The 72,089-nt window shown below is 43.8% G+C and overlaps 2 protein-coding genes, 2 long non-coding RNA genes and 2 pseudogenes across 8 annotated transcripts; 5 read left to right on the top strand and 1 right to left on the bottom strand.

Annotated features, from left to right (window-relative positions):
- Positions 1–391, top strand: part of LOC110429522 — an 833-nt pseudogene extending 442 nt beyond the window's left edge.
- Positions 283–804, top strand: LOC8057548 (the record flags this gene model as incomplete). Its single annotated transcript, XM_021456129.1, has 1 exon — positions 283–804. A coding segment is annotated over one exon (522 nt), but the record flags the coding sequence as incomplete, so codon positions are not given.
- Positions 940–4,950, bottom strand: LOC110433978. Of its 5 annotated transcripts, none has more exons than XM_021457285.1 (8): positions 4,061–4,950; positions 3,677–3,954; positions 3,219–3,392; positions 2,846–2,938; positions 2,673–2,741; positions 2,204–2,410; positions 1,539–1,664; positions 940–1,416 (listed from the first exon to the last, which is right to left on the bottom strand). In XM_021457285.1, the coding sequence occupies exons 2-8, from the start codon at positions 3,929–3,931 to the stop codon at positions 1,264–1,266; spliced, it is 1,077 nt and encodes a 358-aa protein (XP_021312960.1). In that variant the 5' UTR covers positions 3,932–3,954; positions 4,061–4,950; the 3' UTR covers positions 940–1,263. The 5 variants fall into 5 exon arrangements, with proteins under 5 accessions (XP_021312960.1, XP_021312961.1, XP_021312962.1 ...); XM_021457286.1 differs by having other exon boundaries at positions 3,677–3,948; XM_021457287.1 differs by having other exon boundaries at positions 4,553–4,950.
- Positions 21,554–23,567, top strand: LOC8078141 (annotated as a pseudogene).
- On the top strand, positions 34,019–48,749 carry LOC110433510. The gene is made up of 3 exons (XR_002450960.1): positions 34,019–34,676; positions 47,184–47,413; positions 47,519–48,749. It is a non-coding gene; the product is annotated as an uncharacterized LOC110433510 (long non-coding RNA).
- Positions 55,400–55,794, top strand: LOC110433789. The gene is made up of 3 exons (XR_002451106.1): positions 55,400–55,463; positions 55,587–55,654; positions 55,737–55,794. It is a non-coding gene; the product is annotated as an uncharacterized LOC110433789 (long non-coding RNA).

Here is a 72,089-nt window from a genome sequence, read left to right as displayed (position 1 = left end):
GCGAGACAGCATCATCGACAGTCAACTCGGGCTCGCTGGCCGACCTCCCGAACCTCGCCAACGCCAGCCTTTATGGCTTCGAGGACTATCACGGCGTGGACATCGGCGTGGTGAAGGCGGTGCGCGTCTGGTACACGGCCGCTGCTGGAGAAATGACTGTGGAGATCATCCTCGAGCAGGGCGACGTCAGGCTCGGCTAGCTTCGCCATTAGCCGCACTGAAGAGGTACGTACGGCGAACACGTCCTCGCTGGAGTAGTGCATGTGTCTGGTGTGGTGAGTCAGAACTCATCAAGTCACTTTCACTTGTGTGACTCTGAGCAGGCCGGGTTTCATCTACGTCTCGTCCGTGGTGGAGAACGACGTCGAGCACCAGGCACCGTCGACGCGCTCGGGGCTCCGCGACCTCTATCGCGCGTCCAAGCTGCTGGTCATCTCGAGGGTGTCGGGCCAAAAGGTGCTGCCGTGGATGGTGTCCACTTCCGGCGCCATCCGGTGCTTCGACACCGTGTCCCTCAGCCAGAAACTGTCCCTGCACCGCCACGCTCTGCGCCCGATCCTTCTTCACGTGCTCATGTGGGACGGCGAGTCCGACCCGCCGACTCTGCCAGCGCGCGAGCCCGCCTGCCCGCTGCCGCTGCCGCTGCCTTTGCCGTCCCCGGAGTTGCCGCGGCACAACTCGTTTGCGTGCGTCGAACAGCGCATGCAGACGGAAGGGGACCCCGGGGTCATGCACGAGAGGGATACCGCTGGGGATGCATCCTTCAGGTTCCATAATTTCTCGCTGCCCAACAACTGGGTCTGATAAATAAATGCTACCACATGCTGTTGGATGTCCGAGTTGGTCGCTGTACATATGTAGATTTACATGAGTTGCTTTGTGCTGAGAAAGGGCAGCTTGTAGTGTAACTTCACTTGTCGTGTGAGAAGTACAGTATAATTTTGGTCGATGAAAATGTTCTCTGTTTTAGACATTACAGATAACTGAACTAGGTGAATAACAGTTTCAGGATTGCACTAGGAGAATAGCAGCTTTATGTGTAAGCTATACATTTTATTTTCACAAGTGATAATGTGGTACATAAAGAAGGGTATCCATTATCTTAACGAGAGCAATGAACAAACATATCTTCAGAACAACTTAACCACCCTCAGTACAACAGCACTTGGAAACGAAGACCCAATTGCCAGTTTGGGTAATTTAGTTTTGCATCCTGATATCTGTCAATTCATAAGATAACCAGATCCATCTGCTGCATAGAGTCTATACTCCATCCTTTCCTTTCAGGTTAATGACTGAAAGCTCCTGCTCGACATAATCCCCAGCGCATATAGGTGGATAGGAATGAGCATCAGGTGCTTCAGCAAAGTGGCCGAGCGGCTTAAGAATTGCATCCGAAGCAATGTGCGCGAACAACTGTTTAGAGAGAGAAAATGAGTTAGTAATCAAAACGTCAGACTATAGAATTTAACCGCTGCCGACTTTTAAACACTTGTCCAAACTATTGCTTACATAAATTGAGAATCCATAGTACTTACTGTTGATGAAACCCTCCACAAACTTCTATTTTGCTCTTTCGCTAGTGCTATGGCATCTAGCGTTCTCTTAGACACCACTACCTCATGCATTCCAGCCAAACAATCGCCACCAGTAAGCCATTCCAGCTGTTCAGAAAGGAACACATCTGATCAGTAAATAGTCGTACAGTAAGTAAATGGTCCTACAGTACAGTGTCATTTTTTTCTTTATTTTATAGCCACACCCAATATTCTTAGTACTTCTGTAGTTCTGTTGAAGTATTTGATACTCCAGAAAAGAACTCATATATTTAAACCAAAACTTTAAGAAGAGAGTCTTTCTAGGTTTGTCCATATTCTGATTTTTTTTTACCTTTGAATCTATAAAACAAAATTATCTTTATACCAAAAAAGTTAGTTATTATGAAATTATTTTTCATAATGAATATAGTAGTGTCATTTTTGTGTTGTGAATCATATAAAATATTAGATATTGATGGTCAAAGTTTTATAAGTTTGATATACCTGATGTTTTATGATTGAAGTACAAAAGTAGAGGTCAGTTTGATTTTTACAATCACATTGATTATAAAAGCAAGTATTCATAAAGACCAAACAAAACATAATATGATATCATCAAACTGAAAAAGTTTAGATTTATACATAAAAGTAGCAGCAAGGCAGACCTGTTTTCCAGACTGAATTAGAAGGCAACCAACAGGGACTTTCACTTCCATCTTTTTACCATTCCTTAACCAGATGTTTAGGCCTGGGAATCTACTCCGGCCATGTATTGTCAAAAAATTAAGATCGTAGTGGAATCCAGCAAAAACAGTGCCCTCAGAACCATGACGCTGCAAGTCACTTCCAGTTGGTGCTAGGAGATGTGGTCCCTAGTGTTCAAAGAGAAATTGAGCCATATCAACAAAATTATTATAGAAATTGAATATGAATACTATATAGATTGATCTCTAACTGCAACTACAGAACCAAAGAGCTCATGCCATACTTTAGAACCCACTAAGGAACCCAGTGATAGCTTTTGACACAGAAAAAGGAAGAATAAGATTTTATTTTTTTAAAAAAAATGAGTACTACAGAACAAGGGAGAGATTTTTCTTTTTTGAATGAGTAGAGCAGAGAACACAATATTACCTCCTTCATCAAAGAAGTAAATGCGTCCTTGGACAGGCCAAAGCCAATTGCAGCCATCTCAGCAACAACCTATGCAAACATAACCATACAGGTGTGGGCATAGGCACACAGCTATGTATAATACATAAAACACTGTGAATACTGTTCACAAAAAAGTACTAGCATGGATATACCTCAATTGCAGAAATCATTTTAGAACCCCAGGAATCCATCGTCTCTTTCCACTCAGGTAATCCCTCAGGGATAACAGGTTCTGAGTTTAGCTCCTAAACAAGGTTAGTTACTAGCTCAGTACAAAGCAACAAAACTAAACTAGGGGTGCAAATGAGTGATGATTAGGTGCACCTCTAAACCTCTTTAGTTCAAATATTTATACTACTTCTCCAAAACAATTAAGTAGTACAAATATTTGAACTAAAGAGGTTTGGAGGTGCACCTAAAGGTTACCCCTTTGCACCCCTAAACTAAACTACTGCCGTCAATACTTAACGCGTTTCATATTTTAAAATCCAAGATCATACAGAGACGTCACATGGAAATCACAACCTTAAAGCGAGTATTTGCAGGGCGAGGACCCACTCTCCACATGTACCGCCATTTCGGGTCCGGCCCTTTAGGCGTGGCTGGCTGAAACTCCTCTGGCATGCTCCTGATCTTCTCCTGCATGTTCTTGTCGACCAAACTGCGAGGAACCTCGACCCCTTCGGGTGTGACACCAACCTTACCAAGAACAAGCAAACTGGATCAGTAATTCAGCACAGTGGGGCAAGTTGAGTTTTTTTTTCTTTAACACGCATTAAGCAAGACCTGATCGTGCCTATTTTACAATGTGATCAATCACGGCAGTGATCCGGATCCAACCGAGGTGGTATTAATCCCAGCACCATGAATCCAGTGTTTAGCGCCATCCGGTTGACCATACCCACACCCGATCCATCAAACCCGATTGCCCAATTCGACAAAACAGACAGAGAAGAAAATGTACGGGGCGGGCAGCTGCCTACCTGGTAGTGGAGGTGGGGCCGTTCCTGGAGGCGCTTTGCGTCGGCGGATCGGGCGAAGTAGCTCTCGACGACGTCGAGGAAGCGGTCGTTGTCCGCCGCGGAGCAGCGCGGGTCCATCACCAGCAACGCCCCTGTATCCCGCAGGCTAGCGCTCACCGTGGCGCACAGCGTGCGCAGCTCCTCCTCACCCGCCGGGGCCGCGTCGCCGGCGGCGGCCCGAAGATACGGCGCGAGATCCACCACCGGAAGGTCCATGGGGGCTGGCGCTGGGGCTGGGGCTGCACGAGAGATGCGAGTTGAAATTAAAGGGGGATCGGGGGCAAAAGAAGACTGGAAGTGGAACGACAGAGTTGCAGATGGCGGTGGGATGATGCGTGAAGGTACCGAGAGGTAGAGTTGGGGCCGGAACAGCAAACCGTGTGCGCACGGAAACCTGTTTGGATAAAGATTCTCTCGTCCCAGCTGGGCTGCAGCGGCACTAAAGATGGCAACGGGGAATTCTCCATCGGAGGATGGCTCCCCATCCCCGTCCCCGTGGGGACAAATATTCCTCCATCCCCGTCCCCGTGACCACCGTCGGGGCTTGAGTTTCCCCCGTCCCCGTCCCCGAGCGGGGAATCCATCCCCGTGGAGATCCCCGTCCCCGTTCCAGTGACAGACATAGAAAATTACAATTTTTGGAGAGTGCAAGATCGAGAGAAATTGAACACCAGGAGATTCCAATAATTTTTTCCAAAACAAAAAGCACCATTGCACAAAATTGTAATACATTGAACATACATCGTTGCGCTCACAGAAGATCTAGTAGCACACAGATCTAGAGGGCAAAAGCAAGAGCAAGCTCCAATGTACAAGCACTGAAGCATGTTTACATACACGTTGCACTTGTAGATCGATCTAGTAGTACTCTGATGTAGACAGCAGGAGAACGCTGGAATCATCAGACAGCAGGAGCAAGCTCGAATAGATTTGAGCCGCACCTCCACAGATGAAATCCCGACCCTATTATTGGCTCCGTTGCTCAATCGTTTCTGGCCGGATTTGAGATGACAATGTTCTCTTCTCTCCTTGGAACGCAGCACGCTGTGCAGGCTCAGGCACTCCGCACTCACCGCATGACTGCGTGGACCATGCAGATGTAGGTGGGTGATGCGTGCAGGAAGTGGAAGGTGAAGGGGAGAGGGTGAGATGGAAGCCGTGAAGGCTGGCGGCGGCGGCGGCGCCTTGGTGGAGTGGCGTCTGGTGTGGGAGTCAAAGGTGAGATGAATAGAATTAGGGTTACTCAGGTATATATATTCAGCTGTCTGTACTTGGGCCTTTAGATGGGCCTTTCTCTGTTGGGTCGCGCCTACATCACAACTTTACGGGGCGGGGATACGGGGATCGGCTTCGGGGACATTGAACCATCCCGTCCCCACCAGCCCCGACGGGATCAGTTTTCCCCCATGGGAATCAAACTAGCATCGTCCCCGTCCCCTAATAAGGGAATTCTCCTCGGAAAATCGGAGATCGGAGCCCCGTTGCCATCTTTAAGCGGCACACCGACGCACCGCGCGTGCAATTGGAAACGCGTGTTCATATTCATTAGGGACGTGCAATTCAAAGGTCGTACCAGCTATTTTCTATAAACGTAAAACGTGTTGGTGCATTGCAACGAATCAATGAGCCTGTTTGTTATTATCTAGACAGGTATTATCAGGCAGGTTAGTTTAGTGTAGCTTTTTTCTTGGGTGGATTTATTTGTTTGGCTTGACTCAATACATATGTCGTTTGTTTAACCACGCTACGTTACAGGGTCCACAAGTCAGCGACCCCCACCAACCACCTACGCGAACCTTGGTTGCAGCCCCTTGTTTAGGCCTTGTTTAGTTCGTCCAAAACCAAAAACTTTTTAAGATTCTATCTTGCGGTAAATATATGGAGCATTAAATATTGATAAAAACAAAAACTAATTGCACAATTTGTCTGTAAATCACGAGACAAATCTTTTAAGCCTAGTTACTCTATGATTGGATAATGTTTGTCAAATAAAAATGAAAGTGTGTCAAAATTCAAAAACTTTTTGGATCTAAACAAGGTCTTAGTTGATCTAAAAACCAAAAAAAAATCAAGATTTCTCGTCACATCGAATCTTGCGGCACATGCATGGAGCATTAAATATATATATGAAAACAAAAATTAATTGCACAGTTTGCCTATAAAACACGAGACGAATCTTTTAAGCCTAGTTACTCTATGATTGAACAATGTTTATCAAATAAAAACGAAAATGTTACAGTGTCGAAATCCAAAAACTTTGTGGATCTAAACAAGGCCTCATTTCCTTGTGTTGTGGCTAGGCTCCACGGTGCTTTAAGCGTCGTGCGGCACAAGCTCTCGTGGAGTCTAGACAAATCGAACAAGCTTAATACATATAGTAAATAGGTTCAGTTGCACCACGTGTCTATCTGTAGCCACGGTCCAGACAATCGAACACGCTTAATATATATAGGAATAGGACTTCGTATAGCTGTTAGGTAGAAGTTGTTCTACCCGGTATGAATGCAGGCCACGAGTCAGTAGTGAGCATCCCAATACATGTTAGAATCGGACTCATATTCATCATCGCTAAATGCGAGTTGTCGTAACTCATATATGTATGGATCAAGAGTTCGGTTTATATAGAGAAAAATCTTCATTATTCGGGTAAGTGAGGGAGGAGATTTTGTCTTAATATTAAGTGTAGTAGATATAGATTTAATTTAGCTTATGAACGGTGAAATGCGAGCCATATGCATGCGTATGTGCTTTTTTGTGTGCTGTGTGCACATATGTGTAAGTTTATGAATGGTAAAATGCGAGGCATATGTATGCGTAAGCTATGACACAAATGGTTTGAGACGACTAGACCATGGTAGAAGTGGTGCAAAATCAATTAAAGCTTTGTGACTCCAAACTCAAAGAAAGACGGGTAATAGTGTAAGAGACAGAAGAGAAGTGAGAAGACGGATGATAGTGTAAGAGACGGAAGAGAAGTGAGATATGAACAGATGAGAGTGAAAAGCTAAAAGAAACAAACTTCTTGCATTCTTTGTTGAAGCGTTTAAAGTTTGATAAATATCCCATAAAAATATTAATATTAATGACACCAAACAGTATACGAGTAACAAACATGCATGTACGTTGTAACAAGATGTATAGCTTATTCTATGATAACCCAAACAACTTTTTGCTTGAATATTTATTGAACATTCGCTCTTATTTATCCTAGAGATCAACTCTGTAATATAGTTAGAAACACATTGTTCTAACTTGTATAATTGCATGTTGCTACACATGTTGCTCCAACTTATTCGCACATTTGAGAGAGTAAAAGAGCACAAAAGACACTTGGTATTAGGTATATACTATCACTTTTTAAAAAACTTCATGCTAGAGACGTATCCAAAACACATTCCTTGCATACTTGGAAGTAGAGATTAGACAAATAAAACTCAAATATGCCTCTATAATCCACGTCTCTTTCACACACATGGTTCCTCCACCTATTTTCATCTCAAAAAACATTGGACCTGATGTACCTGCAGATTTTCCCTGAGCAGACTCATGCTGCAGAGCTAAGGATGTTGATAGGGAAACATGAAGACTAGACAGGGATAGTAGCTCCCTCACACGTCGGAGATGTGACCTAATAGACCTCTCATCATATATTGCTGAAAGAACATTTACTTCAGCTCCACGAAATAAGCACCGACACAGGACATAGAGAAGAAACTAGAACATGTTACATACCAGCAACCATCTCTAGTGAACATCCACCAGAAGTTATATCTGCTATTTCAGATATTTCATTGTAGTCTTCTAACTGATGAGATGACCCATCTTCAGTATGCAATATCAAATCATAGCATGTATAGAAGCATGTTTCAGGAGCATCCAAGAGGAATTGCTTAACGTCAATAACAGAATCTAGCTGTAAATAACAGCATATCATGAAACAACAGAACTAGTTAAGTCAAATAGACAAAGAAAGAACTTTTTTTACAGTTAACTGCAGCTTGAGCTTTTCACCTGATTGTGTCCTGACAGGAACAGGGTAGAGATGAAGCTCTCCTGCTTGATAGTTAATTGTTAAAGCAGCAGTGCATTCACATGAATTTTCTCCATTTAAAAGCATGCAGGCAAGGTTTTTCGGGCAAAACAACAACAATACAACATGCTAAATTCCATAGATGAAAGTTCCAACAGTCTAACTGAAATTTGTAACATGATGTAGATGACTACTCTAACAGAGCTTGGCCAGAAATATTAGATCACTACAAAGCACTAGTATTTTCAATACATATATAAATAAGCACAGCCATACAAAACATCGAAGGAGCAAACTTGTCACTCGTTCAACATAGTGCCAAATCATATACTAGATCAAAAGTATTATTGTCCACCTGTACCCAGGTAAAACACAATGTCCCATCGTGTTCACTGTACTATTCAAGCAATACAATACAACTGCAGTATGTCAGTATCAGTGAATAATTAAAGAAGCCATAGCCTCACCTTCAGCTGGCTTTCTTGCAGGCTGCACAGCCTCTGGGGCATCCCCGTCTCGTTTCTCCACATCTGCCACACCATCCTCCGTGGCAGGGGTTTCGTGCACTTCCCCATTCTCTGGATTAACCACTTCGGCTCGTCAGTCGCCAGCACCTCTGGCTCAGCAGAGGCGGGCTGGCCCGCGCCCTGCGCCTTCCCTTTGTTCTTCCCACCCTTGGATTTCCCCGCCATATTCCTGCTCGGACCAGAAACCGACACCAACAAATCTAATTAGGCCAAACAAAAAAAAATACAAAATTCACAGGACAGCACACACCACGGCTATCTAAAGCCGCTGAGAAACATCACCCGTTCTACGAAACCACAACGGAACAAACTAGCAGCCGAGCGCACGATCTGCTGTGGGATCAAAACCCTAAACCCTCTCACCAATCGAGACCCCTCCACCTCAGCGGGACACCCGAGCGATATGGATTCGATCGAATTAGTATGTACAGAAAAGGGATTTGGTTGGGGAGTGAGAGTGACCTACCGCCGCCGCCGTCGGCGTGGAAGCTTCGGCTTCCGGAGGATGAGAGGCGGCGCGAGGACGAGGCACGGAGGGAATGATTGGGCGAGAGGGGCTGTTTTGGTAAAGCGGAGTAGGGAGGAGCGGCAGCCCTCGCCGGCCGCTCCTTTTATACGGATGGCAAACCCTCCTAATCTCTACTCTCGTGCGGTGCGGCCTCTGGGAGTCTGGGTGAGGCGCTCGCGTTGTTGATTTGGTTCTTTTTCCTCTTTTTCTTCGTCGCTGCGCACGCACGAAGGTGATATTTCTGCGTTTGGTGAGCTGGGTTCGTAGGGGCACTTTGGGTAGTCTCCGAGGGAGCTTGGGTTCGGCACGGGATTTGGTTTGCTAACCTGCTAGGGTTTTGAGAGGGGTTTAGGCGGCGTAAGACCCTGTCGGTTGCTAACTAAGATTTTCTAATTATTTTTATTGATTTACTTAGAGGTGTTTAGTTCTCCATAGAATTCAAAATACAAAATGTCAACTATTTTGAAGTGATGAAATACAAAATGCCAAAATTTTGAGGGTCATGTTTAGTTTCATCCAAAATGCAGAATTTATTGTCCTCATGAAGCCTCTTGAGGCTCATTTTGGGTTTTTTTGCCTCTTGAGGGCAAAATCCAAAATGAAGAATAACTATCTTTTTGCCAATTTTTTTGCAAGGTGTTTAGTTTCATTTTGCAAAATGATGGACCAAAACCCAAGTTTTTTTAGGAAAAGATGGGAACTAAACACCCCCTTACCATGTCCATATAAACTAATATACTTCTGATACAGTATCAGTGGTACATTTAGGCCCAGGACCATCGTTCTAGGTGTGGTTTAAAAACCTAATTAGGACTAGAACAGAGAAATGGAATACAATACGAAAGGAGGATTGAAAAACACATGAACAGACAAAGATATTTAGAACATAATAAAAAATTTAACATAATAAGAATTTTAAAACTAGAAATGATAAAGAAAATCTCCTTTGTGTTAGCTCATTTTCTCTCTTCATCATGTGTTTTTATGACAGACTTATACATAATAGAAAGAGAAACCATCAAACCAAAAAGATTGGAATGGATTTTCGACATTCTATAAACAAGAGCATCGCTTTAATATTCCAAAGGAAAGGAACCGTTGGTTCCTTCAATCCAAACGATGACCATAGTTTTCTTCCCTCGGTTTTACTAATTCTATAATTTTCTTTTCAATTTTTGTTCTCATCCAAGCGTATCCCTTTATAGTATATGTAGTTTTTGCGTGGCTCTAGGCGTTGGGTCAAATCTGTACACTCACAATCATCTCATTAGTCCAAAACAGAGAGAATAGAGCCAGTGCATACGTTGATATAAGATTCGTGAGTGTGGTGCTTTACTGGGTGACTCACTGTCTAGGCCTTGGAAATTATTCCTCGATCGAATCTAGGTTCTAATTTAATGTTAAACTCTTTCTGATCTAAAACTGCACATAGTGAATTGATTAATGTCAATTTTGTAGAGCTATGCACACTAAAATTCTATTTATACTAATCTCACACAAATTATACAATTAATATTATAGAACCAACCTTTTATATCTATACTAGAACAATAAGTAGTCAGAGATGAAAATAGGTGGAGGAACCATGTGTGTGAAAGAGACGCGGATTATAGAGGCATATTTGAGTTTTATTTGTCTAATCTCTACTTCCAAGTATGCAAGGAATGTGTTTTGGATACGTCTCTAGCATGAAGTTTTTTAAAAAGTGATAGTATATACCTAATACCAAGTGTCTTTTGTGCTCTTTTACTCTCTCAAATGTGCGAATAAGTTGGAGCAACATGTGTAGCAACATGCAATTATACAAGTTAGAACAATGTGTTTCTAACTATATTACAGAGTTGATCTCTAGGATAAATAAGAGCGAATGTTCAATAAATATTCAAGCTAAAAGTTGTTTGGGTTATCATAGAATAAGCTATACATCTTATTACAACGTACATGCATGTTTGTTACTCGTATACTGTTTGGTGTCATTAATATTTGTTGATATTTGGGAACGCAATAAGGAATTGATCTGCAAGCGCACGGATATCGGTGAGCACTTCACCCGGGAGGTTATCCAGAGTATCGTATTTATTTTTTTACCACTAGGAGAAATAGTGCATCTGACTAACCGGTCTATTACTACTAACCCTTTAGGCAACAAAGAATGTCTCTCGATGTGAGTGATAAATAGAGAAGACTGCAACTGTAGTCTCCTTCTAACCTTGGTAAGGATGATCTACTGTTCTATTAGGGAGGCTAACGGAATCTAGACACCACAAAGGATGTTCAACCCGCACCTATAAACCCTATCCTTCGTGCTAACGAGATATGGTCTGCAAATGTAACTCGGAATTGTCACGTTCCTCACTACTACCATGGTCCAGCTAGTCAGGGAATATCTATGAGTACCCCAGCCTAAACACCACGTTTACGCCAGCAATGATTACTCTAAACTCTACGCGAAGAGATTAAAGTAAACTCATAAACCAGAAGAACAATAAAACAAGAACTTACTAGAATTTAGAAGTCGAAATACTGAAGAATCCTAGGAGCAAGCTTCGGGTTAGGAGAACTTGATCCCGCAGGTACAAGCTTGGAGTAGACACCGACAGGCCGGGCTTCCTCCAATCTACACCTCCACTCTATCTCTCTCAATCTAGTAGAAACTAGAAGATATATTTCTACTTTACATTGGTTGCTAAGCCTAAAAAGAAATATTATTTAGAGAAGAGGTTTTCCTTCGAGGGCACCCCTTAATCTCTATGATAATTTCTTGTCTTCTCCAGGGGCCAGGGGGATCTCCTTATATAGTCCTCCTCCTCTATGCGTTTTTGGGTCGGTAGGCGAGGTGGTACTACGTTATCTTTGATCTATTAGGTCGGTGGAACATCATGTGCGAAGAGAGTCCTGAATGGAGTCCAGCAGGGGGCGGGCGCCCTAGGCCTGGCCTCTTTCGGCCTCTGCCTTCTTCCCGTGGCTTCTGGAGTCTTCTAGATGGTAGAAAATCGCGCGATGCGTTGATATCTCTATGTAATCCCGATATGTGGGCCTTTCTTCCTTATTTCCTGATAACCCCCTGCAGAAACAGATAAACAACAGAACTCGTGGAATTCTGTCAGATCAAACCCTAATTCTAGGTGTTGGTTGCATATTGGTCCTTTCCCTTGTTTATTTGATAATTAAAATTGATACTTAAGAACCGTCAACAAATACCCCCATACTTAGGCTTTTACTCGTCCTCGAGAAAAGGATGGTTAAGAACAATATTTGGGGTAAAACATTTTAAAACATTTCTCTTTATAACTGCAGGGTGTTAAATTTCCACTGTGTACTATAGTCAGGGAAGTATATGGTTAAGAGTAAAGATCCTTTCTTCTCAATCTTGTCACTTGGAGTTTTGTATATTTTTGAAAGAAAGTTAGCATACCTTTTTATCCTCATAGGTTCTCTCAGATCACTCATTATCTTTTATATATCTCACTGAGGCTGTTTTAATTTGCAAAAAATTCTCAAGCATACTTACTTTGCATTTATTGCCTGATCAAAATGGGATCCGAGGAGAGGAATGTCATACTCTTAGATCAAAGACTTTGGAAATTAAAATCTTGTCAACTCTTGCTGGCATATTGCTTATTAGAGGGACCATGGGCTATCATTTCTCTTTCTCTCTCTCTCTCTCTCTCTTTAAGTGGATACCGAGGTACCCCTAATTCTACTGTCGGACACTTGTCCATTTTTCTGCGAGGTTGTCGAGCACTTGCTCCTTTTTATTTCCTTGAAATATCTCTATTTTTGCATAGACCATGCCTCTAATGCAATAATACTTCAGAAGAGTGAATCTTTCTGAATAATGCCTTGATCTTAGGAGCATGATAAATCTCTCAACAAGGGTCTAACTCATTTTGAACAAACTCAATACAGAGTAGATAGCTTTTATAATCATAATTAATATTTTCAGTTTTTATCAGGCATATAAAACACTGAGGATGGTAGCTAGAATTTTGAAATAAATTCTCCAAGCAACAATGATATCAAGAATAAGAAACTCATACTCTACCATCTCACATTCCATACTGTCTTAAGTAACACAGGGTTTTGAAATGATTTTATAATAGTTATAAGTTTTAGGAAATATCACAGAGTGAGATTAATCATGATTAGAAATATTTTAATCTTTTTAATCATGTCGGAAACAATATTCTGCATAATCCAGTGTGTACCCGAATCGTGGAGTGGTGTGGTCGGAGTGTGTTTGGCATGTCGAGGGATCTCTCCCATACTTGTTTTCTGCTTTCTTGCACAAAAATAAAGTAGAGACACACAAGACAATAATAATAATAATACTCTTTATTAATCTTGAGGCATTTATTATAAAAGACTAGTAGCAAACTGATGATAATAGTAAACCTAAACCGAATTTAAAGATAAATGACTAAGATGCATTGCCTCAAGGTCTAATCTAGATAACTTACGGCGCTCTAATTCCTTAATCTTCTTGTTGGAACTAGCAAGATCCTGCCTAAGGCCTAGTATAACGGTGTTGTGGTTAGAGAGCTGCCTAGTGAGGGAATTAATTGAGGACTGGAGGTCTATGACAACTCTGTCTAGCCTGTGAACGTCCTCATCAATATCCATTATAGTCTTGTGATGCTTGTTAGGTGTCTCAAAAGCATTGAGAGCATGCTTCGGGGCTGCCTTTGGAGGGATGAAACAGACTTTGGCTGCTCTAATCCCTTCAAAGTAAGGCCTTTCCTCCTCCGTAGTGTAGCGAATACTGCTGATCTCGCCGCTCCGGTTGGTCTTAACTCCAACGACCCTCTCATTGGGTCTAGGTGGAAGGATCCTTGTGCCGGTTGGCACCTTGATGGTGTTCTTTGTCTTGGATGATGATCCCTTGAGAAGTAGAGGTTGTGGCGGTGCGGTGAGAACTGGTTGGGTGGAGCTGCGTTGGCGTAATGTCATGGCTTCTAGCTGTCGCTCTGTGTTGGCCGGGATGAGAGCACGGGCATCGGGGTCTTCCACAGGCTCCATGTTGAGGTTAAAGGGGACGACTTCCCAATCATCGTGGTACTTCTCGGCCATTGGAGCAGCAATGAACTAATCAAGCTCTAATTGAAGAAGAGAAGGCTTGGTGGCTTGGTGTTTGAAAACTGAGGTCAGGGGTTGTTTATATAGGGGTCAAAAAGTGCCTCTATGGGTCGTTCGGGTTGCTCCCGTCAATGTGCGTGCGAAACTTTCCATCTGAGGGATTATTCGGATTACCATAAGTGCATTTTCCATAACAAAGAAAATCAGGACCGAGGGGGAACAGGAGCTGGGCGCCCGCCCACCTGATCTGGGCGCCCGCCCTCTCTCTGGCCCCTCTGTGGGCCCACTTCCTCGAGCGCGTTTCTAGATGCAAACTTAATTAGGAAAATTATGTATGACCCGAAAACGTCAGACTAAAAAGGTCGGGCTCTAATTCTCCATGGGAAGGAAAAAATGGACTACGTCTATTTCTTCTAATTCTTTATTGGGCTCTAAAAATAATTTAAGACGTTGACCATTTACCTTGAATAACGTACCTTCGTCATTTTGAAGTGTGATAGCTCCGTGGGATGATGAATTAATTACCTTGAATGGTCCTTCCCATTTGCTCCGGAGTTTTCCATGCCCGAAAAGCTTCACCCTGGAATTAAAAAGTAATACCTTATCTTCGGGTGTGAACTCCTTCTTCTTGATTCTCTTGTCATGCCACCTTTTGACTCTTTCTTTGTAGATCTTTGAATTGTGATATGCTTTCTCTCGCTATTCTTCCAATTCTGATAGTTGCATTCTTCTATAATTTCCAGCAACATCTAGGTCCATATTCCATCTCTTTATGGCCCAGTGTGCTTTGAACTCTAGTTCAACAGGTAGATGTCAAGTCTTTCCGTACACCAATTGGTATGGAGACATTCCAATTGGGGTCTTGTATGCTGTCCGGTATGCCCAGAGTGCATCGGGTAACTTGTCTTTCCACGCCGTTCCCATTTCATTTACTGTCTTCTGAAGAATATTCTTGATTTGTTTGTTGGAAGTCTCTGCTTGGCCACTTGTTTGAGGATGATAGGGGGTAGCGACGTTGTGACGGATTCTATGTTTTGATAGATGTTGCTTGAAGCGTTTATCGATGAAGTGTGCTCCTCCATCACTTTTCACTACTCTGGGGACTCCAAATCTTGGAAAGATAATTTCTTCAAACATCCTCTTTGAACTGACGTTGTCGGCATGCTTGCAAGGTAGTGCCTCTACCCACTTGGATACGTAGTCAACTGCCACCAAGATGTACTCACACTTCTTTGATGGAGGAAATGGACCCATGTAGTCTATTCCCCAGACATCAAAGAGCTCAATCTGAAGGTTGGTGGTGAGTGGCATTGCATCCCTTGTATTATGTTTCTATGTCTTTGACATGGCCCACATCTTCTGATATATTGCTTCGTGTCTTCATACATTGTAAGCCAGTAGAATCCACACTGCCAGATCTTTGAATGTGTACGGAATGCTCCATAGTGACCTCCATATGGTGATGAATGACATCTGTCGATGATCTTCCATCCTTCCTCAGTGGTCACACATCTCCTGAGTAAGCCATCAAAGCACACTCGGAAGAGGTATGGCTCATCCCATATATGTGAATGACTTTCTTGAATAAGTTTCTTCTTGTTTGCTCGTGGTGATACATACCCTGAAACTATAAAATTAACAATATCTGCATACCAGGGGTCAGACCTATTAATCCCGTAGAGCATGTCGTCCCGGAGTGAATCGTTGATGGGGGTTTCCTATGGACTCTTAAAATACATTCTAGACAAGTGATCCGCAACAGAATTTTCTACTCCCTTTTATCTTTTATTTCTAAGTCAAATTCTTGGAGTAATAAGATCCATCTAATCAGGCGCGGTTTAGCATATTTTTTAGTGAGCAAATATTTTAGTGCAGCATGATCAGTGTAAACAATTATTTTAGCTCCAACTAAATAAGATCTAAATTTATCAATGGCAAAGACAATAGCCAGAAGCTCTTTTTCAGTGGTTGCATAATTAAGTTGAGCTCCTGTCAAAGTTTTACTGGCATAAGCAATTGCATGATGCTTCTTATTTTAAGTTTGTCCTAAAACTGCCCCCACAGCATAATCACTGGCATCACACATAATTTCAAAAGGCAACGACCAATCAGGGGGTTGAATGATTGGTGCAGAGATGAGTGCTTTCTTTAATAAATTGAAAGATGTTAGACATGCATCATCAAATTCGAAAGGAGCATCCTTGGCTAGCAAAAGAGTAAGTGGTCTAGCAATAAATGAAAAATCTTTTATGAATCTACGATAAAAACCAGCATGGCCAAGAAAGCTTCGAATTCCTTTTATATTCACAGGTGGAGGTAGTTGTTCAATTACTTCAATTTTTAGCTTTATCTACCTCAATACCTCTTTCAGACACTAAGTGTCCCAGCACTATTCCTTCCCTAACCATAAAATGACATTTTTCCCAATTAAGGACTAAGTGCTTTTCTTCACATCTTTGCAAAACCTTGTCTAAGTTTTCAAGACAACTATCAAAAGTTTTTCCATAAATAGAGAAATCATCCATGAAAACTTCCATAATCTCTTCAATCATATCAGAAAATATAGACATCATGCATCTTTGAAAAGAAGCTGGTGCATTACATAACCCAAAAGACATTCTACGATAAGCATAAGTTCCATAAGGGCATGTAAAAGTGGTTTTGCTTTGATCATCGGGATGGATCGGGATCTGATGATACCCTGAATATCCATCTAAGAAACAGAAGAACGAATGGTTCGCTAACCGCTCTAGCATCTCATCTATGAAAGGTAAAGGAAAGTGATCCTTTCTCGTGGCTTTGTTTAGTTTTCTATAGTCTATGCACATCCGCCATCCTGTGACGGTGCGTTGCGGAATTAGCTCGTTCTTTTCATTCATAATAACAGTCATGCCTCCCTTTTTAGGCACAACTTGAACTGGGCTCACCCACTCACTATGCGGCACAGGATATATAATCTCTGCATGCAGCAACTTTATAACTTCCTTTTTAACTACGTCTCTCATAGTGTTGTTAAGTCTATGTTGGGGTTCTCGAGATGGTGAAACAGAAGGATCTGTTGGAATACGATGGTTACAAATCATAGGACCGAATCCTGTAAGATCTTGGAGTGAGTAGCCGAAAACTGAGTGATGTTTTTCAAGAATGGTCATTAATCGCAGAGTTTGCTCCTGAGTGAGTTTATCGCTAATGATCACAGGAAACTCTGGATTATTGTTTAGGAAAGCATAGATAAGACCGGGTGGTAAGGTTTTAAGCTCTATGGGAGGTCTAGGTGTTTCTGCAAACTCATCTAAGGGTTCAGGTTCAGAAGGTTTGGCTTCTTCTTCTATGAAGAAAGGAGTTTCGTCTTCTAAGTCTGATTCTTCTAAAAGCTCAAGGGATGCAGCCTTTACCTCCTCCATAGGATCAGGCAAAAGATATGACTCGGCCTTATTGTTTAAGGAGTGTGGAATTGTTATTGGGAATTTAAAAGTTTTTCCAAAAGAAATGTGTAGCTTTCCAGTATGACCTTCATAAAGGAGTCTTCTAAAAGGTTGTCCTATCAACAGGTCGAAGTCCCATGTACCAAAGATATAGAAGTTCAAATGAACCATGGAGCCTTCTACCGTAAGAGGTAGGACATTAATAATTCAAAGACTGGGGACTAATCGTCCCGAAGATTCCTTTATGACCTTTGTTGTGGGGGTTAAGACAAGATTTTTAAATAGTTTAAGTGCAAAAGATTCAGACATGATGTTGATCCCCACAACAGGATTATAAAGAGCATTAAATCGATCAGAATTATAAGCACAACGTATAGTTATAGAGGGTGTGTCCAAACGGATCACATCAGAGGAAAGCTCTGATTCCTCCAACCACTCGCTACTTATTACTGAGATAAGCTCTCTCAATTGATATTCACTTGGTAAATAAATGCTAAACTGGCCGTTTTGGGGTTTGTCAATAGAATGGTAGTTTGAAATGTTTTCGAAATCGGCAAAAAGATCGTATTCTATATCCATCATGAAGTCTGGTGGTGGAATTTCTTCCTCTTGTAGCTCAGAACTTGGGATAGCTAAAGTAGATGAAGAATTTGGCAGAGTGTCTACTTCGGCTTCGTAGGTTTCATCATGAAGGGTATTATCCATCTCAGCTTCTAGGATTCTATCTAGGATCACTCTAGCTTCATCAGTAGGGATGCGAAAGAAAGAACCTCTAGACATTGTGTGTAGCATTTGTTTGTGATTTTTCTGAAGACCTCGAAAAAAGTGAAATAAAAGAACAGAGTCTTCAAGATTAAGGTTTGGACCAGATTCTAAAAGATCAGAAAAACGTTTCCAGAATTTTCCCAAAGTTTCATTATCTTTTTGTTTAAAAGATAGGACTTCGAGTCTAAGGTAGGCTATACGGTCGAGGGAATAGAAATCTAGACAAAAGTTGGCTCGTAAAACTCCTCATTCACCTCGTTGTTGACTTACCTTCTAACTGTACCATTGTCTAGCTTCTCCCCTTAAGGAAAAAGGGAAAAGCTTCCAACGTAAAGTTTTATCAGAAATGCCTTCAATGCGAAGACAATCACATGTTTGCTCAAAATCTCTAATGTGAAGGTAAGGGTTTTCGTCTTCCTTTCCTGAAAAAGATAGATTTTTGATCATGGCAATCAACCTAGAACTTAACTTATACTGGGATGTTTGGATAGGCTGTGATGACTCCCATGGTAAAAGGTCAATTACTGAAGGGATTGCAGATTCATGGATCGATTTAGAATTTTGGTTTTCCATAAGGTAAGAGTAAAGAAAATAAATACAGAATATAAAAGATAAGAAAAGATAAAAGTATAGATACAAGCTAGTAGTAAGACTCAAGGTTATCTCAGCAAACCGTCTTTCTCCCCGGCAACGGCGCCAGAAATGCTTGTTGATATTTGGGAACGCAATAAGGAATTGATCAGCAAGCGCACGGATATCGGTGAGCACTTCACCCGGGAGGTTATCCACAATATCATATTTATTTTTTTACCACTAGGAGAAAGAGTGCATCAGACGAACCGGTCAATTACTACTAACCCTTTAGGCAACAAAGAACGTCTCTCGATGTGAGTGATAAATAGAGAAGACTGCAATCGTAGTCTCCTTCTAACCTTGGTAAGGATGATCTACTATTCTATTGGGGAGGCTAACGGAATTTAGATACCACAAAGGATGTTCAACCCGCACCTATAAACCCCATCCTTCCTGCTAACGAGATATGGTCTGCAAAGGTAACTCGGAATTGTCACGTTCCTCACTACTACCACGGTCCAGCTAGTCAAGGAATATCTATGAGTACCCCAGCCTAAATACCACGTTTACGCCAGCAATGATTACTCTAAACTCTACGCGAAGAGATTAAAGTAAACTCATAAACCAGAAGAACAATAAAACAAGAACTTACTAGAATTTAGAAGTCGAAATACTGAAGAATCCTAGGAGCAAGCTTCGGGTTAGGAGAACTTGATCCCGCAGGTACAAGCTTGGAGTAGACACCGACAGGCCGGGCTTCCTCCAATCTACACCTCCACTCTATCTCTCTCAATCTAGTAGAAACTAGAAGATCTATTTCTATTTTACATTGGTTGCTAAGCCTAAAAAGAAATATTATTTAGAGAAGAGGTTTTCCTTCGAGGGCACCCCTCAATCTCTATGATAATATCTTGTCTTCTCCAGGGGCCAGGGGGGTCTCCTTATATAGTCCTCCTCCTCTACGCGTTTTTGAGTCGGTAGGCGAGGTGGTACTACGTTATCTTTGATCCATTAGGTCGGTGGAACATCGTGTGCGAAGAGAGTCCTGAATGGAGTCCAGCAGGGGGCGGGCGCCCAGGTCACCAGGGCGGGCGCCCTGGGCCTGGCCCCTTTCGGCCTCTGCCTTCTTCCCGTGGCTTCTGGAGTCTTCTAGATGGTAGAAAATCACGCGGTGCGTTGATATCTCTATGTAATCCCGACATGTGGGCCTTTCTTCCTTATTTCCTAATAACCCCCTGCAGAAACAGATAAACAACAGAACTTGTGGAATTCTGTCAGATCAAACCCTAATTCTAGGTGTTGGTTGCATATTGGTCCTTTCCCTTGTTTATTTGATAATTAAAATTGATACTTAAGAACCGTCAACAATATTAATATTTTTATGGGATATTTATCAAACTTTAAACGCTTCAACAAAGAATGCAAGAAGTTTGTTTCTTTTAGCTTTTCACTCTCATCTATTCATATCTCACTTCTCTTCCGTCTCTTACACTATCATCCGTCTTCTCACTTCTCTTCTGTCTCTTACACTATTACCCGTCTTTCTTTGAGTTTGGAGTCACAAAGCTTTAATTGATTTTGCACCACTTCTACCATGGTCTAGTCGTCTCAAACCATTTGTGTCATAGCTTACGCATACATATGCCTCGCATTTTACCATTCAGAAACTTACACATATGTGCACACAGCACACAAAAAAAGCACATACGCATGCATATGGCTCGCATTTCACCGTTCAAAAGCTAAATTAAATCTATATCTACTACACTTAATATTAAGACAAAATCTCCTCCCTCACTTACCCGAATAATGAAGATTTTTCTCTATATAAACCGAACTCCTGATCCATACATATGAGTTACGACAACTCGCATTTAGCGATGATGAATATGAGTCCGATTCTAACATGTATTAGGATGCTCAATACTGACTCGTGGCCTGCATTCATACCAGGTAGAACAACTTGTGCCTAACAGCTATACGAAGTCCTATTTCTATATATATTAAGCGTGTTCGATTGTCTGGACCGTGGCTACAGATAGACACGTGGTGCAACTGAACCTATTTACTATATGTATTAAGCTTGTTCGATTTGTCTAGACTCCACGAGAGCTTGTGCCGCACGACGCTTAAAGCACCGTGGAGCCTAGCCACAACACAAGGAAATGAGGCCTTGTTTAGATCCACAAAGTTTTTGGATTTCGACACTGTAACATTTTCGTTTTTATTTGATAAACATTGTCCAATCATAGAGTAACTAGGCTTAAAAGATTCGTCTCGTGTTTTATAGGCAAAATGTGCAATTAATTTTTGTTTTCATATATATTTAATGCTCTATGCATGTGCCGCAAGATTCGATGTGACGAGGAATCTTGAATTTTTTTGGTTTTTAGATCAACTAAGACCTTGTTTAGATCCAAAAAGTTTTTGAATTTTGACACACTTTCATTTTTATTTTACAAAAATTATCCAATCATAGAGTAACTAGGCTTAAAAGATTTGTCTCGTGATTTACAGACAAATCGTGCAATTAGTTTTTGTTTTTATCAATATTTAATGCTCCATATATTTACTGCAAGATAGAATCTTAAAAAGTTTTTGGTTTTGGACGAACTATACAAGGCCTAAACAAGGGGCTGCAACCAAGGTTCGCGTAGGTGGTTGGTGGGGGTCGTTCACTTGTGGACCCTGTAACGTAGCGTGGCTAAACAAACGACATATGTATTGAGTCAAGCCAAACAAATAAATCCACCCAAGAAAAAAGCTACACCAATCTAACCTGCCTGTTAATACCTGTCTAGATAAAAACAAACAGGCTCATTGATTCGTTGCAATGCACCAACACGTTTTACATTTATAGAAAATAGCTGGTACGACCTTTGAATTGCACGTCCCCAATCAATATGAACACACGTTTCCAATTGCACGCGCGGTGCGTCGGTGTGCCGCTGTAGCTCAGCTGGGACGGGAGAATCTTTATCCAAACAGGTTTCCGTGCGCACACGGTTTGCTGTTCCGGCCACAACTCTACCTCTCGGTACCTTCACGCATCATCCCACCGACATCTGCAACTCTGTCTCGTTCCACTTCCAGTCTTCTTTTGCCCTCGATCCCCCTTTCATTTCAACTCGCATCTCCCGCGCCGCGCAGCCCCAGCCCCAGCCCCAGCCCCAGCGCCAGCCCCCATGGACCTTCCGGTGGTGGATCTCGCGCCGTATCTTCGGGCCGCCGCCGGCGACGCGGCCCCGGCGGGTGAGGAGGAGCTGCGCGCGCTGTGCGCCACGGTGAGCGCTAGCCTGCGGGATACGGGGGCGTTGCTGGTGATGGACCCGCGCTGCTCCGCGGTGGACAACGACCACTTCCTCGACGTCGTCGAGCGCTACTTCGCCCGATCCGCCGACACAAAGCGCCTCCAGGAACGGCCCCACCTCCACTACCAGGTAGGCAGCTGCCCGCCCCGTACCTTTTCTTCTCTGTCTGTTTTGTCGAATTGGCCAATCGGGTTTGATGGATCGGGTGTGGGTATGGTCAACCGGATGGCGCTAAACACTGGATTCACGGTGCTGGGATTAATACCACCTCGGTTGGATCCAGATCACGGCACGTGATTGATCACATTGTAAAATAGGCACGATCAGGTCTTGCTTAATGCGTGTTAAAGAAAAAAAACTCAACTTACCCCACTGTGCTGAATTACTCATCCAGTTTGCTTGTTCTTGGTAAGGTTGGTGTCACACCCGAAGGGGTGGAGGTTCCTCGCAGTTTGGTCGAGAAGAACATGCAATAGAAGATCAGGAGCATGCCAGAGGACTTTCAGCCAGCCACGCCTAAAGGGCCGGACCCGAAATGGCGGTACATGTGGAGAGTGGGTCCTCGCCCTGCAAATACCGGCTTTAAGGTTGTGATTTCCATGTGACGTCTCTGTATGATCTTGGATTTTAAAATATGAAACGCGTTAAGTATTGACGGCAGTAGTTTAGTTTAGGGGTGCAAAGGGGTAACCTTTAGGTGCACCTCGAAACCTCTTAAGTTCAAATATTTGTACTACTTCTTAATTGTTTTGGAGAAGTAGTATAAATATTTGAACTAAAGAGGTTTAGAGGTGCACCTAATCATCACTCATTTGCACCCCTAGTTTAGTTTTGTTGCTTTGTACTGAGCTGGTAACTAACCTTGTTTAGGAGCTAAACTCAGAACCTGTTATCCCTGAGGGATTACCTGAGTGGAAAGAGACGATGGATTCCTGGGGTTCTAAAATGATTTCTGCAATTGAGGTATATTCATGCTAGTACTTTTTTGTGAACAGTATTCACAGTGTTTTATGTATTATACATAGCTGTGTGCCTATGCCCACACCTGTATGGTTATGTTTGCATAGGTTGTTGCTGAGATGGCTGCAATTGGCTTTGGCCTGTCCAAGGACGCATTTACTTCTTTGATGAAGGAGGTAATATTGTGTTCTCTGCTCTACTCATTCAAAAAAGAAAAATCTCTCTCCCTTGTTCTGTTGTACTCATTTAAAAAAAAATCTTATTCATCTTTTTTCTGTGTCAAAAGCTATCACTGGGTTCCTTAGTGGGTTCTAAAGTATGGCATGAGCTCTCTTTGGTTCTGTAGTTGCAGTTAGAGATCAACAGTCTCTATATTGTATTCATATTCAATTTCTATAATAATTTTGTTGATATGGCTCAATTTCTCTTTGAACACTAGGGACCACATCTCCTAGCACCAACTGGAAGTGACTTGCAGCGTCACCGATCGTGCGCAATCGGACATTGCATGGTTCTGTTCCTCTGCCACTGCATGCCCAGCATCCAGACTAGTACAAGCGATGCACGGGCTGACGGTTTAGGTATCAATGATGATTTTGTCCTCCACGAAGATGTACCAAAACTCGATCAATACTTCTTCCTCTACGTCTCCACCTCTTAACCATCCACGCGCTTTCGTAGAGCACTGCTAATCAAAGATTTGCAGAAACAAACCCTCCTTATAAACAGAGAAAAATTCGACGGGAGGGGAGAGAATACCCCACCTGATATATTACTTGATTTGGCTCTCAAATGGCCAGAGGTTTATAACATTCTGCATTTGCAGTTTGCTAATTATTACTTCCTTCATCCCAAATTATAAGACAAGAAGGTGCCGAAATGCTTGTTTGGTATATGATTAATTCGGAGACTGAATTTTCTTTGAGAGCCTGAACTTGCCACTGTTGGGTTTGTTGGAATCTGCGCAGTGCGTTCAAGAATAATTGTGCAGCATGTGGACAGCCAAACACAGTAATATATGTGCCGGGGTTTCTTCTGCCGCGTTTGCACACATCACAAATCGAGTTCTCCGCTACACCTTTCCTCTGCAAGTCCGATTTTGCATTGTACCCGACCCTGCAGGGACACTAACCCCAGGCGAAAAATTTGACACCTGCGGTGCCTTGTTGCTCCATACAATGCATTACTGCCATTTTGCATACATATACTCTGCTTGGTAGCATTTGGCAGACCAAAGAAATTTTCATATAATTTCTGTAGACATATATCTTGGTAGCATTGGCTGCGTCATTGCACTATGACGGCCATCTACACATATGATTGTTAAGTTTAGTGCCCGGCGAAAACATGAAACCATGACAGACCCTCTGCCTTTTATTTTGTTCACGGCGCATATGTTCTCCCAACACAAGAGCCGTTCAATCGGTGGTGGTGTGTGTGCTACTAATGATTATACACATATCTGTCAGTGCTCCGATTTTTTTCTTTACGATCGATTTAAACCATGCATATAAGCTCGCAGAAGAGAATCTACCAAGGATATTCTGTCCACACAAGAAAAAAGGTACGGGTACCTATACCAATTTACTATGCATAGCAATCCAATAAAAAGCTGAAGACAATGCAAGTCCAATATAAACCTCTGCACAAAGCATAAAGAGTTAAAGACCAATCCAGGATGGAGTTATTCTTTACAGTTTACACATACATGGAGGAGAGCTGATGGAGGACAAACTTTGCAGTTCCACGCGAATGATCATCGTTGGAGTGGAAACTTTTTCGTACGCAGATATTCGTATTGTTCAATGCGTTTGCGTCACGACTCACGACCCTGATCGAATTGCTCAGAACTAATGGGAAATGCTATGTGCTTTAGTTAACCAGGCGCAAGAGGGGGGTAGTTAGCTACACAATTAGTAGAAGAAAATTCCATGCAGAAAATTTTGCACAAATATAAACAATTTTTTATCTAAATGTAGACTAGACTTTTTCTATTTGTTCATATCTATGGTATCAAATTTTGCACCATATCTTACAATCAATACTATAGAAACTATTTTAGAGCTGCCTCGGGTCATGGTCCCAGAGGTTACGACTTCTCGAAACCAATTTTTAGAGGCAGTTGGTGTTTCCTGCCCCTAGAAATGCCCTCCATTTTCAGGTATACTTGATAACACAAGCTGCCTCTAGAAATGCTATTTCTAGGCGGTAGAAAACACCAATCATCTCTAGAAATTGATTTTCGACCGCAGTTGGTAATTTGATATGCCTCTAGAAATAGGTGAATTCAAAAAAAATCTAACTTTTTCAAATGAAGTTAATAGAGATGAACTTTATATCAAAGTTGTAGCGCTCGAAGATGTCTACAACTTATTGTTTCTTTTCATTTAAAATCATTTAGACTCCCAATGTTTATTTTTTCAAATATTGAAATTGAATTTTTGAACTTTTCAATCAGCTTCAGGTGAAGCTACACCCTACACCAAAATTTTAGTGCTTGACAACATCTAAACTTTGTACCTGAAATTTTTTCATTTAAAATTGCTTAGGGGCCATATTTCAGTATAAGACTCGTAGCAACTCTGTGGCTGTGGCATAGTGGTGCCACTGGTAGAGGAAGTTTGCGTGAGGTAATATTGAGTTTGAATCCTAGGAACCGCACCCACATTCACGCAAAAAATTGCATGACCTGTGACTTCTCAAGATTATTTTCTTTTGTCTACAACCACTTTTCAATTCCTAGAAAATGATACCATCTCTAGAACACATAGTCCATACGAATTAAAGAAAAAGAAACTTGTTTTCTTATCTTCAATATTTTTTGCTGGTCCAACTCCAACCAAGACTACATATTGTGTAAATAGTTTACATGGAAGATTCTTGTAATACCTGATTTTAAGAACAAAATCAGATATACACCATATGTGAGTCTTAGGAGTCAAATCTCATATATAGCTACAAATAAGGGGTAATATCAAAAGACAATGCATAAATATATAACATACTTAGTATAAAAGATATAACCTTTGATAGCGAACAGCGGATAGACAACTCCAAACTTCGGGTATTAACTTCTCTCTATAGGATCCAACTGACTGGTTGATCACAAGCCTACAACATCTCCTAAAGTGTGGGGGAAATAGCAAGAGTGAGTCCATGTCGAACTCCACAAGTATAGCAACTAAATTGTATAACTCCAACAATCTCATGATCAATGTGACATAAATAATGTAGAGCATTAAACAATAAATAATGAGTATTTTAACACAACAAGATTCATCACCCTTAATGCAAGAATCCCCAAGGCTACTCGTGACCGTGAGCACGACTAGTATACCAGTTTTAAACACTCTGCAGATGTTGCACATCTTTACCCATGAGTCATGATTTACCCTTTCGCCCGAGGTCACGAGTCTCTTAACCCCCTTCCTAGGGAGGCCGGCAGGGATCACTATGAAGCCTTTCAAAGGTTTCGTCTAACAAGTTAGGGCCATTAGATTCACTCGGCAGACAGATATAGAGGCCCCCTTCCATGACACATAACCCACAGCCTATACACACGGACAGAGGCCGCACTATACCCAACATGTCTAGCCATTCTTACGCCATTTAAGGTAACCACTAACAAGCTAGAAAAAGGTCCTCATACTGAGCTAAAGCCAGAGCCATTATAGCCCTCATGGTTGCACTATTATCCCGGTTATTACTTACAGATAAATCATCAAGTGGCTAAAAAGTCATTTTTATCGTTTATTACTTAACATTAATCAACTCACAAGATCATGGTCACAGAAATAAAACCCAAATGCTATACTTGCCTTAATCCAAATGCTCTTGTTGATCCTGCTGGTCTTACTAGTTGTCTAAGGCTCTCATCTTGATCACCAAAAACTGCTCTCCGTCTAAACTCGATCATCGATCATCAACACACAAACAATCGGAGACAAACATACACGAAGCAAACAAGGCTACAATTAGAACAGTACACCAATCATATAAAACAGTATGAAAAGTTTATAAAATGATTCTACGCATCGATACGATCTCACAGACGTAAAGATCACGAAAATCGGAATTAAAACGTAGAAGTTATGAATTTTCCAAGATTTCCTATAGATAAATAAATAATTAAATGTTACTGCGAAAATAAAAAGTTTCAAAACAGTGAACTAATACTTCTAACATGTAGAGCTCGTAAATACGAACCTAACGAAATTTGAATGGACAAAAACGGAGTTTAAATGAATATTTTATGGCCAAAAGAAACTCAGTGGCAATCTTGTAATTATCAGAAAGCGTATTTCAACCAAACCGACGAAGAATACACTTTTGGAGTTGAAAAACGTATTTCTCCGAGTGCGTCGAGGGACTGCGGGTTGGATTCCTAACTTCTAGGGGGTCTCTTAAGCAAAAGTTGCAGCCGAACCGGTATCGACCGATCTGAGCCATTAGATCAGAAACGAACGGTGGAAAACAGTTCCAGGGAAAGAGAAGAACGGCGGCCGGCTGGCTACAGTGGCCAGCGCGGTGGCGCCATTGCCGGAGTGAGGCACTCCTCGCCGGAGTTCACGGTTAAAGCGATTGCGATTCTGAGCACGATTTGAAAAACCGATTGCATGGGAAGCAAGAGGAGCTCAAGGGGATCTCACCTAGGGACTTTTCAACGCCTGAGATTGGACGACGGCGGTGTACGGTGCGACGTGGCGGATGAGAGCCCCCTGCGACGTTCGGCGGGGTCGCACGGGCTACTGGGGTCGAGGGAGGGTAAGTGAAGGGGCTCGACCGCTTCGTTGTCAACTGGTGAGGCTCGGCCACTGCTCGGAAACGCTGGCACGGCTGCGGGTCTCGAGCACCACGGTGGCGGCGGTAGCTTGCGGATCGGCGAGATCCAAACGGTGGTAGGGCAGGGCAAAAAGAACTCCTTGGTTGAGCGAGACGCCAAAGAAGGGCACAGCGAAGATCGCAAGGCTTTTAAAGGGGGTCGATCGCACACATGTGACAACAATCCTGGGGAAATCGGGATTTGGGCAGAATGGAGAAGATGATGCGGCTGACCTGTGGGGTCCTCCTGTCAGCGTCTCAAGGCACGGGACCCACTTGTCATCCAAAAGAGAGAAAGGGATAGCGCGCAGGCTGCCTGCTGCGAGCGCTTGGGCCGGTTGATCCGGTACTGGGCCGTGGCGTGAGGGCGTGCTGGTCCATGAGCCGAGGGGAAGAAAGGGGAAGGACGCGGGTCTGGCTTGGGCCGTCCTGCTCGTGGCCCGTGAGCGAGTGAGAGAGGAGGGAGGGACTAGCCTTCGGCCCACAAAGCAGAGGGGGAAAGGTTTTTCCTTTTTCTTTTGTTTTGTTTGTTTTCTTTTCTTTTATTCCCAAAACCTATTTCAAGACAATTTGAAAACCATTTTCAAATCAGTTTGAAATGATTTTGAACTTGGATAAAATTCACACAATACAATGAAAATAAATGCTCCAAAATGAATGCACAAACAAGTTGCTAAATCCTATGATAAATTTTATTCAAATGAAAAATATTATTTCTCTATGTTTTATTTATGAGCACAAAAATACAAAATTAAATCATTTTTCACCTATTTCAAGAGTTTTAAATTTTAGGGTGTTACAGTTTTTATATTACCGAAAATTACGAGGCAAAAGACCCCATGGATCTTCTCATTAACACGAAGTAAGTACAACTTGGGTAGCAAGATGCTAGCCAAAACACACACAACACAAAGAAAGGAAAAAAACAAGAGAGAGAGAGAGAAAGCACATGCTTTTTTATAAAAAAGTCATGGCTAAAAGTAGTTTTCTATGATATATTGTGAGAAAAAACATTGCTAAATGATTAGCAGATTCGGTAGATAAGCTTAAACGAACAGGCTTGTAGTTAGCTACTCCTTTCCAGCAGCACAGAACCAAATTGAGACGTACTCTCCTCTCCAAAAGCAAGGATGAATAGAGATATTTCAAAACGATGTGGGCAACGAGAATTTTCGCAAAGGAATCGCGCACGTACATATACGCACTGCAGCAGAGGGAACAAATTCAGCACACCGATCGGCAATGATAGTAGTCTAAGAGTTGTCCCCTTCTTTCAAAACGAGGGAGCTAGCTTTACGATATGCTTAGCTAGCTAGGTTATAGATGCCTCCGATGGGGGTGTCGCGAGGACCAAGGAACAACATGTCCATGATCTGAGAAATAAAGGGAAGGGAGGAGCCACAAAGCTGGCCAGCCGAGACCGAGGGAATAAAATTTGCAAAGGCACGTCAAAGGCCGTCCTCTCGCGTCTCCTACGCCTACCACTCGCCGCTTCCCCCCGAAAAAGAAGCCGATCGATATGATTTTGCACTGGAAACGAACAGTAAAGGAGAGATTCTCCATTCGGCGGCCATTGGTGGACGCATGCATGCACTGTCACATCCAATGGAGCATGGAGCTCTATCGACTGCGAATGGCTCGTCTATCTTCTCAGTGGCCGGCCGGTCTCCTTTGGTCGCCCATGTGTCAACGCGTTTGGCCTCTGGTAGTAAATCTCCTTTTCCACCCGTACCTGCTAGCTCCACCATCGATCTTTTCTCCTCCATGCGCGCGGTGCTGTGCTGCCCATACCGAACAAGAGTCATCTACGAACTACTAAAGCCTAAGAGTAGCTCAGTTGGTTAGTTTCTTTATAATAAAACTTATCTAGAACAAGAAAAAACAACTTTACCTATAAAATTATTTTAGAAATAGATATTTGATAAAAAAAACAACTGTTGTGAGTCGTGTCAAATAACCGCTAAATATTGTTAGTTTAGTTATGAAATATATTTTGTAATAAATATATATATTTGAAGACACGAATACTTACTAGTATTTTCTATAAATCTAACTAAATTCAAGATTGTTTGACTGCTAGGGAATCAAAATTTTCATTCTTTTTGGAACGAAGGAGTGCATATATATATATATATATATATATATATATATATATATATATATATATATATATATATTCAACAAGTCGAGGTAGGCGATGGATGTTGATCCATCTTGCAGAGATCAGAGTTAATGCTCATGCCTAATACAGTCATCAATTCCGTTACTCCTCAGTTGGTGGATTCTTTTTTGGTACTACAATGCAATGGAGACTTTTTTCCGGTGATGATTGATAGCGCAACTGTGCAAGTACAATACATATACACATGTTCTCAATGAAAGGTATAGTATACTTACTATGTTGATCGAGTGGTGGTGTGTGGGCGTACGTGCTGATCGATCCAGGGAATCAGGAAAACAAAAGCGCAAATGATACGTGTAATCTCGCACTGATCACGACCGCGGACGTACGTACGCTTGCTTGCGTCTTGTGCTTGCATGCATTTGTTCCGTGGGGGGACTTTTGTGTTTTGTGCATGTGTACTAGCTATACGTCGTCGTCCTTGGCCAGTTAGTCTCTAGGCTGGCCGCTGGCTTTCAGGGCCGGAGAACCGTATTCGATCTTTGAACGACGACGGAAAACGATGCAACACCCGTGACACTTCATGCTTAAGCACACACACGCACATCGATCGATCACATTCTTTTCGGCGGCATATTTTGTTGGTGTTGAGAGATAGAGATGGATGCGATCCGGACGAGCAGCACATGCATGCATGCATGCATTGCAGCACGAGCAGTCGATCGATCTGACCATGGTATACGGTACACGGGTACGCATCCATGCATATATTCGATCTGCAATATATATCTCTAACTCGTGCCTCGATCGGTCGATAAATACAGCTAGTAGTGAACCTGAATGATGTTGATGATATGATCATAGCAGAGAAACGCATCGATCACTCTTATATTGATGGTGATGTGTGTACATGCGTCTGATCGATCTGAGTGGCTCCCAATCATATGCGCGCGAGCTAGTAGCCTCTATACCGTATATAGTGTACAGTGACCAAATCCTAACCTACTACACTAGCAAAAAGCACACACGACCACACCAGCAGGCACCAGCCGGTTCAGGCTTTATTATAGCTGCTGCCGTGCTGCGTCCATCCATCACACAACAAGAGCGCCGTCGCGTTGACCTCATCCGTCCGTAGTGGCCGACGGGAAGATTGATTGGCGCACCGTACCGGCCAGCACAACTTCAGTTTCAGCCACTTCATCCTGGAGCTGGAGCAACGGGAGGTCTCGTCTCGTGGTTGACCTGCCGCCCGCCCGTGAGTTCAGGAATGGAGCAAGACTGACGCTTTCACTTTGCATCTGTGTGTATAATGCATTGCTTATGACTTTAGCATATGGTGAGCTAGGGCAAGGGTTGGTCCACCCCTAACCTATCCATCAATATACAACAAGACATGTGCGGTGACTTTGTCAATATGAATATATGCTACCCAGTCTCTCGAGAGTCGAGAGGTCCTTCAAGACAAGCTTAACAAGCCAAGTGAAATTAGAAAGCCATTCATGATCTATTCTTTTGATGGTAAGCAACATGCCACAATGTGGCAAACCAGGCAACTTCAATGAGGCTAGGCGCTTTTGTAAGCATCATGTGCCCATGTGCATGGTTATGAGTAGTTTTGGTGATTCAGATGATATCCCAATTAATCAAGAAGATTAATATGTGTTAAGATATGTTAGACATATTCCTATATATATGTATGGACCAAGTTTGACCAAGATACAAGTTGAAATGGAGAAGAAACAACAACTATTCCTCACTATGTCAAGCAGTGGATAACTTGATGAGCACCAACTCATCATAGTGGGAGAGCTAGGCATGATCTTCTGAAAGAACTTCAAGTAGAGTCCAGGCTTAAGTTTCTAAATGACACCCAACTCACCCATCCCCTCTTGGATCCCCATTATTCAGATGCCCACAGGCCTTTCACCTTATTTCACTATATATGCATCTCCACATATATGGTACTTATCCAACAACTTGATACTAAATAAGCTAATGGTTTTAGCATATGTGAGCCTTAGAAACAGTATACCCCTGATATGTCTATCTATAGCGATGCTTGTGGTGACTTTGTGAATTCGAATGTTGTCCTAATGTCTCAGAGCTACTTAAACCGAGTTTAACGAGACATGCCTAACGAGATAAGAAAGTTGAAATGCATCTACAATTAGCTAGTTTAGATTTTGAAAGAAAATGAATGCAATCGTATATAGTACTTTGTTTATAATGAGTCACTAAGCCAACTCAACACACTCTTTCCCACCATGAAGTGCACAATTGTATAGTGTACCACATGGTATGGATAATACATTTCTTGGGGCTCACATAAGGGTTACTTAAATAATTTAGGGACCTAGATATGCAATTTCATAGTTTGAGGACCTAGATAAGAATCACATAATAATGTAGGGACCACCAATATAATTGTTGTGAACCCCTACATTATCCTGTCATTAGCACTAATTTAGAAGTATTTTTGTATACTATGCAATATTTACATTAAGACCCTGCTTGGTAGAGGTTCTCTGCCGGTTTTAGGAGTCATTTAGAGCCATTTTCTGTTAAATTGGGTAAAATAAAATGGATTCTTTGGTGAAGCCTCTAAAAATATGCATTCACAAAGCTTTGGAGGTGAGAGAAGAAAAAAAGTGACTTCACCTGGCTCCTTCTCTAGGCTCATGAGACACTATCCTCGGGCTTTGCTGAACTTATATGATGTGCCACTAAGAATTCTCGTTCCCTTCGTTTGCGTGAAGAAGAGCAACGTACAGCTGCAAACGATTAGGCCCGTTTCTCTTCCCTCCTGTTTTTTATTTTTATTTTAAAATTTTATTTTTTTAGTTTTAAAATTCAAAATTACTTGGATGAGAAAACATTTAGAAACTTCCAGTTGAAAATGTTGCTATAAATGTGTGTATACAAGGATATCTTGGAGAATTGACCTCTCTAAGCCATGCATGATATGTAGGCGATGAAGCCATTTTTATCACATGCTTTACCAAAACGGCTTCAACTCTACTTATGGCGCCATTTGTGGAACTGAAGCTAAAAATAGTATAGGCTTGGGTTGTCAAGACGAGTGGCTATGATTGGCGGTGAATCTATCTATATGCGTCATACGCCATTGAGTGGCAGCGCAAGCTAGTTCCAATACTTCATTTTGGATGGACAGGAGATGATGCACATCCATTTTGAAGTCTTCTTCACCAGTGATGCCACGAAGCCGTTGGCCCAAAAAAATGAATATTGTGTTGAGATTCATGAACGCTATATTCAGGAAACTGGATTCAGTTAGCAACACCCTATGATACTGAGAAGGTAGCTCCAATTGTCTAATTAATGAGAACGTGAGACGTGACAGAGAAGCTAGTGTTGACCAACGGGCACAGTTGAATTGGAATGAGAAAAACGGGGAAATTCGCCAATTAAGGACACCGCGAGTCTTCTCAACAGGACAAATCGTGTTCAGAGGCCCGGCCGGAGCATGTTGATTTTATTTTTTGGGAGTATTCCGATGTGACACGAGCCTATGGAAGCAGCAGCGTTGATCTGAATTCTGATCCGGCGAGGCCGCCGGAATCCCACGCCTGGGATCTGCCGATCTGACGATCAGACGTTCAGAGGCACACGCGGGTTTCCGTGCGCACGCGGTTTGCTGTTCCGGCCCCAACTCTACCTCTCGATACCTTCACGCATCATCCCACCGCCATCTGCAACTCTGTCTCATTCCACTTCCAGTCTTCTTTTGCCCCCGATCCCCCTTTCATTTCAACTCGCATCTCCCGCGCCGCGCAGCCCCAGCCCCAGCCCCAGCCCAGCCCCAGCCCCAGCGCCAGCTCCCATGGACCTTCCGGTGGTGGATCTCGCGCCGTATCTTCGGGCCGCCGCCGGCGACGCGGCCCCGGCGGGTGAGGAGGAGCTGCGCGCGCTGTGCGCCACGGTGAGCGCTAGCCTGCGGGATACAGGGGCGTTGCTGGTGATGGACCCGCGCTGCTCCGCGGCGGACAACGACCGCTTCCTCGACGTCGTCGAGCGCTACTTCGCCCGATCCGCCGACGCAAAGCGCCTCCAGGAACGGCCCCACCTCTACTACCAGGTAGGCAGCTGCCCGCCCCGTACCTTTTCTTCTCTGTCTATTTTGTCGAATTGGGCAATCGGGTTTGATGGATCGGGTGTGGGTATGGTCAACCGGATGGCGCTAAACACTGGATTCACGGTGCTTGGATTAATACCACCTCGGTTGGATCCGGATCACTGCCGTGATTGATCACATTGTAAAAATAGGCACGATCAGGTCTTGCTTAATGCGTGTTAAAGAAAAAAACTCAACTTACCCCACTGTGCTGAATTACTGATCCAGTTTGCTTGTTCTTGGTAAGGTTGGTGTCACACCCGAAGGGGTGGAGGTTCCTCGCAGTTTGGTCGACAAGAACATGTAGGAGAAGATCAGGAGCGCGCCAGCTTCGGCACTAGAAGCCATGTCCACGTCTCCCAAAAATTTTTACGCCCTTGGATCACTGCAGTTATTGGCTGAGATTACGCGCCGCTGAATTTGTTAGAAGCAGAAACAGCCAGCTTCTAGCTTGATTAGTTCAATGCACGGCTCCATTCGTCAGCTTCTTGGACTTGCACTGTACAGACGTCTGCGTTATATAGGGACCCCATTTGCCTCCGTCCAAATCTCCCGGCTCATTAAAGTTCTCCTCTTGTGTCTGGCCTCGTCGCCTCCACGCCTGCCTCCCCCTGGTTTTGTGCCCGTTCTTGTTGCCTCCGCCGTCGCCATCTCCGCTCCTCGCACTTCTTTGCCTCTTCATCCGTTCGCGCTTTGGCTGCACCGAAGGTGACATTTTGCACCTACATCTGTTCCTCTTCTGCTTTGCACCTGTTGATGCAAAACTGATCTGCAAACACAAAGGGCTAATACCCGATTCAAACGTTAAGGCGTGCCAGCCGATTTGACCTTGCTATCGGCAAAGGTGATAACTCGAATACTTTAGTCCTGACAACAGCGATGCGCCCGGATGTCACGGCTAAGAGGTACTCACGCGGAACTTGAGAACACGCCGAGCTTAAGTCGACGAATTCCTAAGAACTCGTAACAAAAGGAAAAAGTATGACGAAGTCGTCGAAAAGTAAATGCTGGAATATGAGTAAAAACGTGTGTTTGATTGATTGATTCATTATTACAAGGCCCTAGGGTCTATATTTATACCCTGCTCAAAGAGCTACAACCAGACACGATTAGAATTCGAATTCCAAATTACACGGAATCCGTATACAAAACGATGCAAATAATTAAGTAAATAACAAAACTATCCCTCGTGACAAACCGAAACTCCTCCACATAACGACCGGCAGCTTCCAGACTCCTCCTTTGCATCATCGGCAGATCCTTTGCCATAGTCATCGGCAGACTTTCTTATCTAGCCATCGGCACCATATTACTGCCTGTGGACTTAGTCACATTCAACTTCTCCCTCATCGGCAACCATCCTCATCGGCAACCCGCTTTGTAAACATCGTACTGCCACCTTATCCTGCCATCCTAGACACGCGCCCAAAAACGGTGTCAACACATGCCCCCAGTTTCGGAGTATAAAACTATTAATGCTCCGAAATTCTCTGCAGTAATGATGCTTCCTCCCGCAATTAATGCTCCTAATCTGGTAACCGACAACCTCAATCTGGACAACTCTGATCCTAATCCTCCGCAGATTCCTCGAAATCCCCAACTTCCTAAACCGGCATTTTTCTCAGTCGTACATCGGCAACAATACCGTTACAAAGATCTGCCGATGTTCTGACCAGGATATTCGCAAAAACGGTTACTTCCCCTCTATCCGCCCATCGGCAATATGACCGTTATAGAATATCGCCGATGGACCGACCAGGAGATCTCGCACAGTAAAATATCTTCAGATAATGACCGCTTCCCGTCAAATCACCTGCACAATCCCTGGATTACCGTGCGAACAGTTACCATATCCACCTGAGTACCCTCGGATTTCTCGGACGCGGCAAAGAGATAAGTCGGATTTGCCCTTGCCCATCTTGTCCTATAAATAGTTCCTTCTTGGGTACTCCTTCCCCATCACACCATTCTACTACCCAACTTTACTTTTTCAGCGGCGGCGCCACCAAAAACTCCTAAGGTCTCCGACAAGTACCCCTCTTCATCAACTCCGGCGCCTTCACACGCTTCCTTCGCAGCAAGATGGCCGTCGGGTTCGTCGTCCCTGAGGTCAAATCTCCACCCCGTCTTCTGTATTTTTCTTCATATCCCTGTTCACTCGCAATTCATTTTACTGAACATCTTCCTTTTCTTTCCTCTTTGTATTTCTTTTTACGCCCAAAATCACTAGGAATTGTCCAACAAAATTGTCATCCCCACCGATCAACCACACCTTCAATGCCTCGGCCCTCTAGGGGACCCAGATCCAACTGACCTTATCAACGCAGAAACCAACAGGATCCCCTTCAGAGCCGAAAATTTTTCCTTAGATCTGTGGAAGGACACCTTCCGCTCTTGGCCCAGCCCAACTGTAGGGTGGAAAGACTGGTTCTTGAGGGTCAGCAACTCTAATGAAGTTCAGTGGGGTGAAAGGAATCTAGCCCAATGCATTAGATTGTCCATTACCGATATGCATAGGAACGAGTCACTACTGATAGCTGCATCCTACTTTTGGTCAGACACCCTCAATGCTTTTGCCTTTGGCCACGGCCCTGCTTCTCCTACTCTTGCCGATGTAGCCATGCTTACTGGTCTAGATATATCTTCTGCCGATAGCACCCACTTTTTTGATACTGCCCCTAGTGCCAAAGTGGAGACTCGCGCTATCGGCGGTTGGTCGGGGTACATTCAGAAGTACCGTGGGAAAGGATCTGTCACCATAAAGGAACAAACCACCTTTCTGAACATGTGGCTGGACAAGTTTGTATTCTGTGGTCGATCGGCAGGACCGACTTCTGTCTACCTATCGGCAGCAGAAAGACTGGCTAACGGTGGCCGATTCCCTCTCGGCCGATACTTGCTTGGCGCTGCTTACCACCTTCTCCATCAAGTAGCCCAGAAACTTCTGCTCGGCCAATCCATTGGCAACTTGGGAGGCCCCTGGTGGTTTGTCAACATGTGGCTCAATCTGCATCTGCACAAGCGTCTTAACTTCAACCTGTTCACACAGCGTTTCCCAAGAGATATAGCTGAAAACCATGTATTGGGTGAAGAGGAATCGGCAACACGCGCCCCCTTGAACTTTGGCGAAGCTGTCATAGTTCTGCCTGGTTCAGGGGGTAATCCAGATCAGATCGGCCGATTCTTCCAGACTCTGTATGAGGGTTTGACCAGAGACGAACGACCATGGTTGGCTTATGATGACCCAGATAGCATGCTCCCTCTGACCTTCAATCCATTTGATGAAGCTCTCGACAGGGACAATGAGGTGATGATGGCAATTGTGACTCCCAGAATCATTCCAGTGAATTTCTTTGGTAGCACAAAAACCTCCCCTCAAACTTACGAATTTTACAATCCATCGGCATTAGCTCGCGAGTTAGCTTTCGGCCAGTTGCCGATTGCACTTCCTTATGCCGATGTGATAAAACCCAGAGAAACTATCAACAACCTTCTTGAGTGGACTCGAGCAGCCCAACTACCACCAAACGCCGATATAGATGTAAATCTGTCAGAATGGGTTCCGGCTGCTTTTATCACTCAGGCATACAAGTTATGGTGGGCAGAATGGAAAGAGCATCTATTCTGCAGATCGACACTTTCATACCGCGGCACGATTGACTCCGAATACGAAGTTCCCGATGACACTGTAAGTAACTCAAACCAACGTTTCATTTTCTCAATATTACCCCCATCGGCAGCTTACCCTTGTATTCCTTTTGCAGGTTGACAATATTCCTCCATTGGTTAGCAGGAGTGGCAGGCCGATCGACTTGTTTCCATCAGGCCCGATTTCCTCAATCGGCCACAATGCTCCCACTCTAGCTTCCATCGTGCATCGGGGTGTACGCCTCAGGAAAGTCACCACCAGAAGAACTCAGACATCACCAACGGTTGCTGCTCCCACTCTTGCGCGGGCTTTCAAGGCAATCTGTCAAATCTTTTCCTTTATGCTGACTATCTTTATATCGGCTATATTTATGCTTATAAACTCTTGTTCATTATTGCAGCAAACCGGCGCATCGGCGAAAGCCAGGTGTGAGAGTACCGATGCCCCCCAGTCTAGCCAACCCAAGAGAAAGGGCACCACGGGTGCTAAGACTGGAACAAAGCGCCAGAAGGTAGCAACTCCCCCTCCTCCTCCGGTATCTCCAATTCCGGTGGAGTCTTCTCCTTCTTCTCTAGAAGCCCAGCCACAGCAAGCACCATCTCCCCCACCTATGCAGGAAGCACCACAGATAGAAGAACCCCAACAGGAAGGATCTCAAACAGAAGATACATCAGCTGACACGGGCGAACAAACAACTGGCCCGGTGGGTCCAGTTATACCATCGGCAGTTCTCCCGATTCAGACAACCGTTGTCCCTCCTCCAGGTAACATACTTTAACAATATCGCTACCGATGAACTTATTCTTATCTAGCCTCATAACTCCTTTTGTCTTCTTTCAGTTGATATCGTTCCATCGGCAATCTCAGCCGATCAACCTGTAGCTCCATCGGCATCTTTGGCCGATCAGCCTGCAGCTCCGTCAGCACTTCTCAATCAAGGACAAGAGATCGCCTTGAAGCAAGTAAGTCACCGTTTACCGTTAGCACTATTTGCCGATTCTCTAAGTATGAGCTAATTTTGCTTTCCCTCCCAGGAACAAGATTCTCCTGATAGCCTGTTCTCCTTCGCCATTGATCTCTCTGAAGAAGAAGGTGAAGAAGCAAGCACTTCTCAGACGGTCGGCATCACATCGGCAGAGGTCAGGGTCAGGCTGGAAGAATTGTCAGCTCTTCTTCACCAGGACACAGCGCAAATTGGTTGATGATTCCGACCCTACCAAGACCCTGTTCAGAACCCTCAGAGGCCAAATCCCATCCGATGTTGAAGAAATCCTGTTCCAAGCCGCTCATCTGGAGAGTCGCCAGCTGCAGTACCAAAGAGCTTCTCGGCGGCTTGCCGATAGAGCCGCTCAGACTCAACTCTCCGATGAAATGAGGAAAGAGAAGCTTTTGACCGATGAGAAGCACAAGAACATCGGTATCCTGAGATCTTCTGGAGACGCGCTGAAGCAGAAGATATCCGATCTATCGACAAGAAAAGAGTCCCTGTTGGCGGAGCTCAAGGAAGTAGAGAACGCTCTGTCCCAAGCCCAACAGGAAGAGAGCCAATTGCCAGAGACCATCAGGCTTCTTGAGCGCGAGCGAAATGCTCATGGTCGCAAAGCACTCCAACTGAAGAAGAAGCTGAAGCCGATAGAAGGTTCTGCCGATGATGACATCAAGGAGATAGAAGCAGCCAACCAAATTCGGCTACGCGCTATATCGGCAATCCAGACGCTGCTTAACACATAGAGTTTCCATCGGCATTGTATCTGCGCTTTCCTGCTTCCTCAGCTTTTAGTCTAGCCGATAGGACTGTTATCGGCGCCTAAACTTTTGAAACACCAAGTCTTGTCCCCAAGCATTTGGATCCAGCCGATAGGAGTGTTATCGGCACCTAAACTTCTATGCATCGACCCATATACTGGGGTAGTACTTCTTTAAATATTTGCCGTTTAATGCTCTGGGAAATTCAATTCCTTCGAGGGTTTCTAGAATGTAGGCATTACCAGGAACCGATCGACTTATCCGATAAGGACCCTCCCAATTAGGAGACCACTTTCCAAACTTCGAACTTTTGGTCCCAATTGGTAAAATTAATTTCCATACCAAATCCCCATCGGCAAACTCTTTAGCCTTCACTTTCTTATCATACCATCTAGCAACTCTCTTCTTATTTTCTTCTATACTCATTAAAGCTTTTAACCGATGCCCTGCTAGATCGTCCAATTCATCGGTCATCAAAGTGGCATAACCATCGGAAGTTAATTGATCTTGAAAAGATAATCGCCTAGATCCAGCCTTAATTTCCCAAGGCAACACTGCATCATGTCCATACACCAATTGATAGGGTGATACCTTGGTCGATCCATGACAAGCCATCCGATAAGACCACAATGCTTCATTTAATAATGTATGCCACCGCTTAGGATTTTCTTCAATCTTTCGTTTAATAAGCTTGATAATTCCTTTGTTAGACGCTTCGGCCTGCCCATTGGCTTGAGCATAATAAGGAGAAGAATTCAACACTTTAATTCCCATACCGATTGCGAATTCATCGAACTCCCCCGATGTGAACATGGTGCCCTGATCGGTAGTAATCGTTTGGGGAATCCCAAATCGGTAAATAATATGCTCCTTCACAAAATCAATCATATTGGCCGATGTGACTTTCTTCAAAGGAATAGCTTCAACCCACTTAGTGAAATAGTCAGTGGCAACTAGAATGAACTTATGCCCTTTGCTAGATGGTGGATAAATCTGGCCGATCAGATCGATGGCCCATCCCCGGAACGGCCAAGGCTTTATTATAGGATTCATAGCCGATGCGGGTGCTCTCTGGATATTACCAAACTTTTGACAACCTTGACATCCCTTGAAATATTTAAAACAATCTTCAAGTATGGTTGGCCAAAAATATCCATTCCTTCGAATCATCCACTTCATCTTAAAAGCTGACTGATGCGCTCCACACACTCCTTCATGGATTTCCCCCATCAAACTTCTAGCTTCATCATCACCCAAGCATCGGAGAAGAATTCCGTCGATAGTTCGATAATACAATTCATTTTCAAGGAGCACATACTTGGTTGCTTGAAATCGAACCCGTCTTTCAACTTTTTTGGATGGATCTTTTAGATAATCAATAATTTCTTTCCTCCAATCACCGGCACCGACTGCCGATGTCGCATTAATCATTGGCTGATATCCCGAGGCATGCTGAGCTAACCGATTAGCGTCTTCATTATGCAATCGGGGAACATGCTCCAATCGGAAATCCTTGAATTCCTTTAACAGTTGCATACTTTTCTCAAAATAAGTTATGAGAACTTCACTTCGGCATTCATAGCTTCCGGCCAATTGATTTATAACCAACATAGAATCCCCGAATATTTCAACAGCATCAGCACGAACTTCTCTTAACAACTCCAATCCATTGATCAGAGCTTGATACTCAGCCTGATTATTTGTTGATGTGGCAACAATCGGCAAGGAAAACTCATACTTCCTCCCCTTAGGGGAAACTAATACAATGCCGATTCCTGCCCCCCGGTCACAGGTAGATCCATCAAAGAAGAGCGTCCAGGGTACAATTTCTAAGGTTTCCACTAGACCGCAATGCTGAGTCACAAAATCGGCCATAATCTGCCCTTTGACTGCCTTAGCCGATTCGTGACGCAAATCGAACTCCGACAGCGCTGAAATCCATTTACCGATCCTACCACTCATAATCGGCATAGATAGCATGTATCGGACCACGTCATCTTTGCAAACAGCAGTGCATTCGGCCGATAACAGGTAATGTCTCAGCTTGATACATGAAAAATATAAGCATAAGCATAGTTTCTCAATGGCCGAATACCTGGTTTCAGCATCAATCAACCTCCTACTCAAATAATAAATTACCCTTTCTTTCCCTTCAAATTCTTGAACTAAAGCTGAACCGATAACCGATCCATCGGTAGATAAATACAATCTGAAGGGCTTCCCTTGTTGAGGTGGAACTAGAACTGGAGGATTTACTAGATACTTCTTGATTTCATCCAGAGCCGACTGCTGTTCTTCTCCCCAAATAAACTCTTGATCGGCTTTCAATTTAAGAAGAGGACTGATAGCACGAATCCTACCAGACAAATTCGATATAAATCTCCTGATAAAATTTACCTTGCCGATCAAGGATTGGAGCTCGGTTTTGTTGGTAGGGGCCACTATTTTATTGATGGCATCAATGGATCTTCGACTAATTTCAATACCCCTCTGATGTACCATGAAACCAAGAAACTGCCCTGCCGATACACCAAATGCACACTTGTTGGGATTCATCTTCAATCCATGCTTCCTTGTGCACTCTAACACTTTTTGTAAATCGGCAAGATGCTTTGAGAAATCTCCAGACTTAACCACCACATCATCAATATAAATCTCTACGAGCTTGCCGATGAACTCATGAAATATAAAATTCATAGCCCTTTGATAAGTAGCACCAGCATTCTTCAACCCAAAAGTCATGACTATCCATTCAAATAGCCCAACATGACCGGGACACCTGAATGCGGTTTTTGGAATATCTTCCTCCGCCATGAATATTTGATTGTAACCTGCATTACCATCCATGAAGCTGATGACCTGATGACCAGCCGCAGCATCAACCAGTAGATCGGCGACAGGCATTGGGTATCCATCCATCGGCGTAGCTTTATTGAGATTCCTGAAATCAATGCACACCCGAAGCTTCCCGTTCTTCTTGTAAACCGGAACAACATTGGAAATCCACTCGGCATACCGACACTGCCGAATAAACTTGGCTTCAATAAGTTTGGTGATTTCGGCCTTAATATCAGGTAGAATGTTAGGATTGCATCGGCGGGCTGGTTGCTGATGTGGCCGAAATCCAGACTTGATGGGTAACCGATGTTCAACAATTGATCGGTCTAAACCAGGCATCTCGGTATAATCCTAAGCAAAGCAATCTTTATATTCCTTTAACAAACTAGTCAATTGTTGCTTACTCTCAGGATCTAATTTAGCACTAATAAAAGTAGGCCTAGGCTTATCACCACTACCTATATCTATTTCTACCAAATCATCGGCCGATGTGAATCCCTGGCCTAATTTTCCATCATCGGCGAATCTATCCATTAAAAACCGTCCTCAGAACCGACTGCTTGGATCGGTGGAATCTCATAATCGGCAACTTTGAGAAAATCTTTCTCCCAAACTTCTCCTGAAATGCACCTGGTCCTTTCGTAAGTATCCGCTTCTACCGATGCGATAACATAAGAAGAATCTCCTGGGACAATCTCAATCTTGTCACCTACCCACTGAACCAAGCATTGATGCATTGTAGATGGGATACAACAATTGGCATGAATCCAATCTCTTCCCAATAATAAGTTGTAAGCACCTTTTCCGCTGATCATGAAAAAAGTTGTCGGCAAGGTTTTGCTGCCGATGGTCAACTCTGCACATATCGCCCCCTCGACTGGAGACACGTTTCCTTCAAAGTCTTTGAGCATCATATCGGTCTTGGTCAAATCTTGATCCCCTTTCCCAAGCTTCCGATATACTGCATACGGCATAATATTAATAGCAGCTCCACCATCAACTAGGATCTTGGTCATTGGCTGCCCATCAACCCTTCCTTTGAGGAACAGAGCTTTAAGATGCTGCCTCTCGTCATCGGCAGGTTTCGCAAAGATAGCCGTCATCGGATCCAGAGCCAACTGAGCTATCTGATCAGAAAATTCCAACTCATCATCACTGGCTGGTGCAAGAAACTCCATCGGCAACATGAAGACCATGTTGACGCCTGCCGATGGACCTTCCCTCTTAATGTCTGACGGCTGCCGACTCCCAGAGTTCTCTCCCTTGTTTAGCTCTTCTTGCCTTTCACGTTGCAATCTCCTTTTCTGTGTCTTGGTTAATCCTCCAGGGCACCATGGAGGAAGTGGCCTTTGCCTTGCCGTCGGGCGTCGGTTCTCCCTTGACTCCATACGATGCGTGTTAGCATCCCTGCAAAATATGAATTCATCGGGAACCCGCGCATCAGCCATTCCCTCGAGCTCTTCTTGGTTCCTGGGAAAATACTGGACACGGTCACTAAGTCTGTCGTGCCCGCTATATCTGCCCCCCAGCCGGTCATGAACTGACACCCTTCCTCTGATCGGCCCATTAAATCGCCGTTCATCATTATGATAATGCCGATCGATCCTATCGTACCGATCATAACCGTTGCACTCAGGGCAGTCTCTGACAGTAGGAAGCTTGATATTTTCCTCCCAACAATGGATGAAGAATGGACAATTCCAATGATCCCTGTGCCGATTCCACTCCTGTCGGCGTCTTTCTTCTTCCCGTCGATAATCTTCCTGCTGGCGCCGATACCGATCTTCCCGTTGTTGCCATTTTTCTCGAGGCCTTCTATGAGTTATGACGATACCAGATCGAGGAAGCCTTCCTGAGCTAGTTCCTTCCTGGACCAAGCCCTTACTTCTTGCATCGGCAGTAGTAACTTGATGCTGAGGATCTACCGATGCACTCTTCTCAGCTGTCTCCGATGTTAAGACCTTAGCCTTCCCCTTAGCATCCAACATGTTTGTCGGGAAAGGATGTTGGTCTATCTCCATCGGCTTCTGGGCTTTGGAACTGTCAAACTTGATTCTCCCTGACTCTATAGCCGATTGCAGCTGCTGTTTGAATACTTTGCACTCGTTGGTGTCATGGGAAGTTGCATTATGCCACTTGCAATATCTCATCCTCTTCAACTCTTCTGCCGATGGGATCACATGGTTAGGTGACAGTTTGATCTGACCTTCCTGAAGTAGAAAGTCAAATATCCTATCAGCCTTAGCGGTGTCAAAAGCAAACTTCTCTAGTTCCTTCTGCCCAAAAGGACAAGACATCGGCTTCTTGTTTTTTACCCACTCTGCCAAACCGATTACTGGTTCTTCATCAGAATCTGAGCTTGTTGCTTCATCGACAAATGACACTTTCTTATTCCATGCTCTCTTAGGCTCAAAAGGCTTGATGTCTTGATCAGAAATCCTCTGCACCAAATGACTTAAACTTTCGAACTCCTGAGAGGCATACTTATCCCTGATATGTGGCAACAAACCCTGGAAAGCCAAATCGGCTAGCTGCCGATCATCCAGAACCAGGCTATAGCATTTATTCTTGACCTCTCGTATCCTCTGCACAAATCCCTCAACCGACTCATCATTACGTTGTCTCAACTTGACCAAGTCGGTGATCTTCTTCTCATGAACCCCCGAGAAGAAGTATTTGTGGAATTGCTTCTCTAGATCGGCCCAAGTAATTACTGAGTTGGGAGGTAACGATATGAACCAAGTAAAGGCCGATCCAGACAATGATGATGAAAATAGACGAACCCTCAATTCGTCCCTGTTACCAGCCTCTCCACATTGAATAATGAACCTGTTGACATGCTCCATGGTTGACGTGTCGTCCTGTCCGGAAAACTTTGTAAAATCCGGTACCTTGTACCGATGTGGAAGCAGGATCAAATCATACGCGGGAGGATACGGTGTCCGGTAAGAATAAGTGTTGACTTTGGGTTTTATCCCAAATTGTTCCCTCATTACTTCAGCAATCTTATCGGCCCAATATGCATCGGCATCTTGCCGATGAGGCGGCTGCGGATCTGGCACTTGGTGGCGAACCTCCACGTGTCTGTTCGGGACGTGATCTGCACGGAACATTGTATTGATCCCCTGTCCTCCAATCTGCGGACCACCAAACTGCTGTCCACCGATTGGCTGTCCTCCGAGTTGCTGTCCAAAATTCATTGGCTGGTTGGGAATCCCCTGACCTTGGAACCCGGGATAGACCTGCCCTTGCTGGAACCCTGTAGTCTGGTAACTCTGCTGGGGCGATTGTGGAAAGGCTTGCTGTCCAAGCCATCCATTATTAGCGTTCATCGGCATAGGTGCTGCCGATGATTGGTAATTGGGTACCGTCGTTGAATTGACATACCCCGACTGGGCCATAGGCCTCTGTTGCATCAGCATTGACTCTGCCGATGCGTTGGGCATCTGGAACATTGAATCTTGAGGATTTCCAGTGTGAGGCCTTGCAGTAGTAGTTGTGGTATACCGAGGACTCTGGTTCACCGGCGCATTGGGAGGTGCCGATGTCATAGGAGTTTTGCCCCTCATGTCAGTTATTTGTGATGTTCCCGGCGTCAACTCTGGAGGCATACCGTAACCCCACCAGTTGGGAGGAAGATTCAACCCTGACATTGCCGATGCCAACATATCTGTTGTCAGTTTATGCTGCCCAACTGAAATTTGTGGGTTGGTTGCCATCGGCATAGATAGTGCACCAGTAGTCCCCGATGTACTTGAAGGGACGGCAGATTGTGCACTTGCATTCGTCAAGGCAGCCGATGGAGCCGTGACCTCTGGTGCCGTTGGCTGATGATGGGAGGGGCCCACATAATCTGGTGGGATTTGTCCTTCCTTGAAAGTTCTTGCCACGGCATTGAAAACCGTATTAGACAGTACACCAGCTTGGTTAATCAACGCTCGATTGATGGCATTGTCAACCATATCTTGAAGCTTGCCAGGATTGGCGTCAAAGGTAACCTGCCGTGGTGCCGGCAGTGCATCTTTCTGGACCACTTCGCCGCTCCTGTTTATGCTGAAAGACCTCAGGCATTGCTGCTTGAACTCTTCCATGGCTTGGGCAATAGCTTGCTTCTGCTCATCCTTGAGGTTGGCCTCCGTCACGGGGATGACGTTCTCTTGATCGAGGTCAGAGATCGACATGTTGATCTTGATCTTGAATCTGGTCCCACCGAGCGTGCCAAAAGATGTGTTGATGCAAAACTGATCTGCAAACACAAAGGGCTAATACCCGATTCCAACGTTAAGGCGTGCCAGCCGATTTGACCTTGCTATAGGCAAAGGTGATAACTCGAATACTTTAGTCCTGACAACAGCGATGCGCCCGGATGTCACGGCTAAGAGGTACTCACGCGGAACTTGAGAACACGCCGAGCTTAAGTCGACGAATTCCTAAGAACTCGTAACAAAAGGAAAAAGTATGACGAAGTCGTCGAAAAGTAAATGCTGGAATATGAGTAAAAACGTGTGTTTGATTGATTGATTCATTATTACAAGGCCCTAGGGTCTATATTTATACCCTGCTCAAAGAGCTACAACCAGACACGATTAGAATTCGAATTCCAAATTACACGGAATCCGTATACAAAACGATGCAAATAATTAAGGAAATAACAAAACTATCCCTCGTGACAAACCGAAACTCCTCCACATAACGACCGGCAGCTTCCAGACTCCTCCTTTGCATCATCGGTAGATCCTTTGCCATAGTCATCGGCAGACATTCTTATCTAGCCATCGGCACCATATTACTGCCTGTGGACTTAGTCACATTCAACTTCTCCCTCATCGGCAACCATCCTCATCGGCAACCCGCTTTGTAAACATCGTACTGCCACCTTATCCTGCCATCCTAGACACGCGCCCAAAAACGGTGTCAACAGCACCTAGATCTGTTCCTCTTCTACTTCTTCGTTCCCCTATTTTACTTGCGCCTTTCTCCAGAGGGCTTCCCCTTGCCGTTCTTCGTACCTTCGAAGGCTTCACCTTCCGCTGTTGTCGCCGTTGTGCGCGGATTGGAGCCGGGGGTGGGCTTCACCTTCCGCTGTCGTCGCCGTTGTGCGCGGATTCAAGCCGGGGGTCTAAGCGTTCCTGAGTTCTAGGGGAGGAGGGATTTCCTTCCTCCCTCACCCAAAGTGGGCGTTCCTGCTTACCACTCATTTCTTCAGTGCCAGGTTGGTCTATGCTGTTGCTGTTGCCCATGCCTTATTTCTTTGCTGCTGACATGCATCTTGTTTACTAAATTTTGCTGCTGTATCATTCGGCTCTGTGCATTACAGGACAGGCCTTCGTATTTCCTTTTGTTGATTGGGATTTCGTCGCTGCCTCCTCATACTTCTTTGCCTGGGCAGGTGTGTACTCATTGGACTGACTATGTTATCTGTTGCTGTATTTTGGTATTGGTCGTGCCACGCTCTATTCCTGCTCATGTGTGTCTTGTTTTTCTACTTCAGCATAAATACAGTTGCCTTGGCTCAAAGGGAGGAATATTTTTCAGGCTTTTTGGTTTTTTTTTCTTAAAAAAATTTGAGCTCTCCTGGTCCATCAAGGGGTATTTTGTAAAAATCATATCAAAAATACTTTCTCATGTTATGCGTAGACTTATTTGTTAGGTAAATTTGGGTGGCAGGGTGCTTCTTCAAAAATAAATTTGCATACAGATACTGTCAGCAATGCTTTCATTCAGAGTATCCTATATGTCCATGTTACAAGCAGTTTCATCCAATTATGGTCTTCCATATTTAGTACATGAAATTACCCAAGATGGCTCACATTTGTATGGCATTGAGCTGGAGCTGCCTGCATCGATAGCCACTTTTGGTTCACCTCGCCGTTTTTACTGGGCGCCATCGGGTACGCAGTTGGCTATAGCTTCTGAGGCCGCAGCTTTGCAGGCACTTATGGCCTTGCAAACTTTATTCGGTTTTGTTATCGTAGATTATAGCCTCCATAGTCTGCTGCTGTATAGGAACATTGCACAATGGTTGCTGCCTGTTGCAAATAGAGGTGTACAACTCGCCAGGTTACTTCTTATGGACTGCTATGATGGCACTCACAATACTGCGTAGGTTCTTGCTCATGCTCACCAGCTGCTACAAGATATAGGACACATGCCACCTGATTTGTGATGCCGGCGCTGCTAGCGTCGTTTGGGTCTTAGTTATTTGACTTAAACGTTTCGGAATGTCCAACACAACATACCTTCTTGTTGATTCTTCACTGAGTTTGATTTCTTCTCTTAAGTATTATTTGTGAGGCCTCAGTCCTGTTCTCTCCATATGTTTTCTCTTTCGTGTTTATTGTTTTATCATTCCAGCCTACTGAGGACACTAGGTATTCGGGTTTGGACCTTTTTAAAATTGTGGGTTCATGCTATTGTGTACCAAATAAATGCTGATTATTTTTGGCCTCCCAAATTCCTTCTTCCTTTTTTCTATTTCCCCTTTTCCATTGCATGTTTAGTCTACACGCCTATAAGTTGGTGCTACACGGTGGATATGGACCTCCAACAACCACGTATGTAATGCTCGCTTTCCCTAAAATTATGTTACCTATAATGTCTTCCTATTAGGTTACATGTTACTACACAAATTGTTTATGCACTAATTTACGATTTATATTAATAAACTACTATGGAATCTACCAGCTCCTATACCCGTATCTGCTGGAGGTTCCACTACATGTCCTATGACGCAACAACGCACAAGAGGATGTATGTCTCCTCAGGCACATAGGTCCTATACTTGCATTTACTAGGTGCTACAACGGTTGTTTATTTCGCGTGTATGCTGCTACTACAGTCGCAGGTGCCTCCAGTGCACTAGACCTTGCTGGCCCTTCTACCTCTACACAGCATAGGAAGCGGCGAGTACATGAACCTTGTGCCGCACATGCTTCTAATGTGCCACACGTCGCTGAAGCCTCCATTTCTAGGCAGCGTAGAAAACGGCGTCTGAACCAACGTCGTTTGGCATCCGCAGGTTGGTTGACCAGTTAGCCTTGGATTTATTCTTGCGGCTATTGTTAGCCTCATGTCTTTTGACACATGCTTCTTCCTTCTTCAACCTTCTCCACAAACGTCATATTATCATGCTTTTATCCCTATAGCAGGACCGCCTCCTCAACAGAGCAGGGATATTAGTTGTGGACAGTTTGATGAGGCCTTTGTAGACTCACTTAAAGGTATATATCAGCCATGCCTGTATCCAATCCTATGCCTTGTTCACAAATTCTGTTTAACATATTGTTCGGCATACGTATCCGTCTTTCTAAGATATCTTTGCCCAACAAAATGCTGCAGCTTCATATCTAGGACGATCTTACTATGGCCCTCCAGGATATGAGTGCTCAAATTGTCACGCCGTCTTTTGGCGCGAAGAAAGAGTCGGTCGTTCGTCACGTTCGGGTAGAGTTGTTTACAACAAATGCTGCAGAGGTGGCAAGGTCATTATCCCTCCATTTGGTCCGCGCCCAGAACCCTTGGCCTCCTTAGCAAGATTTGATGGAGGACCGGTGAGCAGTAGATTTATGAAAAATATCAGACAATACAATTGCCTGTTCAGTTTCACGTCAATGGGAGCCAACATAGACCGTAGCATGAATGACGGTAGAGGACCACCAGTATTCAAGATTTGTGGACAAATTCATCACCGCATTGGATCACTTCTGCCTCCAGATGGTGGAGATCCTAAATTTATTCAGCTCTATGTCTATGACACTACTAATGAGGTACAAAATAGGATCCAGTCTCTCAGCCGCGATGATGGTCGCGACACAGATCTTGATCCTATCACTGTACATTCTTTGATGTCAATGTTGGACAATCATAATCCTTTTGCAAGGCGGTTCAGGATGGCTAGGGACAGGCTTGCTGACCATAGTGAAGAAGAATTTTTTATCAGAATTGTTGGCCCTAGAGATGGAGACCCACCACAGTACAGTTTACCAAGTACAGTTTACCAACTACTGACCATTTAGCAATGCTTGTTGTCAGTGACTTCTCCTGTGATGCATTTGAGCGTGATATCATTATACAGACACGTGCCGGTGACCTCAAACAAATATCAGCCTTACATCCGGCTTTCATGGCCCTTCAATATCCGCTGTTATTTCCTTTTGGTGAGGCCGGTTTCTAGACTGGGGTATTGTACCATGGTGTAGCTCAAACACAAAGGAATTCATATAACAAGGTTACTATGCAGGATTATTTCTGCTACATGTTTCACTACAAAAGAAATCAGCCCAATCCATATCTATGCTATGGTGCCCTCTCTAGCCAGGCGAAGGTTGACGCCCGAGCTTGTGTCGATGAAAATAGGCTATGGTATATAATGAATCACCAAGGCGATATTTAGATGGAAAGTATGTAGGGAATCCGTGATGCTGTTAGTAGGGGCTGCACTGAGGGTGCTGAAATGGGTAAGATGACGGTGTTGCCAGCTTCTTACATAGGCGGCAGAAGATATATGATACAGAACTACCATGATGGGATTGCAATTTGCCGCGAGTATGGGCCTCCTGACTTTTTTGTCACCTTTACATGCAATCCCAAATGGCCTAAAATTGCTGAGGGTCTACTAGAGGCGGGCCAAAAACCAAATGATAGAGCCGATATCATTGTTAGAGTATTTAACATGAAGTTAGAGGAATTGCTTCATGACATCAAAGATGGAACTGTGTTTGGCCCATGTAATGCAGGTGATATAATCTTTTAACTATTATAAGCACGTGCTCACAAAAATTAGATTGTAGTCGTTCCTCCGTCATTGTTTCTGCAATCTTTTCTATGCATATAGCTTCGCTTACAAACATCAACAACTCCTTCAATTTTGCCACAAAATAAAGTATTGTGTGCCTTACTGTTATTATCTCACTTTCTGAATTTGTAGTGCTGCACACCGTCGAGTTCCAAAAATGTGGTCTCCCACATGCACATATCATCCTATGGACCACCATAGATATGTCAGAGCCTACTCCTGCCATGATTGACTCCTTTGTTGTTGCCGAGATTCCTGATCCAAAAAACGATCCATTGGCTTACGCTCTTGTTGCTGAGCACATGATGCATGGCCCATGTGGAAATTACAATCCTGTTTGCCCATGTATGAAGGATAGAAGATGTGCAAAACATTTTCCCAAGTCATATCAGCCTGAGACTTCAGTCAATTCTGATGGCTTTGCAATTTATAAACGTCGCGAAAACACATTGTACATTGAAAAAGGTGGCCACAAGATGGACAACAGGTGGGTAGTACCGTACAACATCAATCTACTGAAGAAGTATCAAGCCCATATAAATGTAGAGTGGTGTAACAAGACAACATTTATTAAGTACCTTTTTAAATATGTTACAAAAGGTGCCGATTGCAGCAAAGCATATCTTGAGAGAGTGAGAAAAGCCGAGGCTACTCCATATGACAGTGACACCGGTACTATAAATGAGATCAAAGAATATCTAGATTGTCGATACATCTGTGAGCAAGATGCCTGTTGGCGGATATTTGGGTATGACATTCATAGGCACTATCCCGTAGTCGAAAGAATGCCCGTGCATCTAGCTAAGAAAACTTCATCACTTTTAGTGCAAGGGCTCGAATGGACAGGCTTGTATCTGAGGAATTTTTGAAAAGAACCATGCTGATTGAATGGTTCACTTGCAATCAGCTGCATCCTGAAGCTAGAAGCCTAACATATCCACAATTTCCTTCTAGATGGAAATGGGATCAGAAAAGTAGATCATGGGAGGAACGACGTCATAGACATGATAAAATTGGTCGTGTACACTATGTGCATCCCTCTGCTGGAGAACGATATTATCTTAGAATGCTCCTGCTTATAGTCAAAGGTGCAACAAGCTATGAACATCTTAGATACCACAATGGCACTCAACATCCTACCTTTAAAGAGGCCTGCAGATCTCGTGGGTGATGATAATGAGTGGTACAATGCTTTTGATGAGGCTGCTGCTTGGGCTACATCACACCAGCTACGGAAACTATTTATAACAATGATTCTTTTCTGCGAGGTTGGAGATGAAAATGCTTTCTTTGAGAAAGTTTGGCGTCTCTTGACTGATGATATTCAATATCAATTTAGAGATATCATACGTGACCCTAATTATAAGATGGGAGACACAGAGGCAAGAAATTTTCTCTTACAAGAACTTAGTTCATTGTTTGGACAAACTGGCCATAACATTCGTGACTTAAACTTGCCCCAACCAACACAGATTCCATATTCCATTTCCACTAACCGCCTCATTGAAGAGCAGCTATCCTATACAGTCAATCCTACGTTTGACATGGCTGATCCAACTGCATCTTTAAATTACGGCCAAACACAGGCTTTCCATGTTGTGGTTAGTAGGGTACTCAGTGATGAGTCAGGGTTCTTCTTTGTCTCCGGCTATGGTGGAACTGGGAAAACTTATCTATGGAACTGCATTGTTTCCTATCTAAGAGGACAACAGAAAATTGTCCTTACTGTTGCGTCCTCTGGTGTTGCCGCCCTCCTATTGCCCGGTGGTCGAACGGCGCATTCTAGATTTAACATTCCTTGTAATCTTGATGATTCATCTGTCTGTGACATAAGAAGAGGAACAATGCTAGCTGAACTGATACGTGAAACTTCTCTTGTGATTTGGGATGAAGCACTAATGACTGACAAAAAGACCTTTGAAGCACTTGATAGAACATTCCGTGACATCCAGGCAGCAACCAATCCAAATGCATCTACCATTCCATTTGGTGGAAAAGTTGTTGTCTTGGGCAGTGATCTACGCCAGATACTACCAGTAGTTGAAGGAGGTACCAGGTCACAGACAGTGAGTTCGGCAATAATTAACTCTAGGCTTTGGTCATATATACATGTACTGACCTTGTCAGAGAACATGCGGCTAACCCGTTCAGTAACCAATCCAATACAGAAAAAGGAACTGGAATAATTTAGCAAATGGGTGCTAGCAATTGGTGAGGGAAACATACCAGCTATAGCCAAAGAAGGTGACAGCAAACCTACATTGATTAAGGTGCCCAATGATTTGCTGCTGATGACTGAAAATGATAAATTGTCCTGCATAGTTAATGCCATATATGGTGACCTACAGGTAAACCGATATAATTGCGCTTATCTTGGTGAGAGGGCTATTTTAACTCCAACAAATGAGTTAGCTGACTTAGTGAATGACCATGTTGTCTCTTTGCTGCCTGGCGATGCTAAAGAATATCTAAGTGCTGATAACATCGCAAAATCGACAGGACCTCATGAAGCCTATGATCTATTGTATCCAGTTGAGTTTTTAAACTCACTCAATGGTAATAACTTCCCTCCACATAGGTTTAACACTTAAAAAAGGGGTGCCTGTCATCCTTCTCCGCAATCTAAACTAGAGTGATGGGCTCTGCAATGGAACAAGACTTCTTATTACCTCATTAGGTGACATGATAATTGAGGCCAAAATTATGACGGGAACTCATTCTGGACAGAGTGTTGTCATACCTCGGATTACTCTATCGTTAAACAGCAACAAGTGGCCATTTATTTTACAGAGAAGGCAGTACCCAATAAAGGTTTGCTATGGCATGACTATAAACAAGAGCCAGGGCCAAACACTAACAGCTGTTGGTGTGTACCTAAAAAGACCTGTTTTCTCACATGGACAGCTTTACGTTGCTGTCTCACGGGTCACATGTAAGCAAGGCCTTAAAATTCTTATTGAAGATAACCAAGGCAACTGTACAAATGAAACTAAAAACATTGTGTACAAAGAGGTGCTAGCCTCTTTGGCATCTACATCATAGTTTCAGCAATTTGCAATGTATATACTTTGTATACATATAGCTGTATGTACCACTATTATGTATGTATTGGTGCCTACCTCACTGATGCAACATAGTAGAGTCCATATATATGTTCATAAATACAGATTATATACATATTACCATTTTCTACCAAGATGTACTGCAACGGTTCAGTAATGTATACACATGCTCTAATTTGGCAACAGGTTTGTACATGGTTTTAAGCACGATGGCCATTGCACTATTGTTGTACACAATTATTCTTACCATCTTTTCGGTTATTTTTCATAGATCAAACCATGCCGGCCACCTACCTTGGAAAACTTCAGAAGGGACCCCACAAGGAAACTATATGTGTTCGTATCATCCAAAAATGGATAGTTAAAGAGATCATGGGTGATGGCCAGCCTCTTTATGTAGGCCTTGTACTGGGAGATGCAAGGGTAATATTCTACCATTTCAGATTACCTTCATTATTAACCAGCATATGTTGCATCCATTTACAACAAATAATCATACCTGTCTAAAATCTGTTACAATATTCTCCATAAAAAACCGTGTGCCTTCAAATTTCAGGGCGACGCCATGTATGCTGAAATTCCACAGGATGCAATACAATCTAAAGAGCACCTTCTTGAAGTTGATGGAATCTATAATATCAGCAAATTCAAAGTTATGAATGCAAAACCAACATACAAGCCATTTGATGCTCAACTTATGATGGAATTCAGTGACTTCACTATTGTGACACCCGCTAGGAACCTGCCAAACACATTTCCGGTTTATATTTATAGCCTAACTCAATTTGAAAGCATTGTTCCAGCTATAGGCCCCATCCAAAAGTTCACAGGTACTTTTCGCAAACCAAACCTTGATAAAACAAAATAGACTTAATGAAAAAGAAACATGAATATATATACATTTATATACATACAGATATGTGTGTGTGTGTGTGTGTGGCCTTAATATTTCCCAAATTCTCGGCAGATGTCATTGGCTATGTTGCCAAATACAGCACCATATTATCAAGAATCCCAAAGGGCAAAGAAAGGACAGCCATACTGAGAGAGGTGTTTATCAGACGAAGGGGCGGATACACAGGTACAATCACATGTTGCATCAATATGTTCATCAATATCTTTGTTGCTTTAAACAACTAGTGATAATGACGTACCATTTCATTCAACGTAACAGACTCCAGCACCTGCTTCGCATACTGATCAAACTCCTACTAAAAACCTCATCACTGAGTAAGTCATATAAACATGACCAAACCTGCACATAATGGATAATGGATGCTCCATTTACTAACCAATAAAAATGATTAATGTTAACACATTTTGTTCTTTGTAAACACATCAGCGCGCCAGCAGTGGAAGCAACAGCCCGCCGAGCTCTATTTCCTGAAACTACTGAGAGTCCCAAGGTACTAAGATACAGATTGCCTTACTACTTTCACCTGCACTCATTTCCAACTGGATGCTCACATTTACGCTTGTCAAAGACTTCCCATCGTAGCCAGCAAATAATTGAACAAAATTCTTTGCAGGCTCCGATGACCACACAGCAGGACGAGGAAGACGCCCCAGAGCCGTTGCTGCACCCTAAAAACAAAAGGTTTCACTGCACACATAATCAAACTAGGCTTTTTAGACACGGCCACACACATCATACGACATGACTCATTTATAAATTACAGGCCAAAGCGAACAACTGTACAAGATTCCCAGGAACAGACCACTCGCGCAACTACCCTATCTGGGACTCCAAATAGGTAAACACACTGCCGTCGCCAGACCTGAACATACTTTGTATTTACATTTAAAAACGTGACAACAATACAACTTCTGTATCATTAGCGTGTATACTCCATGCCTATAGCTATATCTGATTTAGCAAACAAGTTGCCCACTGTACATACAACACTATGTGTCCAATGTTTATGGATTGCATCAATATCCTTATCTAAACAGGCGCTGATCAAGATAGCCATTTCATGGCCAACACTCGCAGACTTGCCGCACACCGACGATCCTACGCATGCATACTCTACTAAATGGCTGGAACTATTACGTAGTACTATTTGTGGCCTTAATAAAGGACGCTTCATGTACACCAAACATATTTCCAGGCCTGTTGTGTGTATAGTTATCAGGCCATGCTGCTTTGTACCCTTAGTTTGTACCCCTAACTGATGCTACTTTCTATCCTTAGTGTGTACCCCTAAATGAACATAGTATATGATGACGTAACAAATCGGTTCCTATGCGTGTTGCCTGTAAATTTTACAGCCTATACTGTCATGCCTCTATGAGTACCTATCTATAAATGTAGACATACGACACCACGGTTATGTAGTATGCCCAACCAAACTTACTCAATTACAACTATCTATAGTTCACACATGTCACCCTCTAGATGTCGTCTCTATTTATCAATTTAATATGTACAAGAACACCCATTAAATAAGCTTGGATAGTCCTTTTTAATACACCTAAAAGACAAGCGCATGGTGTGTCCCCATTACTCTGAAAAAATTGCTCCAAAAATAAAAAAAAATTTTCCCTGCACTTTGAATACGATTCAATAAGGCCCATAACAAAATGTTGGCCCACCACAGGATACAAACTACGAAGACGGCCCAAATCAACTAGCCACCCAAAAAACATCCATGGAACCCTAGGTGCGTCTTTCTTCCTATATCTCTGTCTCTCTCTATCCATCTTTTCCTCTCTCTTGCACTAATTTAGTTTTGAAGTTTTATTACATTATTTTACATAACAAAAAGGCTGCAATTTACAGAGACATTATGCTCTGAATATTTTGTCCGTACATACATTTGCGAAGCTATAATAGTTACGATACAAAAATATTTGACAAACTAACGTAATACATACCCATAGCTGACATGTATTTGAGAATCGTATCATTACATCACAAACCTAAATAATTTTGGCTGTATCTTCCACAGCAGGACTCCAAAATCAATTGCACACTGCCAACAATAATAGACATCTCAGCAGTAACGAAGGTACGACTTCGTATTTCTCAGAATTAGTACCTCACAAAATCATAGTTCCCATCTTCTACTTATTATCATAGTTCAGTACAAATACACGAAAATTAAACAAACGTCCTCCATTCGTGATTTAGAAACATATAGGCAGTACTCTGTTATTGCAAGACCAACAGCTGTAAACAGAAGACAGCCAGGAAAGCTTGCCAAACAAATTGTGCAGGCACTGAGACATCAACTAGGATTCCATATAACTACTTCAGATGTAATGTATATGCCACCGAACTTCATCATATATTTGGGGAATTCATATCTACAAAGGCAAACAATAGCTGCATCACCTCTACAGACAAGAGACTTCAGTGTACAGATAGTGGCATGGTCAAAGGAATATGAATTGGCCCAACTACCTTGGATAACAGGTATAGCAACCGTATGAGATATTGTACTATCATCATACCTTTTGTAGCCTTCTCTTGCAGATGACGTGACCTTCATTTCTTTAGGCCAAACATCTAGTGCAAAAGATGATCAAAAAATCACCATCAACCCCATGAAAATACTTCCAATACCGTCCCAGTCACTGCCACAGCCAGGTAACTAATAAATTACTTCATCTCCTTGACATTTATTACTACAGAGCCTAACCTATCTATAACAAGCACTGAATCTAACCATGAGGTCTCTTTCAGGCAACCAAATTCTCAAGGATAACTATGCCTCTATGCTAGGACTCAACTATGAACTCAGAGCACCAGACTACAGCTACATGGTAATAACAGAGATCCAAGACTTTTACTACCAAAAATTCAAGAAATACAAAATATGCAAGCGTAAAACCATCAAAGCAATGCAAACACTGCGGCAATTTCTGCAACATTTCCATCAACAAGCTACTGCAATCCAATCCACCATTCAAAATCTTGTGCATGGTTCCACGGAGGCCAGATATATACACCTTTGTGACTTTGCTGGTCATCTAAGCCTTGCTGCAACTCATGCTTATTTCAACTATAGCATTATAGGCCAACACATACAGCTAATTGAAGCACAGCCTGAACAATCTATGAACATGCAAGGCTTCCAAAAAATTCCACCATTCCATCAGGTACGACGTCCAGATACAAGAAAATATGGCCTAATCATACCACAGTACTTATCTAAATGAGCTATAACAAAGGTTCAGACTAATTTGCACATCAACAATGCAGATACCAGTGCCGCCATCGTATGTTACCCGCCTCAGAGTAATATATAATGAAGTTACAGAGGCAATCTATGGAACACAGGGCACCATCACAACTGTCCAAACATCAACAGACAGATTTGAAGCTTATGCTACAATACAAAACTGCACACACAAATACAGTGGCCCTCCTCAAAAAAACGCAGCATCAGCTCAGACACTTGCTATCTATTACTCTCTAAAGCAAATGACAAACATCCTTGGATATCAAATAGTGGATCTTAATTATCCAGTATTGTCACAGCTGCTAACTGCTCTGAACAAACTCGCAGTGCACATCAGTTTGCAACAATGCTGTGTATCATATGTCAGAGAAGATATAGAACTAGTATACGAAAGTTTCAACCATCTACTCAATGAGTATAGCATGGCATCGGACGAGATTGAGAACATCAGCTATCTACATGATACTATGCACGAACTTGATAACACCATGACAGGCTACTACAACAGTATTGTCAACTCATCAAACGAATTTGCAGACTCAAAGGTAACCCAAATTGCACCTTCTTAAATGCTGCCACCATGTACAAAAATCATTAGGATATCACATCAATTTGCCTCCTGTTGGTGCAAAAGCTGATCTGCAAACACAAAGGGCTAATACCCGATTCAAACGTTAAGGCGTGCTAGCCGATTTGACCATACTATCGGCAAAGGTGGTAACTCGAACACTTTGGTCCCGACAACAGCGATGCGCCCGGATGTCACGGCCAAGAGGTATTCACGCGGAACTTGAGAACACGCCGAGCTTAAGTCGACGAATTCTTAAGAACTCGTAATGAGAAAGAAAAAGTATGACGAAGTCATCGAAAAAGTAGATGCTGGAATATGAGTAAAAACTTGTGTTTGATTGATTGATAGATGTCCTTATTACAAGGCCCTAGGGTTTATATTTATACCCTGCTCAAAGAGCTACAACCAGACACGACTAGAATTCGAATTCCAAATTTAAACAGAATCCGTGTACAAAACGATCTAAATAACTAAGGAAAAGGTAAAACTGTCCTCACGGGACAAACCAGAACATCCCCACCAGCCAATCGGCAGCTTCCAGACTCTCCCTTCGGAGCATCGGCAGACTTCCTTGCCGTAGCCATCGGCACAGACACATCATCACCTACGGACTTAGTCACGCTCAACAGCCCCTCCATTGGCAACCATCCTGTATCGGCAACTCACCCTACAGATCAAGCAACACCATTTCATCTTGCCGATCCACACTTTACCGATCATGGACACGTGCCCAAAAATGGTGTCAACACATGCCCCCAAATTTCGGAGTATGAAATCATTAATGCTCCGAAATTCTCTACAGTAATGATGCCTTTTTCCGCAATTAATGCTCTTAATCTGGTAACTGACAGCCTTAATCTAAACAACTCCGATCCTATTCTTCCACAGACTCCTCGGAGTCCTCAACTTCCCTAAACGGACATTTCCCCTTTAGTCGCACGTCGGCAATATGACCGTTACAGAGACTTGCCGATGGACGTCCATATCTTATCCTTCCAAACGGCTATCTCCACATCACTCCCCCATCGGCAATATGACCGTTACCAGGCGCTACCGATGGACCAACCAGGAGATCCCGCACAGTAAAATATCTCTGGATAATGACCGCTTCCTGTCAAATCACCTGCACAATCCCTTGATTACCGTGCGAACAGTTACCATATCTACCCGAGCACCCTCGGATTTCACGGATGCGGCAAAGAGATAAGTCAGATTTGCCCTTGCCTGTTTTGTCCTATAAATAGTTCCTTCTCGGGTACTCCTTCTCCATCTCATCATTCCACAACTCCAACTTTACTTTCCCGGCGGCGGCGCTGTTCAAGAACTCCAAGATCTCCGACGAAGTCTTTTTCCACCAACTCCGAAGCCCTCGATCATCCTCCTCGCAACAAGATGGCCGTCAACTTCATCGTCCCTGAGGTCAGTTCTTCACTCCGTCCTTCGTACCTTTTTCGCACCCCTGTTCATCCGCAATCCATTTTACTGAATATTTTCTTTTTCTTTCTTTGTTTCCTTCTTTTTACCTCCAAAACCACTAGGAATTGTCTAACAAAATTGTCATCCCTACCGATCAACCACACCTCCAATGTCTTGGCCCGTTAGGAGATCCAGATCCAACCGACCTCATTAATGCAGAAACTAACATGATTCCCTTTAGAACCGAGAACTTTTCTTTGGATCTGTGGAAGGACACTTTCCGTTCCTGGCCCAGCCCTACTGTGGGATGGACGGATTGGTTTTTGAGGGTCAGCAATTCAAATGAAGTTCAGTGGGGCGAGAGAAAGCTAGACCAATGCATTAGATTGTCCATTGCCGATATGCATAGGAACGAATCTCTGTTGATAGCTGCATCATATTTCTGGTCAGACACCCTCAATGCCTTTGTCTTTGGCCATGGTCCTGCTTCCCCTACACTTGCCGATGTAGCTATGCTCACTGGCCTGGATGTATCCTCTGCCGATAGCACCCATTTCTTTGATACCAAACCCAAGGCCAAGGTAGAAACTCGTGCTATCGGCGGTTGGTCGGGGTACATCCAAAAGTACAGCAAAACAGGCCCTGTCAACATAAAAGAGCAGACCTGCTTCCTGAATATGTGGCTAGACAAATTCGTGTTTTGCGGCCGATCGGCAGGACCAACCTCGGTCTACTTAGCAGCAGCAGAAAATCTGGCCAATGGTGGCCGATTTCCTCTCAGCCGATACCTGCTCGGTGCAGCTTACCACCTCCTTCACCAAGTGACTAGGAAACTTTTGCTCGGTGAGTCTATCGGCAACTTGGGAGGTCCCTGGTGGTTCATCAACATGTGGCTCAACCTCCATCTGCACAAGCGTCTTGAGTTTGACCTGTTCGCACAGCGTTTTCCAAGGGACATAGCTGAGAACCACATGCTGGACGAGGAAGAATCGGCAACACGCCCTCCCCTGAACTTCGGTGAAGCTGTCATAGTTCTGCCCGGTACAGTGGGTAACCCAGATCAAATCAGCCGATTCTTCCAAACTTTGTATGAAGGTTTGGCCAGAGATGAGCGAGCATGGTTGGCCTACGATGACCCAGACAATATGCTTCCCCTGGTTTTCAACCCGTTCAACGACGCTCTTGACAAGGACAACGAAGTGATGATGGCATTGGTGACCTCAAGAGCTATACCGGTGAACTTCTTCGGCAGTGGGAAAACCTCCCCTCAGACTTATGAGTTTTACAATCCATCGCCACTAGCCCGTCAATTAGCTTTCGGCCAGCTGCCGATTGCACTCTACTATGCCGATGTGATAAAGCCCAGGGAAGCCATCACCAGCCTTCTTGAATGGATTCGGGTAGCCCAACTGCCCTCAAGTGCCGATACAGATGTAGATCTGTCAGAATGGGTTCTGTCTGCCTTTATCACTCAAGTATACAAGCAATGGTGGGCAGAATGGAAGGAACATTTGTTCTGCAGATCGGCTCTCACATATCGCGGCATGATCGACCCCGAGTACAAAGTTCCTGATGGCACTGTAAGTATTTCCAAACTGATGTTTCAATTCCTTCATTTCTATCTACATTGGTAACTTACTCTTTGTGTGACTTTTCAGGTCGATGATACCCCCCGTTAGTCAGCAGGAGCGGCAAGCCGATTGACCTGTTTCCATCAGGCCCAATCTCCTCAATCGGCAACAACGCTCCAAGCCTGGCCGCCATCGTGCATTGAGGTATACGCCTGAAGAAAGTCACCACCAAGAGAACTCAAACATCACCATCAGTAGCTGCTTCCACCCTAGCACAGGCTTTTAAGGTAACTGTTAAACCTCCTCATCCATACCGATCTACCTCTGTACATTGGCTACATTTGTATTCACAAACTCTCTTTTCTGTAACAGCAAACCAGCGCATCGGCAAGAACTAAAATCCAAGGTGCCGATGCCCCCCAGTCCAGTCAGCAAAAGAGAAAAGGTGCCAAGAGTACCAGGGCACAAACCAAGCGCCAGAAAGTGGCAACTCCTCCTCCTCCTCCGGTATCTCCCATTCCGGTGGAATCCTCTCCTTCCCCTCCAGAAACAGAGACTCAGCAAGTACCATCTCCTCAACCGCAAGAAGCACCGCAGGCGGAAGAACCCCAGCAAGAAGAACCTCGATTAGAAGCACCCCAGCCAGAAGATATATCAGCTGATGTAGGCGAGCAGACTACTGATCCAGCAGGTTCAATTATATCATCGGTAGTCTCTTCAATTCAGACGAGTATCGTCCCCCCTCAAGGTAATGCATTTTTATAATATTACTGCCGATGAGCTTATTCTTTTTGGTCTTTTAACCCCTTCTGTCAATTTTTAGCTGACGTAGTCCCATCGGCAACTCTGGCCGATCAACCCATGGCTCCATCGGCATCTTCCAGTCAGAGGCGAGAGATAGCCTTGAAGCAAGTAAGTCATCCAATCTCCATCAATACTATTTGCCGATGCTCTAACCATAGAATGACTCACTTCGTTTTCCTTTTTGGGAACAGGATTCTCCTGACAGCCTATTCTCCTTTGCCATTGATATCTCCGAGGACGAAGGCGAGGAAGCAAGTTCCTCCCGGGCATTTGGGATCGCATCGGCAGAGATCAGGGCTAAGCTGGAAGAACTGTCGGCTCTCCTCCATCAAGACACGGCTCAACTGGTCGATGACTCTGACCCAGCCAAGGCCTATTCAAGACCCTCAGAGGCCAGATTTCTGCCGATGCCGAAGAAGCCCTTTTCCAGGCCGCACATCTGGAAAGTCGTCAGCTGCAGTACCAGAGGGCCGCCCGGCGTCTTGCCGATAGAGCTGCTCAGACCCGGCTCTCCGAGGAGATGATGAAAGAGAAGCTCTTGACCGATGAGAAGCACAAGAACATCGGTACCTTGAAGTCCTCAGAAGATGCACTGAAGCAGAAGATCTCCGATTTATCGGCCAAGAGAGAAACCCTGCTAGCAGAACTCAAACAAGTGGAGGATGCTCTATCTCAAGCCCGACAGGAAGAGAGCCAACTGCCAGAGACCATCAAACTCCTTGAACAAGAACAGAACACCCATGGTCGCAAAGCACTGCAGTTGAAGAAGAAGCTAAAGCCGATAGAAGGCTCTGCCGATGAAGACGTCAAAGAAATAGAAGCAGCCAACCAGATTTGCCTGCGCGCTATATCGGCCATCCAAGTGCTGCTAAGTATGTGAACTCCTCATCGGCAACACATCGGTCTCTTCCTACTCTCCAGCTTTCTTGATGTTTTAGTCTAGCCGATAGGACTGTTATCGGCATCTTTTGCAACATTAAGTCCGGCCTTAGATACATTTTAATCTAGCCGATAGGAGTGTTATCGGCATTTGAATTTCTATGCATCGACCCATATACTGGGGTAGTACTTCTTTAGATATTTGCCGTTTAATGCTCTGGGAAATTCGACTCCTTCGAGAGTCTCCAAAATGTAGGCATTACCAGGAGCCGATCGACTTATCCGATAGGGACCCTCCCAATTGGGAGACCATTTCCCAAACTTTGAACTTTTAGTCCCGATCGGTAAGATTAATTTCCATACTAAGTCTCCATCGGCAAATTCCTTAACCTTCACCTTCTTATCGTACCATCTGACAACTCTTTTCTTGTTCTCCTCTATACTCATTAAAGCCCTCAGCCGATGCCCTGCTAGATCATCCAACTCGTCTGTCATCAAAGTAGCATAATCATCGACAGCCAACTGATCTTGAAAAGATAATCGCCTAGATCCAACCTTAATCTCCCAAGGCAACACTGCATCATGTCCATACACCAGCTGATAGGGTGAAACTTTGGTCGATCCATGAGAAGCCATTCGGTAGGACCATAAAGCTTCATTCAATAATGTGTGCCACCACCTAGGATTTTCTTCAACGTTTTGTTTGATAAGCTTAATAATCCCCTTGTTGGATGCCTCGGCCTGCCCGTTAGCTTGAGCATAATAAGGAGAAGAGTTTAACACCTTAATCCCCATACCGATTGCGAATTCATCAAATTCCCCTGATGTGAACATAGTACCCTGATCGGTAGTGATTGTCTGAGGAATCCCAAAACAGTAAATACTGTGCTCCTTCACAAAATCAATCATATTGGCCGATGTGACTTTCTTCAAAGGAATAACTTCAACCCATTTAGTGAAATAATCAGTGGCAACTAGAATGAACTTATGTCCTTTGCTAGATGGTGGATAAATTTGGCCGATCAAATCAATAGCCCATCCTCGGAATGGCCAAGGTTTGATAATAGGATTCATGACCGATGCGGGTGCTCTTTGAATATTGCCAAATTTTTGACATCCTTGACATCCTTTGAAATATTTAAAGCAATCCTCAAGTATGGTCGGCCAGTAATATCCATTCCTCCTAATCATCCACTTCATCTTGAAAGCCGACTGATGTGCTCCACATACCCCTTCATGGATTTCTCCCATCAAACTTCTAGCTTCATCATCACCCAAGCATCGGAGAAGAATCCCATCAATAGTTCGGTAGTACAATTCATCTTCGAGGAGTACATACTTGGTAGCTTGAAACCGAACTCGCCTTTCAACTCTCTTAGATGGATCTTTCAAATAATCAACAATCTCTTTCCTCCAATCATCGGCACCAATTGCCGATATCGCCTCAATCATAGGCTGATATCCCGAGGCATGCTGAGCCAACCGATTGGCCTCTTCATTATGCAATCGAGGAACATACTCTAATCGGAAATCCTTGAATTCCCTCAATAATTGCATACTCCGCTCGTAATAAGTTACGAGAACTTCACTTCGGCATTCATAGCTTCCAGCCAATTGATTTATAATCAGCATAGAATCCCCGAAGACTTCGACAGCATCAGCATGAACCTCCCTCAACAACTCTAATCCTTTTATTAAAGCTTGATACTCAGCCTGATTATTTGTCGATGTGGCAACAATCGGTAAGGAAAACTCATACTTCCTTCCCCGAGGGGAAATTAACACTATACCGATTCCTGCCCCCCGGTCACACGTAGATCCATCAAAGAACAGCGTCCAAGGTACAATTCCCAAGGTTTCCACTGCGCCGCAATGTTGCGTTACCAAATCGGCCATAACCTGCCCTTTAACTGCCTTAGCCAATTCATAACGCAAATCGAACTCCGACAGCGCCAAAATCCATTTACCGATTCTGCCACTCATAATCGGCATGGACAGCATATACCGGACCACATCATCTTTGCAAACAACGGTGCATTCGGTCGATAACAAGTAGTGCCTTAACTTGACACAAGAGAAATACAAGCACAAGCACAATTTCTCAATAGCCGAATACCTGGTCTCAGCATCAATCAATCTTCACCTCAAATAATAAATTACACGCTCCTTTCCTTCAAACTCTTGAATTAAAGCCGAACCGATGACCATCCCATCGGTAGACAAATACAATCTGAAGGGCTTCGCTTGCTGGGGTGGAATTAGAACTGGAGGATTCACTAAATAATTCTTGATTTCGTCCAGAGCCAACTGTTGTTCCTTTCCCCAAACAAACTCTTGATCGGCCTTTAACTTAAGAAGAGGGCTGAAAGCACGAATTTTACCAGACAAGTTAGATATGAACCTTCTGATAAAATTTACCTTGCCGATCAAGGATTGGAGCTCAGTCTTGTTGGTAGGGGCTACTATCTTATTGATGGCATCAATAGATCTTCGACTGATTTTAATTCCCCTCTAGTGCACCATGAAACCAAAAAATTGCCATGCCGATACACCAAACGCACACTTATTGGGATTCATTTTCAAACCATGCTTCCTTGTGCATTCCAACACCTTTCGTAAATCGGCAAGATGCTTTGTGAAGTCTCCAGACTTAACCACCACATCATCAATACAAATCTCTACCATCTTGCTGATGAACTCATGAAATATAAAATTCATGGCCCTTTGATAAGTAGCACCGGCATTCTTCAAGCCAAAAGTCATAACTATCCATTCAAACAATCCAACATGACCAGGGCACCTGAACGCGGTCTTTGGAATATCTTCTTCAGCCATGAATATTTGATTGTACCCTGCATTGCCATCCATAAAGCTAATAATCCGATGCCCGGCCGCAACGTCAACTAGCAGATCGGCAACTCGCATTGGGTATCCATCCATCAGCGTAGCCTTATTGAGATTCCTGAAATCAATCCAGACCCGAAGCTTCCCGTTCTTCTTGTAAACTGGAACAACATTGGAAATCCACTCGGCATACCGACACTGCCGAATAAATTTGGCTTCAATAAGTTTGGTTATTTCGGCCTTAATGTCAGGAAGAATACTAGGATTACATCGACGAGCTGGCTGTTGATGTGGCCGAAATCCAGATTTGATGGGTAACCGATGTTCAACAATTGACCGGTCCAAACCAGGCATCTCAGTATAATCCCAAGTAAAGCAATCTTTATATTCCTCTAACAAATCAGTTAACTATTGCTTACACTCGGAATTTAACTTAGCACTAATAAAAGTGGGTCTGGGTTTATCACCACTACCTATATCTACTTCTACTAGATCATCAGCCGATGTAAATCCCTAGCCTAATTTTCCATCATCGGCGAACCTATCCATTAGAAACCTTCATCAGAACCGACTGCTTGGATCGGTGGAATCTCGTAATCGGCAACCTTGAGAAAATCCTTTTTCCAAACTTCTCCTGAAATACACCTAGTCCTTTCATAGGTGTCCGCCTCTGCCGATGCGATGACATAAGAAGAATCTCCTGGGACAATTTCAATCTTGTCACCTACCCACTGGACCAAACATTGGTGCATTGTAGATGGGATGCAACAATTGGCATGAATCCAATCTCTTCCCAACAGCAGGTTGTAAGCACCCTTTCCACTGATCACAAAGAAGGTTGTCGGCAAGGTTTTGCTGTCGATGGTCAACTCTACACATATTGCCCCCTTGACCGGAGACACATTCCCTTCAAAGTCTTTAAGCATCATATCGGTCTTGGTCAAATCATGATCCCCTTTCCCAAGCTTCCGATACACTGCATATGGCATGATATTAATAGCAGCTCCACCATCAACCAGAATCTTGGTCATCGGCTGACCATCCACTTTTCCTTTAACAAACAGGGCCTTGAGATGCTGCCTTTCATCATCGGCAGGCTTCTCGAAGATAGCTGCCATCGGATCCAGAGCCAACTGAGCTATTTGGTCGGAAAACTCCACCTCATCATCACTGGATGGCGCAAAGAACTCCATCGGCAACATAAATACCATGTTGACATCTGCCGATGGACCTCCCCCCTTAGGATCTGATCGTTGTTGATCCCCAGACTGTCCGGAGTTCTCCCCTTTGCTCAACTCTTCTTGCCTTTCGTGTTGCAATCTTCTCTTCTGAGTCCTGGTCAACCCCTCTGGACACCATGGAGGAAGCTGCTGCTGCCTTGCTGCTGAGTGACGATTTTCCCTCGACTCCATCCGATGCGTATTGGCATCCCTGCAAAATATGAACTCATCGGGAACCCGTGCATTAGCCATTTCTTCGAGTTCTTCCTAGTTCCTGGGAAAATATTGAACACGATCACCAAGCCTATCGTGCACGCTGAGCCTGCCCCCCAGCCGATCGTGAACAGACGCTCTCCCCCTAATCAGCCCATTAAATCGCCGATCATCGCCATGGTAGTACCGGTCGGACCTGTCATACCGGTCATAACCGTTGCACTCAGGACAATCTCTGATAGTTGGAAGCTTGATATTTTCCTCCCAACAGTGAATGAAGAACGGGCAATTCCAGTGATCCCTATGCCGGTTTCATTCTTGTCGGCGTCTTTCCTCTTCCCGACGATAATCCTCCTGCTGGCGCCGGTACCGATCTTCTCTTTGCTGCCAAGTCCCCCGAGGCCTTCTATGTGTTATTACAATACCAGATCGGGGAGGCCTTCCTGAGCTGGTTCCTTCCTGGACCAAGCCTCTTCCTCTCGCATAGGCAGTAGTGACCTGATGCTGAGGATCCACCGACGCACTTCTTTCGGCTGCTTCCGATGTTAAGACCTTGGCCTTTCCCTTAGCATCCAACATGTTTGTTGGGAAAGGATGTTGATCGATCTTCATCGACTTCTGGGTCTTGGAACTGTCAAATTTGATTCTCCCAGACTCTATAGCCGATTGCAGCTGCTGCCTGAAAACCTTGCACTCATTGGTGTCGTGGGAAGTTGCATTGTGCCACTTGCAATATTTCATCCTCTTTAACTCCTCAGCCGATGGGATCACGTGATTAGGAGACAGCTTGATCTGACCTTCCTGAAGTAGAAAGTCAAATATCCTATCGGCCTTAGCGGTGTCAAATGCGAACTTCTCTGGTTCTTTATGTCCAAAAGGACAAGACATCGGCTTCTTATTTTTTACCCACTCTGCTAAGCCGATGACTGGTTCCTCATCAGAATCTGAGCTTGTTGCTTCATCAACGAACGATACCTTTTTGTTCCATGCTCTCTTAGGCTCAAAAGGCTTGATATCTTGATCAGAAATTCTTTGCACCAAATGACTTAAGCTCTCAAACTCCTGAGAAGCATACTTGTCCCTGATGTGTGGCAACAAACCCTGGAAAGCCAAATTGGCCAGCTGCCGATCGTCCAGAACCAAGCTATAGCACTTGTTCTTGACCTCCCGTATCCTCTGCACAAAACTTTCAACTGATTCATCATTGCGTTGCCTTAGCTTGACCAAATCGGTGATCTTTTTCTAATGGACTCCAGAAAAGAAGTATTTGTGGAATTGTTTCTCCAGATCGGCCCAAGTAAGCACTGAGTTGGGAGGTAATGATATGAACCAAGTGAAAGCCGATCCCGACAGTGATGATGAGAATAAGCGAACCCTTAACTCATCCCTGTTACCAGCTTCCCCGCATTGGATGATGAACCTGTTGGCGTGCTCCATGGTTGACGTGTCATCCTGCCCAGAAAACTTAGTAAAATCCGGTACCTTATACCGATTTGGAAGCAGGATTAAATCATATGCGGGAGGATACGATGTCCGATAAGAGTAAGTGTTGACTTTGGGTTTTATCCCAAATTGGTCTCTCATTACTTCAGCAATCTTATCGGCCCAATAAGCATCGGCATCCTGCCGATGAGGTGGTTGTGGATCCGGCATCCGCTGGTAAGCTTCCATGTGTCTGTGCGGCGCACGATCCGCATGAAACATGGGGTTAACCATCTGGCCCCCAATCTGTGGACCACCAAGCTGTTGCCCACCGATCTGCTGCCAGAGATTCATTGGCTGATTAGGGATCCCCTGATTCTGAAACCCGGGATAGATCTGCCCTTGCTGGAACCCTGCAGTGATGAACAAGACTATGTTGCCTGAGATTGTGATTCATAAGAAAGTTTTATTTATGTATGTAAAGGATATAACAATTCTTAGATCTAAATCATAGTTCGAAGAAATAAATGGCCAAGTAAACTATACTTGTTTAATCTTTGTGCTTAATGAGGGCTGGTCCATGGTCTTGGCTTAGCTAATTCAAAATAGAAGGGGAACGAAGCAGAGGAAATGAGGCAAACAAAGAAATGAGGAAATGGATCATACCTGGTTAGTCGGTGGTGTCGGTGAGTGTTACCTGATGCTGTGGCCGTAGTTAACTGAAGGGACAAAGGGAAGCAACCTGAGATATAGGTTAGCATAACTTGTGGAAAACTGCAGGCAATACTGCAGGCGGAGTAGTGTACTGACCTTAGGCTGGACCGTGGTTGTTGAGTGGTGCGAGTGCCGCCTTGGACTAACGAACCTGGAAGGGGCTGATTATGGATCAGTTTGTGTGGCTGATGGTCTTGCTAATGGAAGGCGGAGGGGAACAGCCGTTGGTAACTGGATCTTGGATCTTGGAATGAGAAGCTGAGGGTTAGTGCTGGAGAAGGCATGGATGTCTCTGTTTAGATTTGCGAGGCGACGACGGCGAGGTAGAAGGATGGTGCGAGCTTTAATGTGGGCAAAGGATGAGGTAGGTGGTGGTATTAAAATGGATGGTGGAAATGATAAGGATCGCTGTGGGCTGGCAATGTGTAGGGAATTGTAGGTTTCACAATATGCTATGGGCCTAACCCGGCCTTTTACTGTACATTTGTGTGTGCGAAGGCTGTTTTTTCACATTTTAATATTCTGTAGTAGCCATTTATGTTTCTAGAGTATGCTATATGGCGTATCAAAGGGTAGAAGAATGTGTATGTATATATATATATGTATATATATATATATAATAACTAAAAGTAGGAGTTCAGTGTCTGAGCTGGAGCATGATAACTGAGAGTTTATAATACATCTGGGAGGATTTATATACAGCGTTGGTGCTATAGAGTGGAAAGAGATGTGGTAGAGATGAGGTTATGATGGGTCGGCTTCCGTAAGTCTGCTGTTGTGGTCTTGCCTGTGCTTTGTGCGCGTACGAATCTTGCTTCAGTTGCTTCGTGCTAAGTGGTTGAAGGGTTTACTGCAGCCTGTTGAACTGACGCAGTGAGCTCGTGATTTGTAGTCGGGAGTCCTGCCAAAAAATTTTGGTGCATCGGTTATTATATGTGCTAATTTTGTAAGCAAATAGGTCGCAAAAAAAGGTAAATTACCTTGTTCTTTAGCGGGGATCTAATCATCCGGCAGGGTAACTGGCATATCGACGTGCAAATGTGTGGAATGAAATTGGATCTATACATGGAGGCAAAGTGATGTGATATCCTAATGATTTTTGTACATGGTGGCAGCATTTAAGAAGGTGTAATTTGGGTTACCTTTGAGTCTGCAAATTCGTCTGATGAGTTGACAATACTGTTGTAGTAGGCTGTCATGGTGTTATCAAGTTCGTGCATAGTATCATGTAGATAGCTGATGTTCTCAATCTCGTCCGATGCCATGCTATACTCATTGAGTAGATGGTTGAAACTTTCATATACTAGTTCTATATCTTCTCTGACATATGATACACAGCATTGTTGCAAACTGATGTGCACTGCGAGTTTGTTCAGAGCAGTTAGCAGCTGTGACAATACTGAATAATTAAGATCCACTATTTGATATCCAAGGATGTTTGTCATTTGCTTTAGAGAGTAATAGATAGCAAGTGTCTGAGCTGATGCTGCGTTTTTTTGAGGAGGGCCACTGTATTTGTGTGTGCAGTTTTGTATTGTAGCATAAGCTTCAAATCTGTCTGTTGATGTTTGGACAGTTGTGATGGTGCCCTGTGTTCCATAGATTGCCTCTGTAACTTCATTATATATTACTCCGAGGCAGGTAACATACGATGGCGGCACTGGTATCTGCATTGTTGATGTGCAAATTAGTCTGAACCTTTGTTATAGCTCATTTAGATAAGTATTGTGGTATGATTAGGCCATATTTTCTTGTATCTGGACGTCGTACCTGATGGAATGGTGGAATTTTTTGGAAGCCTTGCATGTTCATAGATTGTTCAGGCTGTGCTTCAATTAGCTGTATGTGTTGGCCTATAATGCTATAGTTGAAATAAGCATGAGTTGCAGCAAGGCTTAGATGACCAGCAAAGTCACAAAAGGTGTATATATCTGGCCTCCGTGGAACCATGCACAAGATTTTGAATGGTGGATTGGATTGCAGTAGCTTGTTGATGGAAATGTTGCAGAAATTGCCGCAGTGTTTGCATTGCTTTGATGGTTTTACGCTTGCACATTTCGTATTTCTTGAATTTTTGGTAGTAAAAGTCTTGGATCTCTGTTATTACCATGTAGCTGTAGTCTGGTGCTCTGAGTTCATAGTTGAGTCCTAGCATAGAGGCATAGTTATCCTTGAGAATTTGGTTGCCTGA

This window comes from Sorghum bicolor, chromosome 3, assembly GCF_000003195.3.
Source record: "Sorghum bicolor cultivar BTx623 chromosome 3, Sorghum_bicolor_NCBIv3, whole genome shotgun sequence".
Taxonomy (NCBI): Eukaryota; Viridiplantae; Streptophyta; class Magnoliopsida; order Poales; family Poaceae; genus Sorghum; species Sorghum bicolor.
This window is presented reverse-complemented; position numbering and strand designations above follow the sequence as displayed.

What these genes read in the sequence shown, in the direction of transcription:
- LOC110433978 (XM_021457284.1), bottom strand. Translation starts at nt 4,447, where the DNA reads ATGTATTACAATTTTGTGCAATGGTGCTTTTTGTTTTGGAAAAAATTA. An exon ending in AAATGATTTCTGCAATTGAG is followed by an intron (nt 2,742 to 2,845) that starts GTATATCCATGC and finishes ATGTTTGCATAG; the next exon opens with GTTGTTGCTGAGATGGCTGC. An exon ending in TTACTTCTTTGATGAAGGAG is followed by an intron (nt 2,411 to 2,672) that starts GTAATATTGTGT and finishes TTTGAACACTAG; the next exon opens with GGACCACATCTCCTAGCACC.